The following is a 57,581-nucleotide window of genomic DNA, read 5'->3' on the forward strand; positions in this document are numbered from 1 at the left end:
TCAATGGAGTTTTGCCATCCTTACTTGAAGACACTTCCTCCCTATTCACATCATTACCAGAAGAAACACGATACTCCTCATACAAAGCATTCAAAGCTACCTTCACATTATCAACTAACTTTGATGCAACAATAGGGTCATAAATTTCAGTTATCATCCACTCAACATAATCAAGCTTATAACGAGGATCAAGGACAACGGCAATAAAAATCAGGAGGTTTATTTTTTCTGGATCACCCCAATACTTTTCATATTTTTCTTTCATTCTACAAGCCATAAGACACATATCCACATCATCACTTGAAACCAAATCTTTCATAAGTACAGCAACACTCACCAATTCATGAAAAAACAAATTCAAACTGACATATAAAGAGCCAGAGACATGCAAGGTCAGATCATAAAAGGCTTGTAGAAATTCAGAAAGTCTTCTTACATTATTCCAATCATCAGAATCTGGTCTACCCTTACCATCCCTCTCATTCAAATCAACTACATAGTGAGGGTCTTCCCCAGAATACCTCTCAAAAGCATCTTGAAGCTCAATAGCAGCATTCAACATCAAATAGGTGGAGTTCCACCTAGTAGGCACATCAAGGCACAATCCCTTTTTTGTGTTGATTTTTTCATCTAAGACACATTTTTTAAACCTTTGCAACCTAGCAGGAGATTGTTTGATAAACCTAACAGCATGCCTAACACGTTGAACCGACTCATTAACAGTTTTCAACCCATCAGAAACAACCAAATTGACAATGTGTGCAACACAACGCATGTGAAGGAAACGACCCTTAAGAACCCCAGTTTTCCACCCATTTATTTTCCTTCTCATATACCCAATTGCAGTATCATTTGAGCTAGCATTATCAACTATTATGCACATGACATTTTCAAGCCCCCAATCAAGCAAACACTTTTCAATTTCGTTGCCAATATCATCACCCTTATGACTAGAAATAGGACAAAAATTCAGAATTCTTTTGTGTAATTTCCAATTATTATCAATAAAGTGGACAGTCAAGCACATGTAATTGATTTGTTGTATAGAGGTCCATGTATCAGTGGTTAAAGAAACTCTTGAATTACACCTTTTTAACACATTTTTCAGCTTTCGTTTTTCAGTTAAATATGTTTCAAAACAATCTTTGGCTACTGTAATTCGAGAAGGAACATTAAATCTAGGCTCTATTACACCACAAAAATGTCTAAAACCTATACCTTCAACAAACTTAAATGGAAGTTCATCAACAATCACCATAAATGACAAAGCTTTTCTAATACTACCAGCATCAAATTTGTGGTATGTCAACCCACTAGTACCACCACTTGGTTCTTTAGCACTTTTAAATGAAAGCAAACTTTGTTTTGAATCTTTAGGGGTGTTAAAGGGATACTTACGACATCGCGAAATATGAGCCCATAACACACTAGTGTCGTTTTTCTTTGCCCCACACTTGTAGCTCATCCCACAATACTTGCAAATTGCCTGCATTCCAGAAGGTAAGTCTTCTTTATCAAAGTGCTCCCAAACTTCAGAGCGTTCTTTCATCCTCTTCCTTTTTGCTCCCTGTTCTTTTTTCTGATTTTGAGAGACTTGGTCAGTCTCATGTTCGGATTGAGGCTGGTCAGGAACACCACCCACGTTGGTTGTCATTCAATAATTCGTGGTTGAATAACAATCTGTAAGAATACATGCAAACTCATAAATTAAGAATATTGGATCTTTTAAAGGGAATAATAATTATACCCCTAATAAACAAAATCAGTAGTAACTGGCTAACTAAACCAAAGACAATAACAATTTAGCAATAATAATTAGCCCCCTAAGATTCCACCCCACCACCCAAAAACAATCAAATTAAGCACTAACTGACTAACTGTACCCAAAACAAGTAAAATCAAAATTAACAATAATAACAAAGATCAACAATCTAATAAACACTTATCAAGACAATGATAATGCTATTAATCATGCGAACCCTTGAATTAATAACTAACTAATAATCCGAAACAATCTTCAACAGAGTCCAATCGAATAGAGCTTCAAAATACCAGAAAATTCAAAATGTTTTACTAGACCAAAACCCTAATCAGAATGTTTTACTAGACCAAAACCCAAAATACCCTTGAATAGACCAAAACCCCGAAGCATCAAAATACCAGAAAATTCAGAATGTTTTACTAATTTGTACAGAATAGAAAATTCAGAAACAACATCGCAATATGAACATCAAGCATAGATTAAAACCCTAATCAGAATGTTTAACAAATTTGTACATGTAATTTGCAGATTTTTGTAATTAACATTTAACACTAATCATAATTAAAACCCTAAAAAAATATGAACATCAAGCATAATCAAAACTTAAAAGCATACCTTTGGACGGTGGAGGGTGTCACAGTGAACGCCTGAACGAGTGCGCTGTGCCGGTGAACGATGGAGAATTGGAGAGTGAGAATTCTGAGAAACACAAAAGAGATGATTGAGAAACTGAGAAAGTGAGGATGAGAGACTGAGAAATTCGCAATGAGGGTAGGGTAAGAGGCGAACTGAGGAAGTCAGGAGAGAGAATCAGAGAATGAGGGTTAGGGTTTTTTTTTTTCCCTTATATACTTAGGGTAAATCTGCCAATCTGGGCCTAAATTTCGGTTTTCGGTTTTTTTCGGTTTTCCATTTCCTCAAACCGAAACCAAACCGAAACCGAAATATTTTTTTTAAAAAAACCGAACCGAACCACTTCAAAAAAAAAAACCGAACCATATTTCTTATTCGGTTCGGTTTTCGGTTCGGTTCGGTTTTAACCCGAATTTGTTTCACCCCTAGCCAAGGGTCAATAAATAAACAACCTAAAGACACAAGAGAAATGTGGAGTTCTGGAAAGAAAGCAGCGACCTTTCAAGTTAGAAAATGTGTTTGGTCCCATTAAAATGTAAAAAGAAGGTTATATATGAGGCAATTATGAAGAATAGATAAGCGGAAGACAGATTGATGGAAATGCAGATAGTCCTAGTACTTTCTGAATTTCTGACTGTTAACCATAAGATTTATAACTGGAGAGAATGTGCCATGCAACTTTCGTGCCTTTATTCAATGTGCTCCAGTTGCACTGCCAACAAATTTTAGATTTGTACGGTTAATATTTCAAATGAAGGATACATGTACTACCTTTCTTTCTCTCTTTTTGGATAAATTGATCAAAAAATCAAGCATTTAAGGACGACTCAATTATAAGGCCTAACTTAAGCCAAAAGAACTTAGCTTAGTTTAGCGGACATAGATCAAAAATCAAATCTTGTTTATGACTCTCTATTATTCCTCTCTCTCCAAAATCTTTGATTTAGTTTATGTATGAGTTATTTACTTATAGACATGCACAATTTACAAATTTCAATTCTTGGCTTTCACGCGGACTTTATATCCAAAAATTTTAGATAAAATGATGGGCTTCTATTAGGATTTAAAGGTAAATAAAAATAAGGATAATTTGAAGTTATTGTATAAAAGTTACCTTCTTGATTTCCCAAAATTTAATACGGAGTAAAAAAAATGTTATATATTTTATATACTGGTATACGAAGTATTATTTAGCACATAACTATTTTTATATTTGAATTTTGAATTGTCACATATCCACCTCAAGATAAATTTCTAAGCTAATCAATTAATGTATGCAACCTTCCATATATGTTATATATAGTTTACTATGATAAATTGAACACATTTTTTTACTTGCTTTTTTTTTTTTTTTTTTTTTTTTTTTTTTTTTTTTTTCAATGAATGGTAAAAAAGAAAATATGGTAAATGTCAAGCAGCCTACTTCTTAGGTCAATTGGAATATGACAAAATAATCACACAAATAATGAGTTGCGAATTAGATGGTCTAATCGCAATTATTTGTCGTACAATTATTAATTATAAAAAGTTTTTAAAAAATTACTTGTGATTATGGAAAATCATTTGTCATAACTCATAAGAGGTTTAGCTTTTCAAATAATATGTTACGGAGTAATTTTTTTAATTTTTTTTTTATTATTAGTGAGTGTATTGTCCTCCTCTATTACGATCAATGTTAAAAGCACTTGAGTTAGGCTTTTTACACCAATACAGAAACAAAATTTTGATATCTTCAATTCCACAAATAAACATATTTTGGAACTTTCTAAATTTAAATAAACGATAATTATAGAAAACAAACATATTAAATTGTACTTTTTACATTAAACTTTGAGATCAACAAGGAGTTTCTCCCTTGTCAACTCATCCTTGTAAGAAAAAATTACACAAAACAATCAATAAAAATCAAGATGTAGGTCAAGAGTAAAAGACTAAAAAGAGATAAAAACACAAACAAAAGCCAAAAATAGTGGAAAAAGACAAGCTTCAAAACCCCTCAAATAAAACACTCTCACCCTTATTACTTAATTCTTCAGGGCCCCTCCTCTCTCTCTCTCTCTCTCTCTCTCTCTCTCTCTACATTTTATTACTACAAGAGTTCAAAGCAATGGATACCCTCAAATTCAATTTCATTGCTAACATAAAAGGCAATTCCCAAACTCTCAAAAACACACCCAAAAATGACTACTTTAGAAACAGAGCAAGAACAACAACAAACCCTTTCAAAAAACAATAATCTTCTTTTTCTTGATTGTTTGTATTGTGAAGAAAAATGTTGGGGTAATGATGATGATGATGATGATGATGAAGAGTTTGATGATCATGATGATAATCGTGAAATTGGGTTGGCAATTTCATCACCATTACATGATTCTTCTTCTTCTTCTTCTTCTTCTTTAGTTTGGTGTGAAGATGATGAAGAACAACTAAATGCTCTGTTTTCTAAAGAAGGAAATACTCTTCTTAATGAGGGTGATTTGGGTGTTAATAAGTTATTATTGGAAGCTAGGAGAGAGGCTTTAGAATGGATGATTAAGGTTAATTATCACCATAATTTCTCTGCAATTACTCTGGTTTTGGGTGTTAATTACTTTGATAAGTTTATGTTGAGTTTTGGGTATCAAAAGGAAATGCCATGGATGACACATCTTGCTGCTGTTGCTTGTCTTTCTTTGGCTTCCAAGATGGAAGAAATCTATGTTCCTCTTCTCTTAGATTTCCAAGTAAGTTCTTTTTCTTCACCATGATTTTTGAGTAAATTGTGAAAATGCTTAAACATATTCCAAATTGCTCAACATTACATTAAGGAATTAGTCTAATACTCTAATTTCATGTTAACAAGATAAAATGACGCGTGATTTTGTCTTAAATATGATTAGGGAGACCTAGATACTTAGGAATTTTGTATACTAAGTATAAATAAACACTCTAAGAAATGTTTATGATAATTGATAAAGCATTCAATTTTAGTATTGTAATGTTTATGCCATGTGCCTATCTTATTTGTTAAGGGAAGAAAGAAAAGGTGAAAAACATGTTTGTTAAGGGAAGAAAGAAAAGGTGAAAAACATGTTAGTAAGATGACACTTTTGTGTAGGAGTGTCACACAATTTATTAGGCTGATATACTATTGACGACTTTAAATTTTTTTTTAAGGATAATATGTGTATGTCTTTATTTTTTAGGATTTTATTTACTAATGTCTTACTACAAGCTATTGCTTATTGGTCTAACAAGCTATTTTTGAGAATCTATGTTTTTGGCTGAGCAATTTTCCTAGTAGTACAAATTATTGTATCTGATTTATGTATGATTGGTGTAGGTAGAGCATGAACAGATATTTGAAGCAAAGGTGGTTCAGAGAATGGAGCTGTTAGTGCTTTCAACACTCGATTGGAAAATGAATGCTGTGACCCCACTTTCCTACTTTGGACATTTAATAAGGAAGCTCAACTTAAAATCCCATCTTCATTGGAATATTTTAACCAGATGTGAAAACCTTATTGTCTCTGCCATTCTTGGTAAGCATTTTGCATCATTTTTTACCTACTAAACTCTAGTCATAGGACAGGGCAATTCAAGACTTTTTTGTTTTTTTAAACAGTTTCATAGTAAAAAGAAAGACTTAGTTTGATCAGAATTTGTGTTATTTCATTGGTCTATTATAAGGACTATTACAATATGTGTGCATAACCTTAAACGTCGTTCATTTGAATGCAGATCCCAGGTTTACGTGCTATGTTCCGTCTGTTTTAGCAGCAGCAAGTATGGTGCAAACCTTGAAAGAGATTGGACTATGGAGTATACTAGAAAACCAATATGATATCATGGGTACCTTGAAACTTGACAAGGTTTTGCATCAGTCCTACCCCAAAAAAAAACTTTTTTTAAACTTGTTTTATAATTTCTCTCAATAAAATTTGAATTTTATTGCAGGTTAAGGTAAAAGAGTGCTACAATTTCATCCAAGAATTATCAAGCAAAGCAAACAAACAAAATCAGAATAATTTATCAGCAAAAAGAAGTCCATCAAATAATGTGTGTGATGTAATTTGTAATGACAGTTCTAGTAACAAGGATTCACCAACAATATCTTTGATGCAACCATCTGAACCAAAGAAATGTAGGACAATGGGTCCCCTTTGTTTTGGGTAGTTTTGCACATGTCCAACTACCAAACTCCACTTTCCTTGAAACTTCCATTTGTTGGACTACCTTCTTAGAGACTTGGAACTTTATCCCTACTTCAAAATTTTGTATCACCTTTACCTAGCATTGATGTTTTTAACCATGCATATGTTTGTTGGACAATTCTCTACAAAAAATCCTTTCTACTACGATTACAAGAAGTTGATACTACTTGCTTACTTGATATCCTACTATAAAAGTATCAATACGACGGATTGTACCAATCGAGCTGTCACTCAAAGCCGAGACAGGGCATGTTCGATATATTAGTCAGTTTCAGTTTTTGGTTTTAAGATTTTCAAAGTTGTTTGATAAACCAAAAGGTAGTCCTTTATGTACTCATCATATCACCAATATAGCTATAAGATAGATTCTAAATCAGTTTGGTATGAGAAACTAATACCTTATTCCAAGGATGATTCTGATTACAAGAAGTCAGAGAATATTAAAACAAAAGCAAATTAAGGAACAAAATAGTATAGCCAACATTAAGATTATATTTTACTTGCAAACATTCATTCATCATTAAACATTCTCAGCAGACTGAGGCATGAAATTAACATGAATTATATACTAATAATATACATCTATGCAATAAGTAAAGCTTCACTTCTGAAAGGAAAGTCTGATGTTAGATATCAGTAACAATGCTCCAATTTGCAGGCAGTTCATCGTAATATCAAGACTGCAATCACAATCAACAAAAGGCGAATAATGAGCAAAGTGATTATCATTGCTATCAATAATCTAAAATAAACAATTGGAAATCGAAGACGGATATATCTTGCCTAGGTAGTTATGTTGCTGGTAAGCCACTCTAGACCTTCATAAAGCCCTTCACCAGAGGTAGCACAAGCAGCCTGTATAAACCTGTTATTTAACATATCGATACAATATTATTAGCCCGTTTAACTGTTTAAGGCACCAATGGCTATAACTTCTTAATTTGTGTAACATAAAGTTAGAAATTGTAAAAAGTTAGTTAAGTCGTCAAATGATATGGAATGGAGGGAGTACTTAGCTAATAGCTATCGTAAGAAAAGGGTTAGATAAAGCTATACCAGCGATGTTGACGAAGGGAGTGGAGGCCAAGTTTATCAGTAATCTCAGCAACAGGCATTGCATTTGGAAGGTCTTGCTTGTTGGCAAAAACTAAAAGAGATGCATCCCTCAGTTCATCCTTAAGCAAAAGACATCAGCCTCAATTTAGACTTAAGACAAAAATTGGATCATGACGTAAAAAAAAGGATGGGCCACAGCACATAAAAGCCCAACAAAAAACTGAATTTTAAGCCCAGCCCATTAAAAATAGGGAGTTTGAAAAAGGACCTCATTTAGCATCCTGTGGAGCTCATCTCTGGCTTCTGCAATTCTCTCTCGGTCGTTACTGTCCACTACGTAGATAAGACCTTGGGTGTTCTGGAAGTAGTACCTCCACAATGGCCTGATCTGTTGTCTCGTTGCAAATAAAAAAAAAAAAATTACTAAGGTGTCGATGATTTTCTTAACATAATACATCAGTTATTTTAGCTAATTTGTTTTAATTTGATCTAATATAAAATCACTCAAAAGCCACAAAACAATAACATAACCAGGTTACACAAAGGTGGTGTAACGTGTTCATATCAAGAAGACAAGAAGTCGTGGTTGCTTCAACGATCAAAAACATTACAACAAAATTGTAACATACAATTTAAAAAAAATAAAATTACGGGAGTTAGGACAAGTTGTAGACTTGTAGTGTCGTACCTTGTCTTGGCCACCAACATCCCAAACAGCGAAGCCTACATTTTTGTACTCCACAGTTTCCACATTAAACCCTGCTCAATATATACAAACATAAAACTAAGATATGTTATTCAAATATGTTAGGCGTTTCAATCTCTAAGAATCATAAACCATAAAACCAAGCTAATTCAACCATTAAGTTTGAATTTGTCGCTTATATCAATCCTAAACTTTTGAATTAGAATTTGTTGCTTATATGAATCCTAAACTTGAATTTGTCGCTTATATCAATCCATAAACTTAAAATAATGCTCAATTGAGTTTTAAATAAAACCTCTCTCCCACATAACCATATTTAAGATGGTACGTGTTCAAACTCTCTTCCTACACGAGTGGATATACACGCAAATGACACAAAAACACCAAGTTTGATCAAAAGCAGAATGATCACATACCAATAGTGGGGATAGTAGTGACTACTTCACCGAGTTTGAGTTTGTAAAGGATGGTGGTTTTACCAGCAGCATCAAGACCCACCATTAAAATTCTCATTTCTTTCTTTGCGAACATCATTTTTACTAATCTTGATAGTGCTACCCCCATCTCTGCTCAACAATCTCTCAAAGTTTTCGAAAATTCAAAAAATTAGGAAAAAAAAATTGTACTAGTTCTTTTTTTGGGAGAAGAATCCAATACAAGAACAGATATAAAAAGAGATCGAATAAGGTTCGGCTTTAGGACGTGATCAAATTGTCAATTTGGTTATATGCTTTTATACTATTTGCAAGCAATTTTTATACTTCGTATTTTATAATTGACCTAAGCGGAGGAATTCTTAGATGGGACCCTTGTTAGTATCGCATATTTAATTTGCATGACATGGATTCGCTTATAGTTTTACAACATACAGCCAATAACAGATTCTTAATTGTCCACGTAATCAAAGTCAAATGATATAAGGGGTCATAAAATAAATTTACTAATGATCATGGAATTTTAAGATTGAACAATTCTTGGCTACACATCCTTAACGAGGAAGCGTTAGTGTAATATGCAAAGATAACTTTTCACTTTGTACAAATGATGAAATATATCCTAATCATAAAAGAAGAATAATTTGCGCATATTTAATACGAGTATCATTAATTCACAAGTCATCAAATGTATTAACTTTAAAAGGTTCCGACTTATTTATTAAGAAGGATTTTGACCTTTTATTTTCATTTTAAATTCCTTGCATATCTAAATTATCTAATTATTTTCCAAAAAAGATATACATAACATTTTAGGTTTAATGATTTTGCCCATCTCTAAGATGGAGTTATCATAGCAATGGTTAGATTGAAAATGTACAACTATAAGAAAGTGAATCCTCAGATCATATAAACTGTGATACAAATATAATCTTACAAACTACATACATGAAAATTGACCTCCATTAAGCATTGCAAATGCTTGTATAAAACCTAGCTCCCCATATTTAAAAGGCCGAGTTAAAAACAATTTCACATTTGTAATTTCTTAGCTAATAAATACTAAGAGCTTGCACTAGTGATTTTTACTTCCAGATATGGCTTCTTTTGCAGATTGAAGAGTGTTAGCAACAGCAGAACCGGCCCCCGACAAGACACTACCACTCCTGGTGGCTGGTTTTTCTGGCTGGTGAAGCTGGTGAATCACCTCAATAAACCTCTGTTGTTCCCCTTGCCCCGCAGATTGACTTAGATCAACTGTCTCCACCAGTTTCACATCTCCTGTGTTTTGTGGCTTAGTCTGCTGGTTATTCTGTTCATAAGCCCAAAATAAATACATTAGCACTAGATCATATAACCTACCAATAATCATTTTCTTTAAACCTTACATAACCGAAGAAAAGAACAATGTCATAAATAGGATTATAACGAAGATCATGCAACACGAAACTGTACCATCCTGAATTATGAAGTTTTTGATGAGGAGAATAAACAGATAGAAGAAATGGTGATAAAGATGTCAAATTACGATGATATATATATATATATATATATATATATATATATATATATATATATATATATATATATATATATATATATATATATATATATATATATATTTTTTTTTTTTTTACTGAGCAAATATATAGTGATTTCTTTTTATAGCTATTTTCTGTTCTACTGTTACGGGCCTTTCTTTGGAAGCTAGTTTGTTAGGGAGAATTGTGGACATGTAAACATGTGGTTCATTTAACACACTTTTTTTTTTGTTTTTTTTTTTCAATATGAAATGTGCAATATCCATACTAACGTCAATATCGTTGAAGATCCAAAACGAGTATTTGAGGCATCCAAGACCCAACTAATAGTCTCTGATAAATACAAGTACATCCAAGACGAGTATTTTCCATTTAACTAAAAGCATTGTATAGTACTTACGCATTACCACCACACATTGGATCATGGAAGATGAAAATACAGAGTAACGCAACCTTCTCAATTATACCCAAGATAGGAGGATTTATATTCTATATAGAACTGCTTTTGCCTTCCTTACTGAGTTAATGCAACCAGAGCACCTGTCAAAAACAGTACTGCAACAAGAGCACTGTAATCATAGTACAAAAATCTAGGATATTAGACGAGGACAGGCAGTCACTACAATCGAGTATTCAATGATACATCCGAATAAACAAATATGAGGTTTTCAATAATATCATAATAGGAACCACGTCATATAAGAGGATACAAATACTATACTTAGACTGACTCTTAAAAATATTTGAGCAACGAAATGAATCAAGAGCAGTTCAGACTTCAGAGGCATTAGCTAAACAAAAATTTTGGATTCAACATATTTCCACTTCTATTATGTACCAGAAAAAGACATTGGTATACCATGTAATTTGACAGACAACATCAGGGCTCAAACCAGCAGTAGACCGGTAGTCTAGCAAGTCGATAATGGTGATCCACTTTGAAGCACATTTGAAACATCCGACAGCCTTTGCCTAGGAGACAATGTAGTGCTGGCAGCAACATCAACATCAAGGTTGTCAATGGTCTTTCTCTTGAGTGTTTCCAACTTTAAACCATCACCTGAATTCTCAGCAACTGGACTCAGTGACACCAAATGCTTCTGAGTTAACAACGCTTGAGCTTCTTCTATCACTGATGCATTGTCATCAGCAGCATACAAAATTTTCTTTATCGCTTCAACAACCTGTCAAGACAATCAGTAGAGCACTTAGTCTCTAAATTCCTGGACAGTTTACGAAACACTATACAATATATAGTGTGAAGAGTTGTCTCAAAAGAAGTTTGATTTACAGGTTGATGTTCAAGCTCTGGACTTTGGCATAATATCTCGACATCTCTCAGCTTTGCAAAGTAGAAATCCCTTTCCTTCTCAAGACTATCAACTGATAGCTTCAACTCAGTGATCTGCATAACAATTGCTTAGTATATGAGAGTATCACTTTCTGAAGTGGTAAGGAAGTCCATCCTAGACCAAAATGTCTTAATTTACATGCAATTATGCAACATACCTTTTCATCATATGCACCCACTTCATTGGAGACAGGTTGAGGTGCTATGGCAGCTTGATTTGCTGCTTGCACAGAGGGGACATCAGCCTTCCGAGAGCTTTGAGTAGAATGAGACTTGGTTGCTGCCATTGAAGACTTAGTAGATGGATGTGAAGCAGCAGTTTTTTTGCTATTTTCCTTTCCTCCCTTACAAGCTTCTCTCCTTTCCGAAGGGTTGTAACTAATCCAGTAACAAAATGTATAATATGAAAATTAGAAAAGAACAGCATGATTTATTGCGCAAACAAAAATTGAGGACATTATACTTGATTACTTGGTGCAAAAATAAAATTATAATAATAAAAAAAGTACAAAGTTTATAGAGAGGACTAATTACCTAAAATGATGTTCTAAGCACAGGACCAAATTATCGTAAAAGAGCAAAAAAGCAGTTCAGGACAGCCGATTGAATATTTAACACAGATTATTAGAGCATAAAAACCATTCAATAGAATTCTGATAAGAAAATTTCTCAAAAGGTTTGGTATCCAGCAGTGTCATAAGTCAATGGCTATGAATAGGAAATAATAGCTAATGAATTTGGAGCATACATGTTAGGGGGAAAAAATGCAAAAAGAGACCCTCAACAATTCACACCTCCTTAGAGTTCTCAGGTATTCTGTGTTATAGCTTGAAAGCTACCAATCTTCCCTTACAAAACCAAATTGTAACTAAGCCAAGAGTTAACATGAGGAGTTAAGAAAAACAACATCATGATTTACCATGCACCCAAAACTTATAAACTTCAGTCTTTAGAGCATTTGACTTAGTGCTTCAAAAATGGATAGGCAATCTCAGAGACGAGTAAGTGCCTATCCATGTTCTAAGCACAAGAGTAACTTCCAAACTGCCGCAAAAGCACACTCAGATTAATGGTTCAAGCACATTAAAGCTTATGGAATTTCTAATTCAAATTATTGGAAAATGCATGATATTGAAGGGAACACGCATATTATTATTGAAGAAAATACTCAACAGGACATCGTCTAATGTTATGACATCCAACGGTGTCATCAGTCAGTAGGTAATATTAGAATTTCATAATGCAACTTGAGAAATACATATATTTTTTTTTTTTTTTAAAAAGAAGCAAAATGAAATCATCAATAATTAACACCTCCCTCGCATAATAGTATAATACTGCGTCCACTTACAGTAAAACTGTAACATGTAGTCATGCAGATAGTTCAACAATAGAACCTGAGTACCTTGGTATGGTATTCGGTTAAGCACAAAACTATAAAAGCGTAAGGTAGAGTAATTTCAAGACATTTGACAATTTTACAAAACTATAAAAACTATCCGCCACATTTGACAATTTTACATGGTTTTGACAGAAATTTCTCTCACTACATATCAGTTAAAACTATAAAAGCGTAAGGTAGAGTAATTTCAAGACAGAATTGAACATTTCATTTCAGCTGCAGATAAATGTATGCATTAGCATCTTGATGTAATCAAAGTTGGAAAAACGAAATTAAAGTCTAAGTGAAGCAAAATTTCTGGAATGAAGGTAATAAAATTGCTACAGATTTCATTCAATATCATTCAAAGTCAATTCATAAGACGAGCTATTATACTTGCAAACGCATCAAGCCATCCACAAAACAATTGATTTAATTAACCAACAGATGAAATGCAAATCAAATAAATGCTAATTGACATAATTTTTTTAAATGAAACAAAAAAATTACTTGTTTGAGCCGCCGTTGTTGACAGAATCACAGTAACGCTTCATCCACTGCAGAAACTCCAGATTATCCAGAGGTCTTCCCTTAGTGAGCTTATTCACCTCAATATTCTAATCATCACAAAATAAAAATCAACTAATTAAGCGATAAAATTGACGAAACCCTAACATTTCAAAAAAACTCAATAGAAAGAGATAGAAACCTTGGAGATTTTGAGTTTGTTGAAAACATCTTGAAGAACTTTGTAATTCTGAATCATCTCATACTCATTCTTCGCATCGAAATTAACCTTATGCATCGGCACTATACCTGGATGTGCCGCATCCATCAGCTGACAATGAACTGCTCCACTGCACGCCTAATCTCACACAATTTGATAAATTAGGGTTTCAATTGAAAATTTCCAGGCAGAATTTCGAAAAAATTGTTGAGTAGCAAAAAACAATTACGAAATTTAGGACAAAGATGTAGAAAAAACCTCTTCGACTTTGGAGATTTTGAGTTGAAGAGTAGAGTTAATCCAAGCAAGAATCTCCGATCTACCGACGAAATACGCAGAATCCATCATTCCGATTTTCGACGCCATTTTCGATTTCTCTGCTAGAATTTTCTTATCAGAGTTCTCTGGAATTTGTAAAAGAGAGATGATATTTGAATTAGGGATTTTGGGCGGGATAATGGTGTAAATTATGAAACTGTCGTTAAGTGTACGTTGTACAGTATTTATTAGGCTGTCAAATAGAAATTGCAAGGTTATTTTTTTTTAAAAAAAAACTAATTATTTTTACTCTTTGATATTGGGCTTTGAAAGATGGGTTTATACCCTACAATTGGTATAAATATGTTTGGGCCTTTCTATAATGAAAAATTCAACCTGATGATATACGAAGTATGTTACAAATTCATAATTTCCGAGATAATACTTCTCTACCTCAAGTCCTCAAAGGCACAAAGTATTTATTTTTCTTCATCAATACTTCGTATACATAATTCATGATCGAATCTTAAATACGACAAATTTATGAACAAAAAATCATGACTATGCTTTGGGCAATATGGTTGCATTATTATTGATATTGGAATAAGATTCTCTATACATATCGATCGATCAACATTAGTGTCATTCTGTCATTTATTCTTATATGAAATAGGACATACGAAGATATCGTTTTAGATTAGAAATAGTTACTACTTGTACTCTGTATGATTTTTAGCATTTCTAAGAAGGCAAGTCATATTGTATAGATACTATTAGGTCATTTAACTTAAGGTACTTGTAGAATACACAAGGATGATAATCAAGAAAACCCCCTCCAGTGCCTAAGTTAGAGTGTATACTACTGTACGGAGAGAAAGATTTCCAAGGAATTATATTTAAGGTGATTAATAAGAATTGCATTTTCTAACAAGTTCTAGCCAATTATTATAACATTATTAGGTCTTTAGTCATGTCATTTACATTTAGTCACTTGTACAGTTGTACCTTTAAAGGGATAAGTTTTGTGGGCTCACTTTATACAAGGCCCATGATTGGATGGTGATTTTGGCACTACTGATGATAATCTTCACTTAAAATTCCAAAGATAGATGGCATTGATATGATTTATGCAAAAAGCCATAACTTCAAAGAGAGGATAAATATACAACGAATACAATTAATTTAGTTCAAATCCTTACACTTTGACCTCAATTTGTAAGACAAACTATTATCAAAGTGACCATTAAAGTATCTATTGAATATTACTTTTAGACGAATGACAACAAACACAAGTGTTGATGACGAGAATAGGAGTCCACTTATATTCTCCGAATATATAGTTTAGACTATTCTACAAAATAATGAGAAGTACGTAATTTTTTACTAATATGTACAATACGTAACCGCAGTTAGCTAAGAGGAAAAAAATAAAAGACAATCAATGCCATTACGCAACAATATCTAAGTAATAATGTTGGTAGCTAAGACTATGATGAAGACAGTTACACCACAAACAACTCCACCAACAGCACAAAAGCAGATAATTAGACAAAAAAAAAAAAAAAAAGGAAAAAAACTATTTGATGAAGTGATAATTAAACAAAAGACAAAAAGAAATTAAAAAATGTCAATCATACATACAACGTAACACTTTTAATTTATCTCTGAATAATCTACAATGCTTTGTCGCCATACATTAGTACCAACATTTAAGGACCATAATAATATTGTGATGATGGTGGTGGAGTTGGTGAATTTGATGTTATTTTTTCTAGAACGTGGAGGGCTTCTTTCATTGAGGGTCTTTTTTGTGGTACATGTGAAATACAATTGTACCCTAACTTTAAACAACTTAACAATGCCTCCTCATTACCTTCCAAGTCACCTCGAATCGTGGGGTCCGCCATCCGGAGCATCCGTGTTCGATCCTCCAACCCGACTGCCAATTCGGCTAGAACGGGTGGGCCGTACTCATCCGATATCACAACCTTTCCTGTTATTAGTTCAAGTAACACTATCCCGAATGAGTAAACATCCCATTTTGAGCTCGGCTTAAGGCTCCGTAATGATTCGGGTGGGTGGTAAGGTGAAACAGATCCAATGGAGCTTGTACTCGGGCTTGGGGTAGCTCCCACAGAATAGTCTTGGAAGCTGTCCCTTGAGGCTGTGGATCTTTTACTACCAAAGTGACGGGTCGATCCGCCGGGTATGCACCCGAATTTACCCATTGAGAGTCTTTCAAGCCCAAAATCACTAATCTTGGGCTCCATGTCTACGTCGAGGAGTATGTTATTGGGCTTGAGGTTACCATGTACGTGCTTCTTTTCGTGGATAAAATTTAGTCCACGGGCTATCCCTTTAGCTATCCTTAGCCGAACTCCCCATGGTATGTGGCTTGGTGAAGAGCAAGTTTTCCCTGGAAATATCAGATCAACATTAGTCTAAACAAATAAAAAATATTATGCTTCATACATCATAATTCTTTAGTCAAGTAAATAAAAATGAAAAAAAGTACATCATAAAAAAAAATTATTTAGTAGATCAAGAACAATCCAAGTCTGACCTTAAAAATAATGAAGTCAATGAAGTTATGTATGTAGTTTTTAAGTCAACTTGTAAACACGTTTTACGTTTTCATTGGTGAGTCAAATTAATTAATCACACGTAGTTCACATAATCAAATTGATCAACTTAAAAAATTCATGTACTGCATACATAATTATGCATTCCTAAGATAATGGCCTTGATTAATTGAATAGTTGCTCTCATAGAGTCCAACTTTAGGCAAATTCTCATAATAGTTTATTGTATACTTGGGAACTTTTTTCCATTTTGAAGGAACCAGTGACTTTACTCTTTCGAAGATAATTTACTTTGAATGGTTCACAATAAATTACTGCGAGAGCAAAAAAGACTAACAGAGTATCATGCACAACGCAATTACAAGTACTCAACTAAAAGTTCTGCATATTATACTACTAGTATTAGAAAGAGTGACCAGAACTCCAGAAGCCAGAAAGTTACTATTTTGGGTAATAATTAAACAGATTTTTACAAAACAAACTTGTATGAAACCAAAAAAGTTACTGTATAAGGTATTGGTACAATGCATGAGAACAAAGTAGATGAATTCAAATAAAGGAGACCCCCTATTAATTTCACTTGTTCACAATTGTAACTTCTCAACCAATTCTATAAACAAGTTAAAAATAATGACATGACGTACCAATAACAAAACTTATACAGTATGAAATATTATTTGATCCAAAATGAGGAAAAAAACACAATAACTCTGAATTCCTCCAACAGTATTCATAAAGACCCCTCAAACCCCAAGGCCCCAATAAGAGTTAATATGCCAGTGAACTGTGAACCTAAAAAACAGAAATTGTACAGAAACCAGTGAAGAAGTCTGTAGATAAATAATTCCTAATTCCATTCCGCGAAAAAAAAAAAAACACAAATATGGAATACTGTATTATTTTTTTGTACACAAGTATGAATATTTTTTTTTTGAGGAAACACAAGTATGAATATTTATATCTGTAATTATTCATTAAGACTAATTTTTTTATAATAAATTTTTTATTTGTATACAAGTGTTAAGAAAAACACATAGGTAGTGCAAAAAGTCAAAGTCGAAAATTTATTGTAGGACATATCATAAGTGTGGGTGATGATGGGACCAAATAAAACAGCCAGGCAACGCTATGTACATGAGAGTTAACACTTGGAAGATGAAGTATTAAATTTGACTCTTACCAGCATTTAAAATTATGAAAGGCTTCCGTTACAACTACTCCACCACCCCTTGTTTCCCCCCTCGAATCTATTGCAATGGCCCCTCTACCGATTTTTGGCCCGGTTTTCCCACTTTTAACTGATCTTTACATATTGTATGGGATTTTTTTAATTTTGTTGAAAAGGACCCTTTAATTTGGACTAGCTCTTGATTATAATCCCTCAATCTTTGATCTTACCTCTTGAGAATTTTGAGCATTGGAGGCCGACAATTATTCATGCCTCCTCAACTCGAATAATATACACTCCATTAGTTAACACTCCACTCAAACTATATGACTGAATTATGAGTCAATCACATTCATGTATGTTCTCTTTTTCAAATTTTCATGATTGAGCAATCATTCTATTGTAAAAGGACAAGAGTATGCTCCATACTTCTAAAGTCGAATCAAGATATTAAGCTAAACGGTGAGCTCCTATAATTCTAAAGTTTCGAGCCAAAACACACACGAAGACAAAAACACATACACATTGAAATAATTTGAAACAAATGTCCATACACCTGAAACACCAAATATGTTCAAAACATCTCATATGGCATATAATGAGAATCACATCCAAAAACATGGAATAATTAATTTCATGCATATCATTTTTCTTCTAAAAAAAAAGGTTTGAGCCACTCAACCACATTCATAATAATTCCTTCCTACTTTAAAACTCCCTAGCTAGTAAACTATTTAAAAAGTATTTCGCCTATAATGCATACTGAGTAGCAAATAATTAAATAGATTCTTGATGGCTAGCATCAATTAGCACATCTGAAGATTTATTTTGTAGCTAGCTATAATGTCTTCGGCTATTACTTAAACATAACTTAGATTAACCTCAAATTGTATAGAGAGAGACTAGTTAATACCCGTGCTATATACTTCGTATATATATATATATATATATACTCATTTCTTTTACTTATTAATACAAGTATACTCCTTAAAAAAAAATTAATGGCCATGAAATTATGCACAGTAAATAGAATTACTCCGTACGACACCATGCATGATGCATTGCCCAAAAAATAACAACAGAATTCAAGAATGCAAAGAGAATGAATAAGAAGAAAAAAAAAAAAAAAAAAGTACTCACTGTAACGGGCGTTCGCAAGGCTGCCATTAGAAACATACTCGTAAATTACAAGCTTCTCATCGGACCCCCAATAAAAGCCACGAACCTTAACCAAATTCGGGTGAACCATCTTCGCAATGGCTCGAACATGACCCTCGAACTCCTTGAATTTTTCCACACTGTTTGATTCCCCAACTCTTCTAACTGCTAAAACAGTGCCATCTTCTAGTACTGCCTTGTACATTATACTTGTACCACTTGCTCCTAAAATATACGCTGACGCTTTTAACAGCGTCTCTAGTTCCAACTCTCTTTCTCCTCCTCCTCCACCGTCCACTGTAACTAACTGTCCTTGCTGCTGCTGCTGGTGCCGCCGCTCGTTATCTCTATCCTCGGACCCACATTCCGAGTCATTATCATCTTCATCGTCGTTGTTGTCCTCGCTTTTACTTTTCCTTAGACAAGACCACTTGGCTATACCTTTAGAATCTGACAGCGACGACGAACTTGAAGTTGATGACCAATGATCATCTCTTGCACCTCTTATTATCGCCGCGGAAGTTGGACTTCTACTACTAAGAGTTTTAGTATTATTAGTAGTGTTTTTATTATTCTTCTTTCTTTTACACGCGTACAGGAACACCATGGCGAGGATAGCAATCCCTGTAAAATCACCAACAACAATGGCGGCAATTATATGAGGCCGAAGCCCATGATCTTTCTTCTGTGGGCCGGTTTCCTGATTTGGGCCCACGTCTGGTGAGCTGGCGAAGGATTTGGGAATGGCGGCAAAAGCGGGCGGTGGAATGGGCTGACTTGGGGCCGGAGTTGGGCTTGCAGGGATTTGACATGGGTTGCCTGATGGGGGCCCACAGAGATCTCGATTACCGGCGAAGGAATCTCTCTCTTGAGAAAGTAACACATTGGAATCCGGAATCTCGCCGGTTAAATTATTAAAGGAGAAATCTAAAGTCGCATTTTCCGGTATTTTGTTACCGAAATCCCGAGATATTTCGCCGGTTATCCGGTTATTAGAAAGGTTAAAAATCTGGAGTTTTTCTCCTCCTAAATCAACGGGAAGTGAACCGTTTAATAAGTTGGAGGATAAATCCATGAACCGGACCCGGTCAAACCCGCCCGGAATATTGCCGGTAAAATTGTTCCTTCTCAAAGAAACCGAGCTAAGATTCTTCAACGTCCCAAGATTCCTCGGAATATTCCCGGCAAGGGCATTTTCGGAAACGTCAAGAACTTCCAAGCTTCGTAACCCTCCAATCTCAATGATTTTCCCGGAGATCGAATTGTTAGATACGTCAAGGACACGGAGGTCCGGTAGACTAAAGAGCGAGTCTGGGAGTGACCCGTTGATTGAATTTGAGGATAAATTTAGGGTTTGGAGGTGATCAATGAGGCCGAGGTCAGCTGGTAATGATCCTAGAAGTTGGCATCCAGGAAGGGACACTCCTACTACGCGAGGAGTGTCCCCTTCACCTAGGAGTGTAAAATTAAAAGAACTACAGGTGACGCCACGCCATAAACATGGTGTGGCGTTGTTAAAGTTCCATGACTCTAAGACGTTTAATGGGTCGTCTAAAATGGTGTATTTGAAAGAAAGAAGGAGAACACCATCTGAATTTAGACTAGAAGAGTAGTGTATATTTGAGACCAAAATGGAGAGTAGTAGTAGTATGATGATTGATGTTGCCCTCATTTCAACATCATCTTTTGTAACAATTATTCCTCATCTTTGAGATTTTTGACAGAAAATGTTTACAGAGAAAACCTCTTAAACAAATGAAATTTAGAAGAAAAAGAATGGGGGAGAATATTTGTAAGGGGAGTGAGATTTATTATGGGATGGCAGTAGAGAGCATGTGATAGGAATTAGTATTATGAACAAAAGAAACACAGCTCACACTGGTTAACTAGCCCAAATAAGCTTGCTTTATTTTTTATTTTTTTTTGTTTTATTATTATATTATTAGTACTACTTTTTTCTTTTTAATACTCTAATTATTAATATTATACTGCTTCCCTTTACATTGCTAAAAAGGGGCATGTAATAAATTATATACATATCCCTTTCAATTCTTGGTGTGAATGCAAGAGGGAAAAATGATTATAATTTGACAGACTATCATACTTACTACTACCACCACCAGTGCAGCTCATTTTAGTATGAGAGCTGAAGGGTGAGACTTTCGGTGGACTTCTGAACAGTGGGGATAAATGTACTCCATATTAAATAGTAATCTCACTGTCTCTAACCGTTCTTTTGACGAGTGTTTGACTTATTTTTTTTGAGACAATCACTGTTCATCAACTAAGAAAAACTACTAGAAACAATGGCGTAGGAATACTAAGCTAGTTATACATTTGTTACCTGTAGCTTCAATCCTTTTACATTGCCAATGAACTACGTTAATAGCCTATCTATCAGTAGTTGGATCGTTGTCATAGTTTACTAATCCCTTTTCAACCCAAAAATAAATATACTAATGTATACCTTACACAATTACACTAATCATAAAGCACTATATTATCACACTTAAAATAGTGAGCGTGACTATTGAGCTACTTTAATTTTATATAATTGCGGAGGCAAAAATTAATGAGAGAGATATAATTAGATCCACCTGGTTTGATTTAAATCTAAGGTGCTCTAATGTATCAAATAACAATTAGTTGAACTTAACCTATACTACAAATTAAAGACTTGGCATGTTTCGTAGCCTGTAAGTTGTAGCTAGCAAGATTATAATAACGCTCGAGTAGTACGGCCATAACATGCCATAATGTCTTTCAATCTTTCGCTAATCTTTTGTTTGTCTTTGGTTATCTTTGTTGGCCCATTACTTAAATTTACTGTCACTTTGATAGCGAATAAGTAGTTGGAATCAGGACATAAATTTATTTTTCTTGTTGTCGACGGTCTGATGATGAAGGATTACTACTTGTATTCAATTATAAAATGTCAAATTCTAATGTATTCAAGGATGTAAACATATTATGTATTTCTTTAATTTATGAATCTCAGTTGTTAGATACTAACAAATCACGAGGTATACACTCTATATAAAAATAGTAGTCAAAGTTTTGAGGGTGATACATACTCAAATTAAACCTTACGATCAAATTTCGTTTAAACTGCCTTTTATACTTTTACGTTGATCAATTAGAATATTCAACACTTTTGATGTCGATTGAAATTTTGTGTTCGAACCTTAAATTATTAGAGGGGTTTGTTGCAGTCGAGATTCAGTGAAAGTTTTGTAAGCTATAGGTTTGGGAGGAGGCATAAATCAGCCACATGACGTAGACTTAGATCATATGAATTACAGCATGACAAAAAACACATTAATATATAGGTTAATAAATAGAGGTTGCAAAGCTATAATGATAAGATAATTATATAAAATCATAATTAGTAGTACGTAACACATTATTTATTGATGTTTGTATGTTTTATATAACCAGCAAGTTTCTAACTAATAGAATCTATTATGGACGTTATGGTCGGATCTAAGTTGTCGTCGTCAATTGATCACATGCTGATCATGAGGGAGTAAGGGGAGTAACTGCACGGATTTGGTTAATTAGTCAATTAGTATTCCTGATTATTTCTTACATTATGTTTTATTGATTATGAATAAATAATAAATATGAATAAATAAGTTTAATAGTTAAAATTGCACATGAAGGATAAGACAAGCAGTACCATTTTTAAATGTCAAAGACAATCTTCTTACACCAAAGAGGAATTCCATTTGATCTCTTCTTCTCATTTGGGTAAAAAATATTTATTTCATTTTATATAGAGTAATATTTTTTCTTTTTGACAACTATATGGACTATAGATAATGAAACTAAATTTAAAACTTAAAAATTTGTTTAATTGACGTGAAAATGTTGTAAAATTTTTAATTATGTTGAGCTTGCTTTCTTTGATAGATTTAACTAAATAAGTTTTATAAAATTAGAGTGCATCTGATGATCTATTATTTATATACTCTTTAAATCAATAACATCTTAATTATACACTCTGTATTTTTTTAAAAAAAATTATCTTTTCAAATAAAATGTTATGGGATTATTGGGACATATTATATATAGGGTAGAAAAGAGTTATACTTCGTGTATAAAGTTTATAAATAGCTCATACGAGGTGGCACAAACTATTCGTAGCGTATGTTATCAAATCTAGCTATGGAGTATTTCATTACTTCATTATTCCAAATAAAATTTTTGGCCTTTGTTTCATGTTATTTTTGTTGACCTTATTGCTTTACAACATCATAATCCTACTTGTACAAGGTGGCAGCATAAATGAGCATTCCCTCCGTTTTTATTATTTGTTACGATTGACTTTATGGTGTACAATACATATCATATCTATTAGCAGTTCGATAACAATTGTTGATATGAACATTGGAAACACATTTCAAATCGAATCAAACAAGATCCTTCATGATAAGGTATATTATGGTTTGAGTTCGTTTTTATAGTCAAAAATTTAGTTGACCATAAAAGTCAAGCGTAATAAACAAAAAGGAACGGATGGAATAATATTAAATAGTTTTTTTTTTGAAATTTTGATTTATGATCAACTAGGTTAATCCCCGTGCAATCCACGGATGTTGATAATTATAATAAAAATATAATGATTATATATGTTGAATCGATTGATCATATATTAAAACGCATGAAATAAATTAAAACGGTAAATACATGTGAGAGAAAACATTTAAATATGTAATACTACCTCCGTTCCTGAAAGTTCGACTCACTTACTATTCATCTGATCAAAATAAAATAACTTTGACCACATATTATGATTTATACAATAGAAATAAATTAGTATGACGGGTCTTATTAGATTCCCCTTATTATAAAATTTTCAAATATCAACTTTCTATAATTTTCACTAATACATAGCCGAAGATATTCATGGTCAAAGATGTTCATTGGAGACCGCGAAATGCAAAATGAGTCGAATTTTCAGGAACGGAGGGAGTAGTTATAATGTATACGTTGATATTTTAGAATTTTTACTATAAATTTTATAAAATAAAAGTCATAATCTGAATGCAATCTTATTTTAATATAACACGGAGTATCTCTTTTTTTTTAGAAAGTAATTTTTGTGGGAAATTTTTTAATAGTACATTGCCAAGTATCTCTTTAAATTTGCTTTTACCTCAAGACCTTTGATAACAATCTTACTACAATACCTTTGAAAAAGTGTAAAGCTATGAAAGCAAAAACTTACAAAGATCTCAATAATGTCACATCTAAGAAGTGATATACGTAGTATATGAATATGATGACTATTACTTCTCAGCTAAGTTTCATGCTTGTTTAGTTTTGATACCAATATAATGTGTTACATTATAAACTTACTTCATTTAATTCATACTTCTTATGAAAGACTGTATGATAATTTAAGGAAGACTATTTAATGGCTACAATAAATATGTAGCCATTGTAATTGTTTTCAATCTCAACCATTGAAATTTTAAGGATAAATCTTGTTCATTTATTTGTTTGACTAAAAAAAAAGTTTAATTTTAAAAATAATTGCTTGTTTTTACTTTGCAAAAAAAAAAAAAATTGTTTTTGTCGCCAAATACAAGCAGTTTCAGTTTCTCTACCAAGCAAATCTATCAATCTCCATTAATATTACAGCAGCAAAATACCATTGTTAAATTTGTATTATCATCAAGAATTGAAATGTTATATATGTTATCAACTGATCCGTATCATCTTTCCCACAAAAATAAATATCACCCAACACTAATGTTATACAAAGTACATCCTACGGAAGTCAATCGAATTTTAGAATCGAACAAATCAATAGAAGAAAGGGTTCAAAAATAAACTTTAAAAGTTTGAAGTAATCGATCAATTATTATCGATAATTTTATTTATAATAAAATTATTTTTTATTTATTGTATACAAATATATCATTATAATTATTATAATTTTTTAGTCAATTCTATAAATAGTCAAGATTTAGTACTAAATTTTAAAGGTTCAGATTGAAAAATTACAATGGCTACAATATTATTGTTGCCATTGCAAAATTGTCCGATAATTTAAATGTCATTATAGATGCACCTCGATGATAAAGCCAAAAACCTAATCTGCTAATTGATTACCATGATCGATCATGTTACTTTCATTTGATTTGTAAAACTTGTTTGCCATTTTGGCATTTATAGCTTTGAACCTTTGATTGATTTCATAACAAACATTACTAAGTCTTTATTATTATATACTTCAATCCATATGATAAACTACTATTATTAAGATTTAACAGAATATATTCTGCATATTTATCCTGCATGACACGGAAAACAAAAACAATAAAACAAGGGGAAAATGTTAGAATGTATATGTCATTAATCGTCATCCTTCTTGATTTGTTTCTCTAATTGCATATGATTAAAGAATCTTCATTAGCAGCCTTTCTGTGCTAAGTACTACTATCATACGTATATTATAATAGAATCAATCTTTTTAATTAAGAAGTAATTACCTTTATTTCATACAGAAAAGATCTAAGCTAGATACGAAAAGCTAGGTCAGTTAATCTTAATAAGGTATATATATACGCCAATTGGTTATTTATACCTAAATAGTTAAGCATCTTTTCACTAACCAAAGTTACATAGTACTCTAGAGACCTTTTAAATTACATGCACTTTGGCATCATGGAAAAAATTCCAAACCTGAAAAAGAGGTTGCAAAACTCCTTTTTCTTTATATTTATGTCTAATCTTATCTTTCTCACATATTCTCATCAATGCCAAAAGAAAATGGCAAGGAAAAGCGAAAAGCACAAAGCACAGGTTCTTTAAGAAGAAAAAAAATTGTAGATATGCAAAAGGCCATCGCAATAGATCCGCAACCACAAAAGGCATAATATAAAATTCGTATTTAGATGATCGATCTATGTATATGCAAAGCAAAGTACGTTAATTCTCTACATATATACATACATACATACATAGTATATTCACTTCATTTCTTGTTTATGTTAGTTCTCATTATTAGAGACGACAATGATATGTGTGTGTTTAAGGGTCATTATTTATCCATTTTGTATGACAAGGACTATAAGACCAGAAGATCAAGACATATTGACAAGTTTAGAAAATAATTATGTAAAGAAAATTCCAAATTGAAATTTATAGAATTTCTCCTGAAAAAAAACACATATACTTTATCGCTCGTCTATAATTATTAGTAAATCACTACATAACTTTTAATTTAATCATTTTTACTTTCGAAATCAGTCAAAGTAGAAAGAATCCAAGTCATGATCTATGCACGTGGTTTGCGCACTCACAAGCAAATGAAAACTACAAGTGTACTCATACTTTCTTAATTATGTTTGGTCTTCACTCTAAGGATAAAGTCTACTTACTATCTAGGGAATCTAAATACAAGAATGTGGGAAACAAATTTTAATTAAAATTGGCTTTTATTTATTCAATTCGAAGAACAGCTTGCTTTGAAAACTTTGATGGGGAAACTAGTTGTATAATTGAACGAAACTCCAAAAATTGCATCGATATATGAAGTCGTCCCCGTGAAATAAGTAAACGCATCTCCGCAAATCCATTTCTTCGTGTTTGTTACCATTAATTAAACAACTATTTAACTTTCCAGTCTTTTGTGTACTGATTTTGTGCTCTTTTTCTTAGCTTCCTGTCTAAGCCATCGCGTCATAATTTTGTTCATATATTGAGATCTAAATCTAATAAATACTTTTTGTACAATTTTTCAAAAATAAATAAATACATACTTTGTACACATATTATTCGCCAAAAAGGGTCAATTTTGAAAATACTGAAAGAATGTATTTTTTCCATTTTGAAATATTTGAAACACTTGACTATTTAAAATTTCATTCTATAGCAAACATCATGCTAATGTCGTGTTCAATAATTCACCACTAACATAAGATATATGAGAAAATGTCAAAATTCACTGCAACATTTTACATCACGTGATTAAATTAGACCTATATTATATTATATGAATAATGCACACAAAAGTCATAGTATTCTAAGTTAGTGTACCATGTATGCATAATGCATTAGTCAAAGTGTTGTAAGTTAAACTAGCATATGCATGGCCATGCATATTGCAAAAGGCAACGTGTTAGTAAGTGTATATATTTAGTGCAGCTCAATAACTCTAACAATAAATTTGTTATCCAAACCGGTCATTTTACAATATTATCGAATAACTATTTATCATCAAATACTTTTACGTAAATAATTAATCAAATCAATTTATTATAAATCATCTAGCTAACACCTAATTAAACGCCAATTGTCAAACATAATAATCTATGTCTTTCACATAGCAGACTACATAGAAAGTCAGGAATCAACTATAAAGCAGTACAAATTTGTTGTAGAGAAGTTGCATGGGCTATAATATCACGAGTACGTGCAATTTGTCACATTAACATGTGAATTGAAAGAAATCAAACAAAGTGTCTGGCTTTTAAGACGATGTCGCACATGATACATGAATGGCGCAAGCTCTAATGCCACACATGAAAGAGTGAACATAGGATATCTTATGCAGATGCATGTTTATTCTCGGGGTCACCTAAAGTATAAACATTTAAACATATGGTTTGATGCCATGAAGCAGCAATCGAGATCTAGTACAAAGCTATACAATCTCCAAAAATAGCATATATATATAAATTTAGGGGTTGTACATATAAATGAACCAATTAAAGTAAAGTTTTAAACATGAACAATCTTGGCAAATTAAATAATAGTAAAGGAGCTGAACTAGAAGACCATAATACTTAACATAGTTTCATTTATATATATAAAAAAAAAACAATAATAGTAATAAAAATAATAATCTTAAATTAAAGGTTTTACAAGATTGAATTAGATCTTGTGAACATGCAAAAGTGGTTTAAGCTGGTCCGATTTTAAATGAAATATCTATTCAACCGAACAATGATAGACTCTTGATTATTAATTAGATTGGAATTGAACAAATTAAACTAACTAGACTCTTGATCATTGCAAGCCCTCAACAAGATACTTCAATTCGTGTGAATGAGTTGAACAATAATTCAGTGTTGTTTTACTCTTGTAGGTGTTGTCCTATTTAAAAATAAAAGAGCAGGTTTCCAATTTTGGTGGTTTATGCATGTTAAGGCTAAGCAGTGGACAGATCACAACAGCATAGTAACTTGTAACCAAGTCTAATGTATTACAAATAATTCCTGAAGAACGCCTAACTTTAAGTAACAGGATATGTCCTTTCTCAATTATTTTTCACATGCCTCTCATAAAACCCACTAACCGATTGCTTCTAACTTCAATTCATCTAACTTCTTTTGCTCAAACATGAAGAAGATGAACCCTTACGTGTATAGTAGTTTGTTTGACGAAAAGACACGGGAAATGATACCACAACTTATCAATTCAATTTCGTTTACACTTACTATAACGGAGGATATACTATTTTTTTTGACAGTTTTACTTTGAAGTGAGAATTTTTACTTGCTTTGTGATAATTGAATTTTCATACTTTTCAACTTATAGATTTATGATCGTTTCTTCAAAGCATGCATGTAAAATAACTTATAGATTAATGATCGTTTCTTCAAAGCATGTAAAATAAGGGGTGTTACATTGTTACGTGTAAAGGTTTTATATGTATCATTTCTATTTTCTACTAAAAATATATCAGTGTATTACAGACCTTTATTGGTACGATAATATATTACATACTAAATTAAACCCCGTGCAATGCACAGTTTTCAAATAATTATAATGACAATAAATTTTACCAAAAAAAGTATGAAATAAAGTCAAACTCAGTACTAAAAAGTATGAAATATATTGTTTCAAAAAAAAAAAAGTATGAAATAATAAGTGAAAGAAAATAATTAAATATGTAATAGTTATATTGAGAAATTTGATATTTAAAGAAGTTTATTTTAGATTTTGTACAAATCAAAAATAAAAATAAAAACCATAAAAATAAGGTTTTTTAAGTTTTTTTAGTAAGTTATTTTGGAGGAAAAACTCCTTATATTATATTGCCAAGTGTCCCTCTCAATTTTGCCTTTAGTATAATGTAATTGATTGAGTTAGATACATTGTTCGATAAAGAACAAATTAGAGTACAAAAATAATACGGAGTACTGCATACAATAACACGACTCTTAATTTCAGATAAAACCTGTAAGTATTTAATATAGCTACTAACAATCTCATGTTGAAAAATACAACTCCTATGTTAATTGAGTACGGAGTACCAATTCAATCACAAAGTGCCCTTGTTCTTTTACAAGTGTAACATGTAGATAAAACAAAACGAAAAAATAACAGAATTTTCCGATAGCGTTTTGCAGCTCATCTGTGCAACTTTCATACTGCCTTGGGAGAACCAAGCCATAAGTTGTATGAATAAATAGATAATGCAATAAATGAGTAGGTTGGTTATAAATGCAACGAGGGGCCATTTTTTATCTTTACTACAAATTTTAAAACTTGTAATGCGGAGTACAACTTACATATAGAGGAGCATAATGATAAATTATTACACGAGCTAACAAAAGGCCTTTTCTCGTTTCTAATTGGATTTTGGTCGAATTAGTTTATACGTGGACTTTTGACTTTTGAAAGTTCAAGGTTTTCGAGCATTTAATAGCCCATAATTTGTACGAGTAGATTTTTGACTTTGGACCGTTATGTTTTTAATTTCATATTTCAAAGCCCGAGAGAGTTGACCTTGGGCTACAGGCAAACCAAAGAGTAGGCACCATCTCCAACTCTATTGGTCCAAATAATTCTGTGGGTGTAGAAAATTTTCTGATTAATGTCTCTTTTTAATTTTTGTAGGAACCTCGTGCTATAGAGAGCCTCCAAAGAAGTGTTAAGAGAGCCACAAAGGATGGTACGCAATTTAATGTTACTCATACTCCACAATTGTAACCAACAAGTATGAAGTTGATTGTACTATCCATGGAAGTTCATAGAAAATGCACTTGTTCTAAAATCAAGATAATCATAGTTGATTGTACTATCCATAGTTTGGTTCAGAAATTAAGGCCTTCATTTATGTCTTCCTCTAAATTTATTGTTCACTATCACATTGTTCAAGCCAGGCCATTTGAATTTTTGAACCAGGATATACATCATGGAAATGAAAAACAAGTAAACAACTGCTACTATGATTATTGTATTTATCTCACTGCTAGTGTACAGCCTCATTACCTTTTACTTTTAAGTACGAACCTTGCTGGGCTAAACGGGCTAAGATCAGCAATACTAGTTTTACCGTCGATAACAAGTTCAGCCAAGGCAGCTCCTGTTGCTGGACCATTAAGGATACCCCAGCAGCTATGCCCAGTTGCTACAAAGCATCCTTTCATCCCCGGAAGCTCACCAATAACTGGAACACCGTCATCAGTGGATGGCAAGAAGCATGCTTGCTCTGCTATAACCTGTGCTTCTCCTTCCTTCAAGTGTGTGGAAACATTCCCGGCTACTTGTTTAAGTATTTTTATTGATTCTGGATTGGGTGCTACCTGCTCCGGATCATCTGGCACCTCCTCTGTTGATGACATCCCACAAATGTACACCTCACCTAACAAAGAATATCATTTATATTTAGCCATACAAACAAGTTAGCAAGATTAGACAAGCTTCAGCAGTGAGGTCTATGCAAACAATCTGAATCTTCAACAATGAAATTACTCAATCTTGGCTAAACCGATTGTTGAATATTCCCCTAAATCGATACTTAATTACTTACTTGATGCATAAACCTATATTTTCAGAAATAGCAAATTCCTTAACAATACCACTAACATGCATTTTCAAAGAAACTACGTTGAACATAATTAATGTATTGAAAATTGATCCAAATCAAATGTGACATATGTTTACTACGAAGCATTAGAAAATGTAGTTCGTTGATCAATAGTTCAATAGTTCACTACTTCTAGTTAAAGAATATAATCCCACTATTTTATGCAGTGTTCAATGTGCCATAATTCCACTATACTCAACCGGCAAGGGGGACAAAACGACCAAAACTCGGCCGTTGAGATAAACAGTAATTACGACGTTCAATCGAGACTGAAACCTAACTTATCAACAGAAACAAAATAAGGCTCTTTACCATAACATCCCACACTCCAAAGATATTTCAGCAAAATATAGCATTATGTCCCAGTACTAAATTACTAATACAATGTAAAACCACAAACACACCTGAATGTTATGACATTGTAAAATTGTAAATTATGACTTAATAATCAATCAATAATGCAATAATCAAATACTAGTATGACTTGATAATGCAATAATCATATTAAGAACGCAATAAATAAAGAGACAAACTATATAGAATAAGCTATACCAGTGGGCCGGGGATAGACTTCAGGGTCCAAGGGCCTACCACCCTGGGCTGGATAATAAGTGAGAAACAACGCATGAGGCGAGATAACATCAGGCTCTTTGGGCTCTAGAACAATACTATGGGCCTTAAGCCCATAAACTCTAAACAACGAAGACACCAAAGCCAATTTAGAAGACCAAGGCCCAAGAGCCAACACAACCGAGTCAGCATAAAGAACTCGTCCATCATTCAAAACAACCGAGTCAACTCGCCCATCCTTTTTATCAAACCCCACTCCATCCACCCTCCCAATCAACACCTCCGCTCCATTCTTCTCCACCGCATTCGTCATCAAACACCTCGTAAACAACTGGGGGTGTACTTGGGCCGTCGTTTGGGCACTCCCAATGGGCTTAGATTTCTGGGCTGGCCCATCCACCCACGACGGTAAATTCTTAACATTACTACTGGGCTTACTATGAGACTCATCAATTGCCACGCTCAAGGTGTCCAGAGGACGATAACCGTAGGATGAAGGCCCATCAAGTTCATCGGACAATGAACGGTGGAGATTGAAGCTGGTACGTGCGAGGGAAGAGAGGGGCCCACCGTCGCACCAATCTAAGGCCAGGAATCCACCGGCTTTTCCGGAGGCGGCGCATGCGACGGAGGTTTGTTCAATGACGGTGACGGCAGCACCGTTTTTGGCGAGAAAGTATGCCGTGCAAACTCCGATGACTCCGCCGCCGCATACCACTACTTTGCGCCGCCGGTCACTGCCGGTTTCCGGTGATATGGACATGTTTGGAGGGGAAGAGGAGCAGCGGATTGAGGTTGCGATTAAGGGTTTGGAGTAACGAGAGAGGAATTGACGAAGTTTAGTTGTTATTGGTGATTGAGGAATTAATCTTGTTTCCATTTTTATTTTATTTTTCACCATTTTGGATTTCTGGAAGAAACGTTGCTCTGGAAGAACTGTAATTTGACACGTGGGATAAGTTGAACTTTGTTGATACGGCCATACGGGTTACAATTCTGGACCTTAAATTGGGCTGAATCTGTAAATTTTCAATTGTTATTACATGCACCAAGATACACCTAGAAATAGGTTCACCAGGCCCAAGTAATAGCCCACTAGCTATATCTGTCCAAGAATATACCCAACACATACGAGCCCAATAGCTATTTAGTTTTTTATTAAACGTTTCCTCCTCTCTCTTAACCGCCACATCAATTTTTTTAATTCGTTTAAAAAATTCTGCCCCATCTCATAAATTCAAAATCTTTCCTTATTTACTCATTATAATTTTCTCTCTTCTCTCCATTTTTCTTTCTCTAAAAAACTGTTTTACCGCCATGAATAAAGACAAAGAACAGAAGAACACTTCTTCAAAAAGGTGAACATTACTTAAATTTCTTTGAATTTGCTACTATTGTGTTAAATTTGCTAATATAATTCAACAAATTTCAAAATTCATGAACTTATTTGTGGTTTTAATATTTTCTTTCAATTTAATTTTTGTTGAAAATTGAAACTATCTTCTCCTACTAATGAAGATGAAGAAGTGTAAGTAATTTATTGTTCAAAATCCCAATTTAATCTTAAATTGATGATTTTTAAATTGAATACTAAATTGAACCCTAAATTTTTTAAACAATCCAATTAGTCAAGTGTTTAACATCAAAACACCAAAAAAGAAGAAGTTAGATGATATACCTAAAAGAAGTCCAATTGTTGATCAAAAATTTTTGGAAGAATTAGACAAAGAAATGTTAGAAAGTCCAATTAACAAGTATAATTATGTTCATATATTTTCTGTTTGATGTTCATAAACGCTGTGCTTTATGTCCATATATTATGTGCTTTATGAAGTAATAATTTGTTTAGATATTCAATTAAGTACGTTCGTATGATGTAATAATTTGTTTAGATGTTGTTTATTTGTTCATTTTGTTGTTTAATTTTTAATTATTAGAGCAAGTACTGAACAGCCACCAAAAACTTGTGAACAACACACAATAACCACTTAACAGCCCCCACAAACCACTGATTAGCCCCAGAAACATTTGATCTACCCCAAAAAACACTAATCAGCCCCCAAAAAACACTGATCAGCCCCCACAAAACATTGAACAACCCCTACAGACATCTGAACTACCCCCACAAAATACTGATGAACAGCCCCATAGACATCTGAACTGCGCCTACAAAACATTGAACAACCCCAATTAACTTCTAAAAATCCCCTAAAAACCACTGAAAGCCACCAGAAAACACAGATAAGCCACTAGAAACCGCTGAAAAGCCCTCAGAAACAAGTGAAAAGCACCTAGAAACCTCTGAACCAACTTCAAAAACCTTTGAACCACCTTCAAAAAACTTCTGAACCCCCTTCAAAAACCACTAAATTCCCTTCAAAAAACTTTGAACCACCTTCAAAAACTTCTGCACCTAACACTGCTCAAAATGCTAGTCAGACTTCAGTAAGCTCTACACAACAATCTCAGAGGTAAAATGTTTATACAATTTTTGTTCATTTCATTTTAGTAATATGGTCATTTAATTATATTCATTTGCTTAAAAAAATAAACTTAAAATGTTTAGAACAGTTCTGGCAGATGAGTAAAACATGTTGTAAACAAAAAAAAGTTGAAGGAAAAAATTCCTACATCAAGCAGAGTAATAAGAAGCAAAAGCTCCCAAGAAACAATTCAGATTAAAAAGGCACAGGAATCAACAAAGGTGGTTCAAAAAACAAAGAAGGGGGTTCAGAACATAGGAAGTTCTGGTAAAAAGGAAGTCAAGAAGAAAACAAAAGAAGTTCAGAAAGGGGGAAACTCATCTCAAAAGGAGGTTCATAAATCAGTTAAGGAAGTTAAAAGGAAACTAAAAGAAGTTCAAAAAGTGGTGAAAGGTGAAATTAGAGAGAGAAAAAAAAGAAAGAGAAAAGATGATGATGAGGAGTTGTTTGATTTAGATGATGATGAATTTGTGAAGGATGATGTTGAGGAAGACAAGCTTAGTGTTAGAGTCGGACATGTTAAGTTCATGAAGTTTGTAAGCAACTTAAGCCCACAATAGAAGCGAGCAATTAAAGAAATGAGATTTGGGATTTAAACTTTCAATGTTCATTTTCAAATAATAAATGTTCAAATTCGAGTACTGTCATGTTCATATTTATTGATGCTCATTATAAAATAGTGCAATGGTTATCGTTAAAAATTTCAATGTTCTTTCGAAAAGAAAAAAAATCAATGTTTATTTTTAAAAATTATGTGTTCAAATTCTAATATTTCATGTTCATAATTTGTTCATTTTCATAAACTATAGTTTAAAACTTTATTTATATAACTGTTAACGAAAAATAGATCGTATTAATAATCATTATAAATTCTTTTATGTTTATTATAATGTGCTAAATGTTCATATGAAATATACTAAATGTTCATTTTATATATCAAATCCCAATTGTGGTTCATAATTCCTTAGTCCAAATTAACTCATGTTCATATAATAATCTAACTCAAATGTTCATAAAAAACATTTACATGTTCAGATATCTAACATATGCAAATACATAACTTAAAAAGGTTTTAAAAATACATAAATTGAAAACAAAATGAATTTTCATATGCAAATAATCAAATGTTCAAATATACAAATTATAAAGTATAGAATGCCAATTGTTTTTTTTAAAAAATGATTACAAATTACATAAATCTAAAAAACATTCATAAGTATGTATCACATGTTCAAAATTATAATTCAGATGTTCATAAATCCAAAAATATATGTCAGTAAAAATATATATTTATAGGAAACGCATCTCACGTTCATATTTTTAACTTAAAATGTTCAAAATATAACCAAAAACAGAACTGTTCATAATAAATACACAAATATAACTAACAAAAAAAAATCAAAATAATATGAAAGCTACATATTTCGAAACTCAAATCTAGCCATAGTGATTTAGATAATGAAATTTCATCGGAAAATAATCATCGTCGTTGTCTTAACAGCCTTCTCATCGTCAAATCCGCCATTTTTAACTTCACTTTATTGCAGAAACTCCATTATCAAAGCTTCAAATTGAAGGTTGAAGAAAACGAAAGTTGAAATTAATATATGGTGATCAACAATGGTGATGAAGGAATCAAATCAAAAACAAAATAATGAATGAATTTAAGAAAGAGAAAAATAGAGGAGAGAGAAATCAGAAATTAGGAATTGTAAGAGGAGGAGATGAAAAATCTCAATCTATGGTGATCAACAATGGTGAAGAAGGAATTAAATCAAAAACAAAATAATGAATGAATTTAAGAGAGAGAAATCAGAAATTAGGAAAGTGTAAGAGGAGGAGATAGAAAATACTAAGGATAGAGAATAATGTTGGTATAGTGCTGGCAAATTGTAAAACACGTGGCGTCTTATTACTGGTGGTGCATACAATTTAACATGCACCATGGTGGAGGCCTTCCAAAGGGAGGTTTGATAGGTACCTGGACATACATATTAAGGGGCATAAGAGACATTTCGCATGAAATTTATCCATCTCTCTCCTCTTTTCTCTCACCCCCATGTGCTGAATTTAAGTGTACCACTGGGTGATTAATAGTATCACTAGATGATCAAATAGTATCATTGAACATTCAGTGGTACTATATATTCATTCAATGGTACTGTATATTCATTCATGGTACTAACTAAGTGTAGAAATAGAATCACTACATAGTCAATGATATTATATAAGCTTTCAGTGGTACATTTAAAACTGGTCCCACATGCCCATTTTTCTCCTCCTTTTCTCCCACCCCCATGTGCTTTACAATATTTTTCAATATTTTAATGTTTGATATGTATTTGCACATACATATCAAACCTACATTAGTACTTCCTCCACCATGGTGCATGTTATAATTTGCGGTAAATTTTGGGTCCTTTGAGTTTATGTAATTGGTCCTTATCGCTGATTAATTTGCACGTTCAACTCTATGGCTCTATTGGCTATGTATAGCTCAATGTATATGTATGTTATGTATCAATTCAATTTACTTCGTATTATGTGTCGATTATTTTTTTTGGTTAAGGTTAGATAAATTGTCGTACTAGGCTAGCACTCCGTACAAGACAATTTAGTTTAACTCAATTAGTGCCCGTGCGATGTACGGTAGTAATAATCATTTTTCCATAATTAATTGTGCTATAATATAAAAATAAGGCAACTTATGTGGAATAAAAAAATTGCAATGCATATAGAAAATTAAAATAATAACGCAAAAATTATTAAAACTACAATTGAGATTTTTTTATTTTATTGTTGATTAGTTGTGTTGAAAATATTTAAAAGTAGTACACATATTACATTAATGATGCATATTATTTCCAATAAAACTATACAATCTAGTGATACTATATGACTAAAGACTTATTTATAAATGCCTTTTAATAAACATGAAAATATTAATCAAAGAACAGAATATAATTTACAGTAAAACTATTAAACTATTTGCACAACATACATGTAAATATATATATTACAAATAATATATCACCTTTATATCCAATAAAATAATTTCAAAGGCAATTATAATCAACAATTAAGCAACACTAACCCATTAATAGTACATTTTCTGTTAGTGGATTGCTAAACATCGCCCGCAAATCTCCACATAAAGCCCACAAATCTATATTGAATTTACCTTATTGCCCTAAACCTAAAATAAAAAAATCTAACCCATACCCACACTCTAATCACCCGAAGATACGACAATGTTGAGGCGACAAGGCAAGGACTTGGCGACCACATTGGCGGAGGGAAGGACGGGTCACGGTGGCAGGGTTTTTTTTTTTAAAAAAAAAAATTAAAAAAAACCAGAAGAGGTGCGCCCAGCCCCTGGTGGTGGCGTCTGCTCCAGCCGCCGGAACCAGGGGGCTGGCGTCTGACCTGGACGCCTAGCCACGGTTGTGGCATTTTCCAGAGGCGCCACCGCCGTGGCTGGGCGTCCAGGTCAGACGCCAGCCCCCTGGTCCCGGCGGCCGGAGCAGACGCCACCACCAGGGGCTGGGCGTCCTGGCCAGGCGCCCTACCACTTTTTTTTTTTTTTTTTTGTCTAATATTTTTTTTTTTGGAAAATCATAATTCTTTTGTTAATGTTTAATATTTTTGTTTTATGTGTTAATGTTTTTATTTCTAATGTATATATTTTTTTTAAATCAGAATTTTTTGTGTTAATGTTTAATTTTTTGTGTTAATGTTTAATTAAAAAAAAACAAAAACTTTAAATAAAATTTAAAAAAAAATACAAAAAGTTTAAATAAAATTACAAAAAAAAAAGAAAAAAAAAATAAAAAAATAACAAATTACAAAAAAAAAAAAAAAAAATTACAAAAAGTAGGGGTGGCGTCTGGCCAGGACGCCACAGCCATGGTGGCGGCGTCTGGCCAGGACTCCACAGCCATGGTGGCGGCGTCCTGACCAGACGCCACCCCTACTTTTCGTAATTTTTTCCCCGGATTATCTCGCTTTCCGGCGACGATGATGGCTCTTCGGTGTCCCTCGGCGATCCACTCCAGCTCCACATTCTTCGTGAGAGTGAATTACGGTTTCGGTAAAAATTAGAAAAAGGGCAAAAGAGTCAAAGTAAAAATATTTGTGGGCTTTATGTGGAGATTTGCGGGCGACGTTTAACAAATCCCTTCTGTTATCGTCGCTCTTTGTTATTATATAAAAATGTGTTTGAAGCTTTCCAATAATTGTAGTATAATCATTGTTTGTTTATTGCCTTAAAAGTTTATTTGTTGATGATAGTTATTTATCGAAAAAAAAGAATACACAAGAAGATGTCACTTATCACTATGTCTGATGTGTCTTTTACAATGCATCTTATTTATAATGTCGAATGTAACAAATTTATCATCTCAATCACATGTTTTAGCAAAAGACAACAATTTTTTTTTATATTTACTAAGATATAAATTTATTTAATTAAGTAATAAAAAAAATTGATTGAAATTTCACATTTTCCTAGAATTAGACATATGCTATAGTTGTTGAACACAACAATTATTATTTAGTCATGTAATACTCCATTAGTCTAAGAAACAAAATATTATAGGTATTTGAAAAAAAAATAAACATTAAAGTGATGTTTTATAGTAATTTTTTTAATATCAATTATATGAACCAATTTTATTATTACTTTAAGGGCAAAATTTCAATAATACTCCGGCTAAAAGATGTCCAGGTGATAATGATAGTAACTTGTATCTGAATCAATGGCTCACTTTTTCTATATTAAAAAAGAGTTAGAATAATATTTTAGCCTTTTAGGTAAATGTGTATGGAAGAATTAAGAACAAAAAATAAAAAGAAATACATTTTTATGTAAAGATAATATATAAGGTTTAGAATATTATTATATAGTTGTATTATACAACTTTTTCAAAAATAATAGTTTTTTTTCTAAAAGGGGAGGGGGAGTTTAGGTGGAAAAAAAAAGTACCAAAAAGTGACACTTATCAGTTGTCATTTTTGGTGTCTGTTTTAGTATTATGTTATTGATTAGCAGGTTAAACACTTCAACAATAAAGAGAAATGGACCAAAGGGTAGATGACAATAGATATTTAGGTGGATATGAATATAGAAAGGGGTATACGTTTGTCATCCCTAAATATCGTGTTTTAAACATTTTTAATATTTATTTTCCAAATTAATATATGAGTAGGAGATTATAAATAAGAAATTCATACCATTTAAATCTTTTCTCACCATATATTAACCAACGATACATTTCTCTCATATTGTATTAAAAAAAATGTTACTACCTTGTTTTAAAAAAAAAAAGTGATGTTGCTACCAAGTCTATGATATAAAGGTATAATTAGATATATTAATGATTAAAGATGCGAATTAGAAATTATTTAAACATAATGTGAGTCAAATGACTTTGAAAAACAAAAGATATAATTAGATATATTAATGATCAAAGATGCGAATTAGAAATTATTTAAACATAATGTGAGTCAGACGACTTTGAAAAACAAAAGATATAATTAGATATATTAATGATCAAAGATGCGAATTAGAAATTATTTAAACATAATGTGAGTAAACAAAAGGAGTTTAGGCATATCAATTCTTTCTAGTTATATATTATTAAAGATGAGCAATCTACATTTTGAAACAGTAGTTTGAGTGTTGGAATGGAATAACATAGTGATGTAGATCATTGACCCCCGGCCCCCATATAAAAGGGGTTGGGACTAGCGCACTAAAGCGACAACCTCCTCAAAGGATTAGAGGGATTAGGTGAAATGATTAAGATTCTCAGTTGTCATTAGCTAAGCTAGCTCTCAATTAAGATCTAAAAAGAGATAATCATGACAAGAAAACACTAAATAACCAAATGCTAATTGGTAATTAGTTCAAGTCGTTAGTGCTAGCCAATTCAACAACAATGAGGCAATCACATCAATCATGCATGGGCAGAAACTAATAAAACATGCTTTATTTAACCATCATCATATTATATAAATATAAATTTATTCAATTAATGGACCCTAAACTTATTGTTGGATATAAAGTTTTTTTTTCTTTTTATTATTCTAACTCAGAAAAGACAAATGTAGTGTCTTCATTTTCAATCAAGTTGTAGCTCCTTTTTGAGTTCAGCACCAAAGCTTTTTCATCATTATTTTATACACTAAGCTAACTTGGCATCTTCTTTTGCTTAACGTGCCCGAAATGGAACTACTTCTCTCTTTCCTAAAGATTACATAAAGATCTTATATTCTTATGCATTACAATTAGTTTTAAGTCTTGTCTTGCTAACTAACGTCTATTACGAGTATTAAGTTTAACTCATTGAAACTTGACATGCTAAGTGATTCACATATATATATATATATATATATATATATATATATATATATATATATATATATATATATATATATATATATATATATATATATATATTACGGAGTAACAAATATGATAATCATGTTTGTGTAGTGAAAAGACAAACCGTGTACTTATACAAAAATACGTAGTAGATAATTTTATTAAGAATGAGCGGTTATTGTACTTTAGGGAAGAAAATGCGTACCTTTACAATATCACATAACACATTTATTATGCTTATAAATCGATTTAATTGCATTATTGATGTTAATGTGCCTGAAGCATCTAAGACTGCTACAATTATCGTAACATGTAAACTTGCAATCAATCAGGAATTCAAGAGAATAATAAGTAATTCAAGTAAATAGATTTATCTTAATAATACACATTTGTAGTAAGTAAAATTGTTTTACTATTATATATCTTCAGTGACGACAATTAATTTTGTATTTGTTCCACAAGTCAGGGGAAAAAACATAATGTTGTTTGTTTTTGTTGAGAAATTAATCAATATGGCAATTTCTATTTTTCTTTGACCAATAATAGACAGTTAAATGCTAAATGACACAATATGTGGGCCAGCCCAATTATATGTCTATCTACAGTTTTAGACTTGGTCTTCATTGGGGCCCAACTTAATCATTCCAAAAAAAATTAATAAAATATAACAAATTAGGGACCCAAAGCCGCAAAGGTTAATCCCAGTTATGACCATTAACTAATTGGCAAGGTAATAAGAAACCAACCAACTGATAGAGACGGACCATTTTAAACTTTTAAGAATGAAACTAGTGTATGGACCGAATAATATATCAAGTTACTCCGTATTACATTCATAATTATCGTATATGTATATTATAATATTTATACATGTTTGTTATTTTTTTAAGTTGGTCTTGTGTTTTCTATTCTTTTATAGAATACTAATTAAAACAAACAAATTTTGGTACAAAATAAACATTTTTCTGATCTTATAAGTAATTTGAGGTTTTTTTTTAATTGTCATTAATAGAATAATAGTGTGGAGTACATGTTTTTGAATGAGTGTTTCATTATAGTATAAGAGGGGGTTCATGTGGCTTGAATTGTATATTTATGTAGTTATTATGAACTTGTAATGGTTGTTTCTTGTAAATGAGAAAATGTAATGATTCCACGGTGTGGGCTCTAATTTTGCCATGTATCCAACAAATTATTGGCTTACCCAACAAAATTTTATGGTTAGATTCAGGAAAGTGATAATGTCAACCTATTTCTAAATCAACTAATGGGTCAAATTTTGCAATTCTAGCTAAGTTTAGACTTGTTCTCCTCGTTTTTTAAAGTATGTACTTTAAATAAACAAAACAAAACAAAAAAATAAAAAAAAAAGTTAATTTATAGAAAAATAAGTTTGTTTTAATTAAATTTGATTGAGTTCAACTAAAATTAGTAAAATTAAAACAAGTTCAAAATTTATACGTTCAATGATTAAAAAAAAGTACAAGTTAAAGCAAAAGATCAGAAATCCTAGATGATGATAAGGTGTTGAATGTAATGCACCTCAAATAATTTGAGTAAACACCACTTTTTCTAATTATCAAAATAAAGTATAGATAGATTAGTTTCTAATAATTGGTAAGACTAGTCTAGATCAACAACACAAAACAACTATCTTGATGATTAAGGGTTTAGTATGTAATCAAGATAAAACTAGAACAATTAAAACAAAATTATAATGATGTTGAAGGAATAATAACTAATAATCTTGAAAACAAAGGGTATTAATTAAGATGACGAAGATCTAGACCTAGTACATACATGCTTGTATAATTTGATGCCAACACATAACAACAAAAATCACATCCAAAATCAGATGATTTAATATAAAGATTTAATTTAAGTTAGGAAAAAATAGCTGTCAATGATCAAATAATAACAAGCCAGCAGTTGAAACTGTATTTACTTGTGAAGAAACAAGCTTATGAAGGAGAAGGGAGAATGATAGGTCACCTAACCACAGACCACAAAGATTATGAATTACTTATTTATTTAAAATAAAAAGATCCACTACTTTTAATTTAGTTTGACAAAAAAATGCCAACCCAAGAATATAAATGTTGGGAAGGCTTGGGTAAGGCCCACCAATTCAATTTTAGAGGCTACAGTTTCAGTTTGATAGTCTTTGTTGTATCAAATCTTTTAACAGCAAATCGAATTATAACATGTGTTTGTATAAATGCCCTATGTTATGTTTTGCTCATTTCTTAGTTAGATTCAAATGTTTTTGGTCCAGCCATGTTAATGTATGGGACCAAAGATGAATCTTACGGATGATTTTTTTTTTGTACATGTGATTATTGTGTGTAGTAGCTAGACTATAGTTAGTAGGATTTGGATTGGGATTAAGGTATCAAATATTAAACTTGAGAAATGCTTTGCACTACCTCACCCCGGGAGGCCGGGAATAACTCTAAGGTGTGTACACCATGGGGTGATTATATTATTCAAGGGATGACATTGCATACAATACACAATATCCACATTAACGTTTTGGCTATGACCAAATGACCATGCATGTCAAAAGATAGTTTGACCAGTGTGTAGACTTTCATCATAAAGTTATTAGGCGATATAATGTGTAAGTTGTTTAAAATTACCATATGCGAGGGAAGATATAGGGTCATAGAAATTTTGTTTTACGCCGAGCTATTTGGCTTACGTGAACTTACAAGACATTAATATTCACAATCACAAATTCACAATCACTACGTACTCGGTACTTGGTATAGTATCAGTCATTCAAATATAGAGTACTCGACGAAGCATGTACGAAATGTCCACTTGAAAATGGAATAAAAGTTCGACCCTACAAAAAATAATATGGAGTTGAAAGGCCAAAAAGGGTGAAGTAAAGAAAAAGTGAGAATAAAAAGAAGGGGAAAACTGCAAAAGCTAACAAGCTGGTGATTATGTTACTGAGATTCCACCAGATCGATCAACTACTACTGTGTCCTTTCTCCTTATTTGCTACTTTGCTAGGCACATATTTCATGGTTACAACTTACGACGTGTAAAAGTGTATTGCTTGGGAGAGAGTAATAAAGTTTAAATTTTTCAGCGGTTATTATAAGTGGAGTAGAAATTATTCCTGATTTTTCTTCATTTATTCGATCACATTATTAATAATTGAGTGCTTCATGTCATGATTTACAATTCTTCTCATTTTATATTACTGTACATACTAACGATGGATAATGGACAAGTTTTATTTTCTCATGTCGGGTATAGACGTATAGTCGTATAGATATATCATTTCTCTACCCGACATGGAAAAAGCTAGTCCATTATTCAATGTACGGAGTAATACTAATTCCTCTCAAGTATTTATCCCTCTACGCAAAGAGACACACCATCGGCATGGATTGAGAAAAAATTCAAGAAAAAACCCTTTACGAGTTACATTAGTACACTCTTTAACTGTTCGTGTTTTGATTTTCATACCAATTAGACTTATAAACGGTACAAGTAATACTCATGGTACCAAAGGCACATAGATCATAATCATTATGTTCAAGATTATAAAAGAAACCTTATCTTCTTCTATAATAAATTCCACACACCCTCCAACCATGCATGCTGATTGCTGAATATATATGAATATACACCGTGGTACCGCAACATATCATTGCAATAATATCTGATTGTTCAGTGTCGACGGGGTTGATGTAAAAATGTACAAGTACGTATAGTACAATAATGTACTAGCAAATAGGTAGGTATAGTAGCTTTTAGTGCATATAAATATCTGAAATCGATCAAGTGGTATGTAAATATTCCCATGTGGTACAATTATCATAACTAATTATATCTTTCATCAAGCAAACATTCAAGTTTGTAAAATCATGGGAGATAGCTTGCTAGAGCTGTAGGACGATGTAACAACTTTATGTCAAAAACTATCCAAGAATTTAAAAATCCGATAATTCGATTTGCAACGTGTTTCGGTTAGAAAACAATGGACCTTCGGTAGGTCCTTTCGTATGAGTGGAGACGAGGCCAAATCCAAGAGATGTCCTGATTGAGGATTTCCTGCACAACAAAATACACGTAAACTGGTCTCAAGGGTGTGCCGAGGAAGGCCCCTCCGATGTCGAAATCAGTACGGTGTATGAAAGTAGAGAGAATAGCTATGCAAGAGATTTGGTTGCTTGAGGCTATATGAGAGAATGAATGTAAATGTTGCCAAATGATGAGCTTTTATACCTTAGCTTTAATGAGTAATATAGGCCTTTGGAAATCAAGTGGGCTTGCCACTTGGACTAGACCATGGACTGACTTAGCATTTTGGGATTGGAGAGTTGAACCTTGCCATTGAACTTTGGTTATTTTCATTTATGGACTGGGCCCAAATAGAAGTTATTTGGTCCCCAAACACAACGGATCCGAATTTTTGGATATTCGATCCGAGTTTTCATTTCGGATAGGATATCTGATCCGAAAAGGCGGATATCAGATGCGGATTTGGATATTGATTTTCAAAATTTCGGATATCCGATATCCGAAATATAAAGGCTGAAATAGTGAAATATATATATAAAATTTAAATTGTTCATATAAAACTGACCCTGTATTATTAACTTATTATAATATTCTTAATATATTTGATGATATTTTTTATTGCAAAAGGACTATTATTTTGTTAAAATATATTGTACAACTTAGCGATTAAAAAGTGGTAAAATTAGTAAAACTTAGAAAGTAATCATAATCAATTTTACTTAATATTGGATAATGGATATCTGAACCATCCCTATCCGAAATTTTCGGATCGAATTTGGATATCAGTTTATGATATTCGAGCATTTGGATATCCGATCCAAAATCACATTTTGAATCAAATATCCGATCCATAAACAGGCCTAACAACTTATAATGCTTTTACAAGGACCACTCTCACACAGTCGTAACCTTCATGCCTATGCAAGGACCCTTCCCATTCTAGTCTAATTGACTACGTGTATAATTCTATTTATATACATCTTCAGATCTTCTTTCGTTTGCATCATTTACCTTATAAAAATATCTCAACTTTAAGAGATTATCCTATAGACTATGGGGTTGTTTGGCAATCGACAGTTGGTTGTAGGCTGTTGGCTTGTTTGGTTGGCTTGTTTGACTAACTGGAAGTATTAGCTGTATGGATTGACTTTTTAAGTTAGTTGTTTAAACCGGCTGTTTACAAAAGTGATTGGTAAAATTATTTATGGTTGTTAGCTGTTTATTAGTGATAAAGTGAGCCAACAAGCCTAAAGCCAATAAAAAAAGCTACTCCTATTAGCTTTTGACTTTGGGCGAAAAAGACAGCTTAAAGGCCAACTACCAAACATATTTTTTAGCTGTTTGACCAAACTAAAAAGCCAAAAGCTAGGCAAAAAGTCAATTGCTAAACACCCCTTATACCTTATTATATCAAATCTTAACAAGTGAGGGTGTTTAGGGTCGGAATTCCTTTATTCTCCCCACTACTCTCATATGATTGGCCTGCAAATAATAAACCAAAAAAACATGAGGGCTAAAGTCTGATCATGATCTTCCTTATCATAAAAATAAAATAAAATAAAATAAAATAAATAAATAATACTAATAAAAAAACAAAAAATAAAAGACATTTAAAATACTGTATAAAACAGAAAGTCGTTGCACGTGGTGATATCAACTAAAGTATTAGCTGTACGCCTTCAATTTTCTTAACGCGTGCAAGGCGATATACGAGTAGTTCAATTTGGTGGGTGAGAAAATAATTTATGCTTCTTCAAATGAGGCATATGTATAGCTGGATATGTTTCTTCTTTCTTCTCTACTTCAATTCCCTAGGCTACATTGCATAATTTCAGTAAATTTGTTGTGATCAATTTTTTTTTAAGGAAGTTGCTGTGATGCCTGTGATCGATTGATAATTGTAAATGTGTGAATTGGGATAATCATTACCATTGTTTATTTAAAAAGGTAAAAAAAAATTAATAAACTCAAATTTAATACGAAGTTATTTATGATAAAAATTTATTATTATTATTATTATTATTATTATCCTTCAAAGTGTTAGATCGAGTGAGCTTCATAAATATATATAAATTACGAAGTATTAATTTGGATAGAATAGTACGTAGTCATGTGTTCACTCAGCTCTAGCCTGATTTTGATTAGTTAGTTGTCTACTTTGTAAATTGTATCAAGTTGATATGTTTAATTATATTCAAGTTAACAAGTTTTTGCCATGTATAAAATATACTCTTCTTTACCTCTAAGAATGCTTTACCATGTCTGAGGGCAATCACTTGGATTTTCAAGCCGACATTTTCTTGCAAGGAAGTTGTGTTTAAGTTTTATAAGGTTTTGTAATCTTTGTAACATTGGAGGTATTAAAGCTCCAATTAGTAGCTCAGCAAACTTGATCCGTAGTTTGTAATAGTTTATTTTGTCAATTAAACCTATATCAAAAAAAAAAAAAAAAAAAAAAAAAAAAAAAAGATTGCTTCAGCTCATATATATTGTCTACGAATATATATATATATATATGTGTGTGTGTCTGTGTGTGGTCCTTGGAAGCTTTTTTTTTTTTTCATTCATATAATTCAGAAACCATCTAACATTCTAGTTGTATGCCCTATTACAGTGATGACATAACTCGCGCAATTACCACACATCTCTGAATCAATTTGTCGATTTGTAAATCCGCGCGTACGTCTAGCTAGTACTTTCATTCATTAATCTCTCTATTACAAAGGCCTCATAGCATGTTAGGTCTTGTTGTTAAGATCATATACTCATAAGTCCTAAGTCCTATTTTAATAAGGCACATGTGGTTACAAGCGGATGTTCAATAGTATTAATTAGGGCTCTACCTATGTACTTCCACAACTTTGTTATCTCAAATACAAGTAATACCTAAGATGATTTTGTTAGCAAGATAAATGAAAACATGACATATATTCAATATGGACCCTAGCTAAAATATAACCACACCCAAAAAAATATCACGCATACAAATTCAAAATTAATCGGGGCCACATATGATGTACTTAGAGATAATCCAACAAAACCTAACATACTTTCTTCCTCATCAGTCAAGATATAGTCATCCCCTATTAACTAATTATCGTTATTATTCTTCTCTTACGATAAGTTTGTTAGCTAATTACGATGTTTGACATTATTTGACTATAACATGCTACCATATTAATTATAAACTGACCAAAAAAAAAAACAATTAAACTACACTACCTTAGCAACGTAGTTTATTGAGTCATACTTTGTTTATTAAGATGATTCCAAAAATAAAATTTTAATAAAATTAATAGATTTTGATTTCATGATTGTTCTTGTATATTACACGTACCAAAAGAAAAATAAAATAAAATACAAAGTATATATAATAAATTAATTAATGTTTTGATTTCCAAATGATTTATCTCATCAAAACAAAACGAAATTCAAATATATAAAATAATTATAATTAGATAAGTCCAATAATATTAAGGATTTATAATAAGGTGATAGATTATATTTTGTTTTGCTTATCATTTGGTTCTTGTATCTAAACCAGAAGCTTATTAAAAATATCCCAAGTCAATTACTGAAAGCTACAATTCGTCAATATATTTATGTGAAAGGTTTTGCCAATTGTCATTGACCTCGGCAATTCATCTTTACATACTTTATTTTCTATCTGTATATCTGTTGCTTTATCCATCAGTTAGTTCCAACAGAATATCATCCTTTCTTTAGTGCTTTTTCTTTTTCTTTTTCTTTTATTTACAGCTGATTTTAATGATTTTGAATATGTACATACCAACATATGTAATGCATGCATGTTTTTGAGGATTAATCGTAGATGACACCAAGAGTTTGGTGATGAGTGTTACGAAACCCGTCTTCTAGAATTTCTTAAGCAGATGATGAATTAGCAATCTATGAAATGTTATTCCATACTATAAAATCCTTAAAGGTCATTTAAATCTTGTTAAAAACTATCCAAAATTTCTAAGGATAAGTCTATAATTAGTAATAATTGGTAATTTTCAACGCTAACCTACCTGCAACAATTAAGATAGTTTTACACAAGACTTGTTGTATATAGGTTGATATGTTTATAACCTCGCTGATAGATATTATAGTATGATAATATAGAAGCATGACTACCTTTTCGAGATCCTACTTTGTATCGCACTTTAGCCGGTGTTGTTCAGTATCTCACTTTCACTAGGCCAGATATTACAACAGGTGTGTCTTTTTATGCATGATCCCCGAGAATCTCATCATGATGCATTGAAACGCATTATGCGTTATGTTCACGGTACCATTGATCATGGTTTGCATTTATATCCATCTGCTTCTCATCGTTTGATTACTTACACTGATGCTGACTGGGGAGGTTGTACCGATACCCGTCGTTCCACATCGGGTTATTGTTGCTTTCTTGGGGACAACCTCATTTCTTGGTCATCTAAGCGCTAGCAAACTTTATCTAAATCGAGTGCAGAAGCAAATTATCGAGGCATCGCAAATGTTGTCTCTGAGGCATGTTGGCTCCGTAATCTTTTACTTGAGTTACATCGCCCTCTTCGACAGGCTACTATTGTTTATTGTGATAATGTCAGTGCTATCTACCTTTCTGGCAACCCGCCGGTACAACATCAGCGCAGCAAACATGTGGAGATGGATATTCATTTTGTTCGAGAAAAGGTTGTTTTGGGTCAAGTTCGGATTCTACATGTTCCTTGTAGATATCAGTTTGCGGACATTTTCACAAAAGGCTTGCCACGAGACTTATTTTTGGATTTTAGATCTAGTCTTAGTGTACAACCTCCTCCCGCTATGACTGCGGGGGTGTGATAGATATTATAGTATGATAATATTTGTCACAGATTAAGATAATATTTGTAGATATTATGTATTCTTATCGTACGAGGTTTACGATAATTGTAACACTCTATATATATTGATCAATGGTAAACACTCCATATTGAGGAGTTTTCTCGAAATCCAACACTTATCAAGGCTTTACCCTCTAGAGGTGGTTTCACTAAAGCTAAACCATCTAACTATCTAAAATTTTGATCCAAGCTAAGGATTGAAATCTAAAGTACAATGCAATTATTATAAATATACTTTGATCCTTTTAAAGAGACTATGTGCCCCATTTATTTATTTTATTTTTTTTGCACTTTTTCTTACACTAAATTTAACACTCTATAAATAATATTAAAAAATGCCATTTAAGAGACAAAAATCCTTTATTATTTTGGAAAGGTATTCTCACTAGAGAAATTGAGAATATAATTTTGGTAGTGCTAAAATCATTAACCCATTTTCTCTTTGTTACCTTTTTTTCTAATTTCTTGGTTCACTAAAAAAAGGGAAGAATTTAAAATAGAGAAGGTTGATGTCAAAGCATCAAGTTGCTAACGGAAAGGCAATGTCTTGAAGTTCGGTAGCAGTCAGTTGGTAAATGAAAATTATAATTTTAAAAAAATTGAAAATACGGCTTTAATAGATCGAACACTTTTTTAATTAGTAGCACCAAGTACTTGGTACGTGGTACCGAACTTATGGATAATCACAAGTTCACAACTCCCCTTTATTTCTGGCTAATACAGTTAAGCATATCTTATAAATTATTTCATCAAAATCTAAATCTGGGTCATACTTCACCTAACTTTGTCAAACTTTTATTTTTTTAACATCTCCCATCATTGTTTGTTTATGGATTAGAGCTCTGTTCAATGGATATAATCATACTATTCTTATGATAATTTGCTTCTAAGATTCTCAAGTTCTATTCATTTTTAAGGTAAAGAAGAGGACTCTATTATAGTGTTGTATGATTAAAAAAAAGAATAAAGAAATCTAAATATTTAATCAGCCCCGACCCAAATCAAATAAATTTGATCTCACAACCTTTTAGTTATGAGCCAAGGCCAAACTTTTACCATATGTCTATACATTATATGTATATGTAACATGGAATAAGATTTGAGGGGGGAAAAGTACAAATTATATTGTAAGATTGAGGTATCACTCCTCTCCATACCCTTGTGTCATTTACTAGCTAGAAGCCTATAATTTGAATTACAACCATTGAGATAGATGCATGTAACTTTCCTTGGGCCTAGCAAGTGATATCAGTATTCTCGTTTCTTAAGCACATTATGCTAGGCCTATTTAAGGTATCTATTCAAATTTATATATGACCACAAAGATCTTACAATAATAATAATAATAATAACTCGTTAAATTTAAATTTTAATCCTTATTTAAACTTATATATATTTTCTGAAATTTTGTAAATCCTGTATTGATAAAAATTGTTGGGATACGAATTAATTGTAATGTTCTTTTATATTTTATTAACATTCAAGTAAGGTTGATTTTATTCTGTTATGTATTATTTAATTCTTGGATAATGAGACTCTCATGGGCAAATTCTAGGAGTTGGCCTGGTAAGATTACATACTTGATAAACCTAGGATCAATGTAACATAATGTATTCACAAGACAGGAGCCAAGTTGGCCATTGATGATAAAGGCAGAATAAAATGATGGCAGAGTATAATATTATATTTTGGTATTTGCATAACTCATTAAGGCATAAAAATTATTGTATTAGTAACTCGCAATAGACTAGTACTAGTTGTATGCAGTAGCTAGCTAAGTAATCATTTAATAAGTCGGAGGTCTCCATCATGTACTATACAATAATATTAGTTCAAATTACACTATTAATTATGTTAGCACTTTTCAAACAAAGGAAATAATTCAAAATAATTTAATTGGCGATTAGACTAATAAAATGGGTGGTTAAGGAAAAAAAAAAAAAGAGGAATCTTTAATTGCTTTGTAGGGGTGAGAGGGGGCGAGTAAGTTGGAGGTTGAAGGCATGGGGACAGGAAGAATCGATAAGGGAACAATTTGTATGAATTGTAACAAGTAAAGATAGGCATTGTGAGTTTTTTGTCAACTTAACATAAGCTACGTGGTTATTATAAATTGGACACGTAATTGATTGTCTCAAACAAATTATCTTTTTAAGCTATATAGAAATAGTTTGTACTGTTTATACAGAATGCCTGGGAATAAATAATTTAAATTAGATTATCTAGATATTTCGCACATAAAATTTCCTTAGTGCTCCTATAATTGACTGGAATCTATGGTTTTACATCGATCCGGATAAAGGTGCTTTGTCCTTTTTTTTTCATAAAATCTTCGGTAACACGTAAATTATAAATTTAATTAATTCCATATATCTTTAATACTATAACATGTATCATAAATATAATAAGAAGGTTTTCTCTTCCCTCCTTCCATAACAAAACATCTTTCTTTTTTATTTTATTTTATTAGTATTGCCTGTCGATTGTTACACAAAACTACAAAAGAAATTCTCATATTTTTATGACTTGGGTTCATATTCATGTTTTTTTAGGAAGCTAAAATTATATACTCCGTATAATATAAATTAAAAAGTTATTTGTGTGACCGAGAGAGTAGTTTTGAATAAAGGTAATCTTTTTATATCTTATTTAAGCTCATACTAGTATAGTAGTATGTGACAGACGATACAGAATGAAGGACGGCAATGAAGTGGGGTGTAGGGTAGTTTCTAAAGCTATGTTTGACCACATTACTACACTAGTAGTCTAGTACCTAGCTTGTTTACATAATTAAAATTGATTAGTTAATTGAATTTGAAAATTAGTTTTTTTTGTAGATCTGGTAAAATTAAAATTTTAAAAAAAAATAAAATTGTACTATAAATAATATACCCAAAAAAATCCAATAGTAAAAATTCAAACCTTTATTTAAGTATTAAAAATTTGTATGATAAGATTATCAAATTTATGTACTTCATATCTGATATAACTCACCATAATTACCAATATTAATTAAGTGCAATAAAAATACATTATGACGAATCTTTCGATATTTCACATAGTCGCACAAATATATTATTGACATACTAATTTTTGTAGTCAAAATTTAATACCAATATCATAAGACGGATAAAATAATGGCTAGATACCTTCCTATGTATTAGTAATTCCTTTTGTAAATAGAGAGGCCTAACATTAAATTGTCTTACAAGTAAAATATACTCCCTCTGTCCCTCATTGATAGTCCCTTATGGCAAATTTTAAGTCCCAAAATGATAGTTTCATTTGCTTTTTTCAAGTACCATTAATATTAATTTTTTTACCAAAATTCTCTCCAATTTGCAATAATATTTGTGAAAATTTAACTTTTTCAAGTAGATTTTGCTTTTTCATGTACTTTTATTGCTTTCTCTCTTTACTTTTTTGCATAGTCAATGTAAATTTATCTTTCCAATATACTTTTACTACTTCTTATTTATATTTATTAATTTCCGTGAAAATTGTTTATAAGGGACTATCCCTGGAGGAAGTATATATATATATGGAAAATAATTTGCTTATCATTCCAAGAAACAACTTAAAGTTTGGATTAACCATATACGGATGGGAGTACGTACAAAGTACGAGTACCCGTAAGTATTTTGACAATATTAAAAAGAAGAGAGAGATTGTGTGATTGTGCGGCTTTATCTTTTTTTTTTTTTTTAAATTAACCGGTGAGTGAGAGGAAGGAGGTGAGCTAAACGACAAAATTTGCCAGCTAAAACGCACACACACAGAAAGACAGAGTACAATAATAGTTATTCCTCACTTTCATAAATTCATTCATTTGAAAAGATTGCTTATTAAAGAAATCGCTTTTAATATTATTATTATTAACTGTTATAACAGACAAAAACAAACAACCCCTCTGACTCTCTCTCTCTCTTTATCTTCTTTCTGAGAGTCTCGAAACAGAGAAAATAAAATAAGGAATTGGCAGGATTCCCGCAATCGTAATAGTATAGTAGGCGTACAATGCTTTCATTCTCGTCGTACTTTCCGCCTTATACCGACTTTCTCCGCTACTATACTAATCCCCTCGTGCATTTGTGCGACCGTCCTTACCCCTTATCTATTTTTTTAAGTGTTCGGCCCGTAAATAATTAAGTAAAGATATCATATGGGTAGAAAATCGATTTGAGTACTCACTATATATAAAAAAACGAGTATAATATATTGATACTGTAAAATTACAATTAAGATACATAAAACAAAATTTTACATAAATATGTTTAATATATTTAATTATATTGTTTCGAGATTGGGTTGCTGTAGATGGTATTGTCCTACTATGACACTACGAGCTCCATTCTATTCTTGTAATTCATACTAAGATTTGCTTGCTGCTTGGTTAGGGTTTTTTTTTTGTAAGAAAATGGTTAGGAGTTATTATTATATTCTTTTAAATTAGTAATGGAATATTTAATTATACAAATTTAAACTGAAGAATCATTGACTATGATTTGATATTGTTATCTACTCCGTATCAATCAATTCAGGCAATACTCTCCTCAACTAATTTAAATTAGCAAAATTATGTTTTTTTACCGATAAAATATGTTGAATTTAGCTATTAAATTTAATGCAACAAAAATTAATTTTTTCAGATTAAAATGAGCTAAAATTAAACAAAAGTTCATAAACAAAAAAAAAAAAAACCTTAAATATTACATTCAACAAAAAAATCATCATTTATCAACTACAAGATTTACTACTCGTATTATTTTTTTTTTTCAAAACACATACGAGTATATAAAAAAAGGCAATTAAGTTATTTAATTTGGGTAATGATATATAAAGCTCTTAGTGTTATCACAAATTCTTATATGTGGTTGGCCATGCCGTGTGGCTAACCATCATAAGAGTTAATTTGTGATTATTATGTGGGTTACTTGATCAGTGTTATAGAGGTTAATTCGTCAGTGTTATAAGAGTTATTCAGTCAGTATTACACAGGTTACTTGATCAGTGTTATAGGGATTACTTTGTTTTATTTAAGCATTAATTATACTTCTTAAACTGGAATCAAAGTGGGTATTCATTACAAAATCACGTACAAATTAGTGTAATTAATATTAATTTATTCTTAATATTTTCTTTCTTAGCTTCTTACAATAAAAGGTTATGTTTATCATTTTCCTTTTAATTTCAATTCTAAAAATAAAACCTTTTAATTTTAATTCTAAAAATAAAGAGGATATCATGGGAGAAAAAGGGGGCCCACAAAAGAAACAAACGACCCAGCTGGACGCCTCTGTCTGTCTGAGGTTGAAGTTTTTGAAAAAAAAAGAAAGGGGTGGGACCAACAAAACATAAAACACACACGTGGCAGTTGGATGAGGATCAACGAGAACCATGTGTTTGATTCCTGTGTCCTAACTTCCTTCCTTTCCCTTTCCTAACCTCAACGGACTACATAACGTTAGTTACTCTTTTCTTTTCTTTTCCGTTTTTTTTAATAAAAAAAAAACTTTATTTAATCCCCTAAAAATAAAAAATAAAACGGAAAGAATTTAGATCGTCACACCGTCCAATGTTCCGTCCACAAAGGACTGACGCGGGTGTACGTACATTTCCGGACTTAAGAATTGAGATCGATCCCACGTGACATAAACAAGGGTAGCGCATGAACTACAAATTTTTTAATTGGATGATTCGTATCTAACTAACTAACTTACAAATTCTCTTATTGGAACCTAGTTTGCTTGCTTCATCCTTCATGTTTTGAGTTTTTATACCACTAACAAATTTTTGGTGATGTTAATTAATAGATGTGGAACGGATAAGGGTTACATACTTGATACTTCTCATGTGTTGAACCGTTTGACTGTGTGGGCAGTGTATCGATTATCCAAAAGTAAAGGTAATGACTAAAAATTGCATTCCTTTATTATCATAAGCAAATTAACAATGACTTAAGAAAGGGTTTAGTTGGATTACATTGAGTAAATATGTAAAACTTTAGGAAACCTATATGCTATATATGATTAGGAATAATAATGTGAAATTTCAATGCTTAATTTCCTTCATTTTTATATAAATGATATTCATTAACAATTGGATTGAATTAGTAAAATTTTAAAAATTTAATCTAATTAATGGGTACTTTACCAATCACTCATAAAAAATTTAATAATCAAATTAGTATGTAGTAAATTGCTCTCATTAATTTTTTTTATGTAAGTCTTCAAATTAGGCAAAGGCGCAAACCAAAAATTTGCAATTTTTTTTTTTTTTGGCACATCTATAGTATTACTCTCTCTATATTCATGAGTTATACTCTAGCTTTACAAGTTTAGAAAAAGTGAGAATGGAAATGTGAATATTTTAGGATGATAAAAAACAATTAAAAATAAAAGTACTTATAAGATAAATAAGGTAAAAATGAGTAAAACTTATAAAAAAAACAAACAAACGAATTAATCAAAACAGAAAATGAGAGATTTAGAAAAACAAAAATATAGTACAATTAAAAAAAAATAAAAATTGTCACTTCGGTCACCCCTCCCCCACCCCATTCAAGTCTCAATCCTTCCAATCACCATCAACCGAACACAATGGCCCACAATTCCATCCCCGTTATTTTCCCTATTCATCATCTCAATCACCCTTGCCCACCCCCCACTTCTAGAGCATCCAAGATGGTTATGCATCTGTTAGCCTACATGCTACCCATTGTGGAGCTACAACCTCTTGTAGCTAAGCCAAACTACATAGAGCTATGTAGTTTCACTTCACCTAATGCTATTATATTTATTTGTTTAATATATTTTGTGTATTTATTAATATATATATTTATTTTATGTCATTATATGGGATATAATAAAATTATATAAAAAGTAGCTTGTCATTGTAGAGATTGTAGTTTAAATCATGTAGCTTGAGAAATAATGATGTGGCAACTTTTAACTACATTTACAATTTAAACGAACTTCTAAGTTAATTATACTTCACCCATTATTTATAAACTATAGAGTATATAAATGTTTTAAATTACTTCATTAAAGGTACACTCGCTATTTTATAATGTCAATTATATACTGACAAACCTAAAACTATAAATTTTGAACACTTTGTAGAACCAATCAACCTGAGATAAATTAATTAAAAGATAAATTGTACCCCATTGCATACGACTATACGAGAGTATACAAAGCACACTAGATATATAGATTGAAAATTTGATAGGTGTACGTCAATATCACAACATGTACTTTGGTTCCATAATTGGCAAAACCAAACAAGTTACAATTATAAGGGCAGCAGAAAAATCTCATTTTACGTATTTTCTTCTGAAAAAGGATCATGACAGCTAATCAATCAATCAAAATAATTATGATACTTTCACTAGTCTTATCTGATACTTTGAACCTGACTTAATGAACCTAAAAATTAGGAGTACTACTAATTCGTAGGACACTGCCCTAATATGGTTAAAAGATATAGGGGTAGGTAGTCGTATCTAATTGACTAATTAACCTTCTTGTTTAAGATTTTAGTGCCCTTAACAGGAGACAGTTAAATCTTTAACCAAATTGATCGAATCACATTATTCTTAAGGTACGAAAGTTCCCCATTTCAGTACGTTTCAAGCTTATTAATGAGATAATTCTTTTCCTTAAGAGGGAGATTTTATGCGTGCATGTGCTTAATGATCACCATGTGGAGATTAGAGTAACACGTCACCTAGATTAACATCTATTATGGAGTGGTAGTTAATTATTGGTCTATATATCACTTTAAAACGGTTCACGACAGTATGTGACAAACAATTACTTCCTCCATTTCAATCTAATTTATTCGTTTCTTTTTATTTTTATATTCCAAACTTATTAATTTAATTTATCCATTTACACACTTTACAATAGTCTATTATACTCGGTATTAATATTAATATTGTTGTTATTTTGAATTGAAGTATTGTTTTTTTATTAATCCCACCACTAAATTAAACTAAACAAAATAACTTTATTATCAACTATGAAACCAACTATTTAATCTTTTTATTAAAGAAAAACATCTATTATCACTACACTTAAATCAAGCTGAAAGAACATGTTTAACTAAAATTGTTTAAACTTCTTTATATATATTATCACATGTAAAAAAACTTAATATTTATTTTTCTTTTATCATACTTCATAACGAATACTGTATACCTATCACTTGTGAAGAGTGAAGACACGTTGTAATAGGACCACAAAAGAGTGAAGAGTTAAGTGACAAATAACCTCATCTAAACACCAAATAAAGGTGATTAACTAATCTAATTAATCCTAGTTAGGGAAGGCATGCATGCACCGACGGAGAGGGGAAGTCAAAAAAGATAGGAAAGGCAGGCAAATGACGCAAGACAACTATAATGATTTATGAAAAAGGGAACGAGTAAAAATATATTGAATTTAT

General features: G+C 31.9%; 6 protein-coding genes and 1 long non-coding RNA gene across 7 annotated transcripts; 2 read left to right on the forward strand and 5 right to left on the reverse strand.

The window, feature by feature from the left end:
• Positions 1 to 3,941: 3,941 nt before the first annotated feature.
• Positions 3,942 to 6,969, forward strand: LOC110701729 (cyclin-D3-1-like). Its single transcript, XM_021879359.1, has 4 exons — positions 3,942 to 5,118; positions 5,718 to 5,916; positions 6,116 to 6,246; positions 6,332 to 6,969. Exons 1-4 carry the CDS (start codon positions 4,576 to 4,578, stop codon positions 6,548 to 6,550), a joined length of 1,092 nt encoding a protein of 363 aa, XP_021735051.1. The 5' UTR covers positions 3,942 to 4,575; the 3' UTR covers positions 6,551 to 6,969.
• A 91-nt stretch (positions 6,970 to 7,060) lies between these two features.
• LOC110701730 (ADP-ribosylation factor-like) lies at positions 7,061 to 9,057 on the reverse strand. The gene is made up of 6 exons (XM_021879360.1): positions 8,767 to 9,057; positions 8,333 to 8,403; positions 7,913 to 8,032; positions 7,645 to 7,763; positions 7,372 to 7,453; positions 7,061 to 7,268 (listed from the first exon to the last, which is right to left on the reverse strand). The coding sequence occupies exons 1-5, from the start codon at positions 8,912 to 8,914 to the stop codon at positions 7,372 to 7,374; spliced, it is 540 nt and encodes a 179-aa protein (XP_021735052.1). The 5' UTR covers positions 8,915 to 9,057; the 3' UTR covers positions 7,061 to 7,268.
• A 602-nt stretch (positions 9,058 to 9,659) lies between these two features.
• Positions 9,660 to 10,287, reverse strand: LOC110701696. The gene has a single exon (XM_021879324.1). It carries the CDS (start codon positions 10,154 to 10,156, stop codon positions 9,860 to 9,862), a length of 297 nt encoding a protein of 98 aa, XP_021735016.1. The 5' UTR covers positions 10,157 to 10,287; the 3' UTR covers positions 9,660 to 9,859.
• Positions 10,288 to 10,527: 240 nt separating this feature from the next.
• LOC110701731 (microtubule-associated protein RP/EB family member 1C) lies at positions 10,528 to 14,360 on the reverse strand. The gene is made up of 6 exons (XM_021879361.1): positions 14,043 to 14,360; positions 13,767 to 13,922; positions 13,568 to 13,674; positions 11,835 to 12,054; positions 11,617 to 11,730; positions 10,528 to 11,509 (listed from the first exon to the last, which is right to left on the reverse strand). Exons 1-6 carry the CDS (start codon positions 14,148 to 14,150, stop codon positions 11,237 to 11,239), a joined length of 978 nt encoding a protein of 325 aa, XP_021735053.1. The 5' UTR covers positions 14,151 to 14,360; the 3' UTR covers positions 10,528 to 11,236.
• Positions 14,361 to 15,470: 1,110 nt separating this feature from the next.
• Positions 15,471 to 21,083, reverse strand: LOC110701732 (probable LRR receptor-like serine/threonine-protein kinase At4g37250). The gene is made up of 2 exons (XM_021879362.1): positions 18,933 to 21,083; positions 15,471 to 16,458 (listed from the first exon to the last, which is right to left on the reverse strand). Exons 1-2 carry the CDS (start codon positions 20,620 to 20,622, stop codon positions 15,752 to 15,754), a joined length of 2,397 nt encoding a protein of 798 aa, XP_021735054.1. The 5' UTR covers positions 20,623 to 21,083; the 3' UTR covers positions 15,471 to 15,751.
• Positions 21,084 to 29,943: 8,860 nt separating this feature from the next.
• Positions 29,944 to 32,377, reverse strand: LOC110701733 (putative oxidoreductase TDA3). Its single transcript, XM_021879363.1, has 2 exons — positions 31,333 to 32,377; positions 29,944 to 30,555 (listed from the first exon to the last, which is right to left on the reverse strand). The coding sequence occupies exons 1-2, from the start codon at positions 32,249 to 32,251 to the stop codon at positions 30,179 to 30,181; spliced, it is 1,296 nt and encodes a 431-aa protein (XP_021735055.1). The 5' UTR covers positions 32,252 to 32,377; the 3' UTR covers positions 29,944 to 30,178.
• A 154-nt stretch (positions 32,378 to 32,531) lies between these two features.
• On the forward strand, positions 32,532 to 34,480 carry LOC110701734. Its single transcript, XR_002507375.1, has 2 exons — positions 32,532 to 32,708; positions 33,288 to 34,480. It is a non-coding gene; the product is annotated as an uncharacterized LOC110701734 (long non-coding RNA).
• Positions 34,481 to 57,581: the final 23,101 nt, after the last annotated feature.

Source organism: Chenopodium quinoa, unplaced genomic scaffold, assembly GCF_001683475.1.
Source record: "Chenopodium quinoa cultivar QQ74 unplaced genomic scaffold, ASM168347v1, whole genome shotgun sequence".
Taxonomy (NCBI): domain Eukaryota; kingdom Viridiplantae; phylum Streptophyta; class Magnoliopsida; order Caryophyllales; family Amaranthaceae; genus Chenopodium; species Chenopodium quinoa.

What these genes read in the sequence shown, in the direction of transcription:
- LOC110701729 (XM_021879359.1), top strand. Translation starts at nt 4,576, where the DNA reads ATGACTACTTTAGAAACAGAGCAAGAACAACAACAAACCCTTTCAAAA. An exon ending in CTCTTCTCTTAGATTTCCAA is followed by an intron (nt 5,119 to 5,717) that starts GTAAGTTCTTTT and finishes TGATTGGTGTAG; the next exon opens with GTAGAGCATGAACAGATATT. An exon ending in TATTGTCTCTGCCATTCTTG is followed by an intron (nt 5,917 to 6,115) that starts GTAAGCATTTTG and finishes ATTTGAATGCAG; the next exon opens with ATCCCAGGTTTACGTGCTAT.
- LOC110701696 (XM_021879324.1), bottom strand. Translation starts at nt 10,156, where the DNA reads ATGATTATTGGTAGGTTATATGATCTAGTGCTAATGTATTTATTTTGG.
- LOC110701732 (XM_021879362.1), bottom strand. Translation starts at nt 20,622, where the DNA reads ATGAGGGCAACATCAATCATCATACTACTACTACTCTCCATTTTGGTC. An exon ending in CCTTGCGAACGCCCGTTACA is followed by an intron (nt 16,459 to 18,932) that starts GTGAGTACTTTT and finishes TGATATTTCCAG; the next exon opens with GGAAAACTTGCTCTTCACCA.
- LOC110701730 (XM_021879360.1), bottom strand. Translation starts at nt 8,914, where the DNA reads ATGGGGGTAGCACTATCAAGATTAGTAAAAATGATGTTCGCAAAGAAA. An exon ending in ATGTTGGTGGCCAAGACAAG is followed by an intron (nt 8,033 to 8,332) that starts GTACGACACTAC and finishes ACGAGACAACAG; the next exon opens with ATCAGGCCATTGTGGAGGTA. An exon ending in TCCCTTCGTCAACATCGCTG is followed by an intron (nt 7,454 to 7,644) that starts GTATAGCTTTAT and finishes GTTAAATAACAG; the next exon opens with GTTTATACAGGCTGCTTGTG.
- LOC110701733 (XM_021879363.1), bottom strand. Translation starts at nt 32,251, where the DNA reads ATGGTGAAAAATAAAATAAAAATGGAAACAAGATTAATTCCTCAATCA. An exon ending in AGTCTATCCCCGGCCCACTG is followed by an intron (nt 30,556 to 31,332) that starts GTATAGCTTATT and finishes ATTCTTTGTTAG; the next exon opens with GTGAGGTGTACATTTGTGGG.
- LOC110701731 (XM_021879361.1), bottom strand. Translation starts at nt 14,150, where the DNA reads ATGGCGTCGAAAATCGGAATGATGGATTCTGCGTATTTCGTCGGTAGA. An exon ending in AAATCTCCAAAGTCGAAGAG is followed by an intron (nt 13,923 to 14,042) that starts GTTTTTTCTACA and finishes GTGTGAGATTAG; the next exon opens with GCGTGCAGTGGAGCAGTTCA. An exon ending in TGGGTGCATATGATGAAAAG is followed by an intron (nt 11,731 to 11,834) that starts GTATGTTGCATA and finishes ATTGTTATGCAG; the next exon opens with ATCACTGAGTTGAAGCTATC.